Source organism: Peromyscus californicus, unplaced genomic scaffold (assembly GCF_007827085.1).
Source record: "Peromyscus californicus insignis strain IS unplaced genomic scaffold, ASM782708v3 Scaffold_8__1_contigs__length_139910024, whole genome shotgun sequence".
NCBI lineage: Eukaryota > Metazoa > Chordata > Mammalia > Rodentia > Cricetidae > Peromyscus > Peromyscus californicus.
In genome coordinates, this window is record NW_026294606.1 from 20,198,481 (window position 1) to 20,270,569 (window position 72,089).

At 45.3% G+C, this 72,089-nt stretch overlaps 1 long non-coding RNA gene across 1 annotated transcript; it reads left to right on the forward strand.

Annotated features, from left to right (window-relative positions):
* The first annotated feature begins 21,475 nt into the window (after positions 1 to 21,475).
* LOC128103891 (uncharacterized) lies at positions 21,476 to 40,939 on the forward strand. The gene is made up of 3 exons (XR_008215792.1): positions 21,476 to 21,703; positions 22,293 to 22,502; positions 40,743 to 40,939. It is a non-coding gene; the product is annotated as an uncharacterized LOC128103891 (long non-coding RNA).
* Positions 40,940 to 72,089: the final 31,150 nt, after the last annotated feature.

Here is a 72,089-nt window from a genome sequence, read left to right on the forward strand (position 1 = left end):
GTCTTACAAACATCCCCACCATTGCACTAACCACCACCTCCATGCTTACTGTAGCCAGGGGCTTCACCCCAGGATCTTGGACTTCTAACCCCCAAAGCTATGAGAAAAGTAAACCTCTTTACTTATGCATCCCTCGGCTTCGGATGTTTTGTTATAGTAACACCAAAAGGACTCAAGCAGGCTGGGAAGGAGGTAAGCAAAGACAGTAGCTTTGTGGTTAGAGCTGAATGTTCAAAAGATGGCGACAGCTTCACGTAGGACAGATCAGAAAAGGGCAGGCTCGGGTGATAGCTTAGTTAGGGAAGTATGTGTCTTGTAAGCATGGAGATCTGCCTCTAATCCCCAGCACCCACATTAAAATAGCTGGGTGTGACAGAGTGCACCTGTAATCCCAGCACTGGGGAAGGGAGAGACAGGCAAGTCCCTGGGGCGCGCGCATGCGTGTACACACACACACACACACACACACACACACACACACACACACACACACACACACACACGACATGCAGGGGAAGATGATATGCTATAAACAGAGTTAGTCCAGACAGACAAGGCATGCCCATTAAGGGCACTGAGGGACAGTGCCCCTTGCAGAGTCAACAGTGACACAGCAGTAGAGAACTGGAGATGGTACATGCTGCTCCCACGCTTGCCAGCACTTACAGAGTGCTGGCCATAGGCAGCTGTGTTTCCAAGAGCTTTACAGGAAATAAGTCACCTGATGCTCTTGATGAGCATGGAACCCTGAACAGGGATGTGGAAGTTTAGTTCTGTCACAGGCTTTCACCCTAGTCTTCCAGCATAAAGACCTTGTTACATTAGACAGGTGACAAAGCCTGTGTGTATTTTCAGGCCCTGTGTAACTCAGGATGCAAGTTATTACCGGCTGACCTAGAGAAAGGACCCTGGGCTCTGGAGACCTCAACCTTGTCTTATCCAACACAGCAGGAGCATCAGGCTGTGAGTCCCTCTGCCCACATACCTGCTTTTCACTGTTTCCTTCTCAGTGGCTTCTAGAACATCTATGTCCCAGATCCTCCTTGAAGGCTGAGATCCCAACTTTTTGGGTTCAATTCCACTTCTTCCTGTTGTATCTTGTATTGCCCAACACCCCGGCCTGGTCTTCATTCCCCTCTCTCTTCCTCTGGCTCTCCTGTCATTAACAAAACTCCCCAGACCCTTGCAGAGCCCTACAGCAGAACTGTCCCGAGAGAGAAGCAGTGGATTTAATAAGCTTCCCCTTAAATGGCCTCAATCCCTTCCAGTTGATTAGGGGAGAAAACAAGGATGGACTGCAGGACAGTTGCTGTGCGGGAGGCGAGGGAGGGAGAGAGAAGAAAGGAAGTCTCCCAGATCCCGGGCCTCAGGGACCAAATTAAGAAAGCAGCACCACTTATTCAAAATCAGATGAATGTCAGCGGAGTGTTTGTCAAACAAACTTGTCATTATTTGTCACAATTTGAGGACGTATCCGTCAGTCGTCACACTGGAGCATGTAACAGCTATTTATAGCTGCCAGCCGAGAGTTTTAACTCATGCAGGGCCAAGGCTCCACGGTATAAACAGATTTATTTATAATGATTGCGTGGCTATAAATAGTTTGGTTTGGTGAGTGTCGAAGAACAGCTCTGGAATGTTCTGCTGGTGCCAGCGGCGCGAGGGCTGACAGCAGGGAGATGCATCGTGGTTTTTTTTTCTTCTTCTTTTTCTTGGAGACTCTTTCTGGATGTCCGTGGTCAGGGTATACCCCTTCCTCAGTGTTCCCCTTTGGAAGGGGAGCAATGCTCCTCAGCGTTTCCAGGAGATGGTACAAGTTACTCACTTAATTAACATCTGCCCCAAGATCCTCTTTTGAAAGGGAGCCCAGTCCAGGGCTTTGCCTCCTTTGTGCCTATTCATGGACAATGAACTAATTACAGACTCTTTTCTCCCGCAGGGTTGCGGGGGTGGGGGCGGTGGGGGGTGGTTATCCTGTTATTCCAGTGAGCAGGGCAGCTCTCCAAAGGGTTGTGTATAGCTTCAGACTTAATTTGAACGACAGTGTCCTCTCTTCCACAATAAGAGTTTATCAGAAATTTACTAGTTTCTTATGTCAGTAGAACCTAGGTTAGGGGGAAGGGTGGGAAAGGGGGATGTACCAAGGAGAGGGAAGGGAGTGTGTACACATAAATTGTACTTGGAAAATACATAGGTCCACCGATGTAAAACCTGATGATTATAGCGTTTGGCACAGGAGCAGTGACCATCCACTGTTGGGCCTCTACCCCTGCCATGTGGAGGTTTCTGGTTTCCTACGTCTTCCCAATTCCACCGGCCAAAAGTGCTCATATGGCTGGACTCAATCTTATTTTGCATTTTTTTTCCCAAAAAGAAAAGGTGTGTCCATGAAAAAGAATTTATTGGATCTTAATTTGCAAGATTAGTTCTGGTTCATTTTATTGCTGTAATTTAATACTCATAATGATTTTCTGACACATATGTTTTAGCAGCAAGAGCTACTTCCTATTCATTTTTCATTTCGATACAGCTAAAGTAGATTAGGCGGGATGGCACACGTCAGGGAGTGTAGCACCCGGAGAGAAACTGGCATCACACTACTGCTGTGGCTCCAAGCCAGCAGCGAGGCTCAGCTGGGCACTGGGGATGGGACAGCATAAGCAAGAAGTCCAACTTCAAGAGCTGTTGCTTTGTTTATATTTTCTATTTCCTTCCGGTCATCATCTACATCATCATTGTTATCATCATCATCAATACTGTACTTCTTTGTCTGAGGATGCGTGTGAGTCGGGCTCTATCTAGTTAAAAGCCACTTCAACACCTCTGCAGGTGATATAGGTCATAGGTTCAAACTGATAGTTTGGTTCTCTGGATGTCAAAGAATGACTCCCTGGAAGGTTCTGCCAAAGCCAGCGTCAGGGCTAGTAGAAGTCATTAACAGAGAGATGGATCCTGAGAGCGTTTGCCTCTTTTCTGGAACCCCAGTGTTGTAGGATCCAGAGGGAGACCTTCCCATTCTGACCCTAGTGCCAGGTGGCAGGGCCCATTCAAAGAAAATCAAATTCCTCACTTGAATCTCACAGGTAATGTCCTTTTGTTTCTGCACGGACACCTCCTCCCATATGTCGCAGGCTCTCTCCGTGTTTGTAGAGAGTGAAAGCAGGTTTCGCCTCTTCTGGAATTTGACAGTCTCTCTGGGAACTTAAGTTGTGCATTTAAAAAGGGTGCCCAAGGCCAAGGTATAGGAAATCCAAGGGCATAGTGTGAATTGAGTTGGATGGCCAGGTGGGCAGTTCCACCAAGTGGAGTCCTCATTTATTTTGGGAGGAGCTCTCACCATATATGCTACGAAGACTAATCTAACCTGCTATGAGTCCACCTTGCAGGGAGCTGAAGGGGAGACTGTGTACAGCAGATGGATGCTGCATCAACTTTCTCCTGCATTCTTCCAGTTCCCCTCAGACTTCGTAGAGACTTCATACCTTCATACCTATTTTTTTTTTTTTGGTTTGTTTTTTGTTTTTGTTTTTTCGAGACAGGGTTTCTCTGTGTGGCTTTGCGCCTGTCCTGGAACTCACTCTGTAGACCAGGCTGGCCTCGAATCTGCCTCCTGAGTGCTGGGATTAAAGGCGTGTGCCACCACCGCCCGGCCATACCTATTTTTAAAGATAATTTTCACTCTTTTTTTTTTTCCGAGACAGGGTTTCTCTATGTAACAGTCCTGGCTGTCCTGTAACTCCCTTTGTAGACCAGGCTGGCCTTGAACTCACAGAGATCTGCTTGCCTCTGTCTTTTGAGTGCCCGGATTAAAGGTGTGTGCCACCACTGTCCAGCGTGCCTGCTTGCTTGCTTGCTTCCTTCTTTCCTCCCTCCCTCCCTCCCTCCCTCCCTCCCTTCCTTCCTTCTTTTCTTTTTTGAGAAGGGTTCTCAATGTTTAAAACAGGACAGATATTTCCATGCTGCTGACAACATATTCATGTTATCAAGCAAGTCGTTTCATGGAGAATTTCTGTGTTTAGTTGGTGTTTAGTTGGTAAAAACACCACTAATTTGTGCCATACAAAATGTGAGTCTGATTCAGCCTATGGCGAGCACTTTTGTTTATTTTTCTTTCTAACAGTTGCCCCTCAATGCAGCTGAGGAAGGTATGCTATGAGAGCAGGGAGCCCCTGAGGATCTTCTTGAGGTAGCTGTTAGGATGTTCTACACCATTTCTCTTCTCAACAGAGGAGGGAGAAGAGCTGAGGGTCTCAGGGCTTCCTCAGCATCATTAGACGTTCAAGAGACAGAGTTAGGAAAGAACTATTGTCTCTTTCTTCACAGGGAAAAAAATTTGTACTTGCTAAAAATGGACAGATGTGCCCTTATAAGGGTTCATCATCGTGACTCAAGATAAAGGTTCTGCGGGCAGGCAAGAATATGGCTCTGAAACTTTTGATCTTTCTTTCTTTCTTTCTTTCTTTCTTTCTTTCTTTCTTTCTTTCTTTCTTTCTTTCTTTCTTTCTTTTCTTTCTTTCTTTCTTTCTTCCTTCCTTTCTCCCTCCCTCCCTCCCTCCCTCCCTCCCCCTCCCTCCCTTCCTTCTTTCCTTTCTTCCTTCCTTTTGGTTTTTTCTCCTTTTCTCCCTTTGAGAAAATGGACAAGGGTGTTGTGTATGTGTCTCACTCATTTACTTCATCTTATTTTTTGAGACAGGACTCTCACTGAACCCAGAGCTCACTAATCCACCTAGATTGGCTGGCCGGCGATCCCCAGTGCGGGGATTACAGGCACATGCTGCCTCTCCTGGCTTTTTAACGTGGGTGCTGGGGTTCAAACTCAAGTCCTCATATGTGAGCAGCAAGTACGTTCCCCTCTAAGCCACCTCTCCAGCCTCCGTGGTTCTTCTTTCTTCTTGGTGGGGGTTTGCTGGCAGGTAAATCCCACTTCTGCTAATTTACCCTCCATTTTCTCTTCCATAAAACAGGGAGGAAAATAATTGACAAAATAGCAGTGGTCCCGGGAGGGTCGGATGGAGCAGCAGAGGCCACGTGCTGGGTCCTGGCACGTGGTTGGTGGTGAGAAGAAAATTTAAAAAGTAAAGTGAACCAAACACCTCATTACTTCCAAATGAGGCTCCAGGCTCCTCCAGCCTGGCAGGATCTGTCCCAGAGATGTTCCTGGGGACACTGAGAGGAACACAGGAGCCCTGTTCACGAGCAGACTTGGGCACACACAGCTCTGATAGCTGGGTGGGGCCCAGTGAAGGGACAGTGGAGGTCGAGCCCCGTCCAGCAGACAGCGTGAGTGAGAGGGATCCCGCGTGGTGAGAGGGCTCAGGGAGCGTGTCTGCGTGGTTGTGTTAATTGCTCTCACTGGTGTGGCGAATATCTGAGAAGGCCTGTCTGAAGAAGGAAAGATTTATTTGGCTTATGCTTTCAGGCCAGGGTGGCTTGGGACAAGGGCAAGCGTCACGGCCGAAGGTGTGACTGCAGGTAGAAGAAAGCTGGTCACATCATGGCCTGCAGGAAGCAGGCACAGAGGTTTGGTGGCAGGATACACCCACCCTTGACAGCAAGACTTCCAGGACCTACTTTCTCCAACCAGACCCTATCGCCTACTGGCTCATTCTGCTATGAACTGATAGATTAATCACTGATGAGGTGAGGGCCTCCTTATCCAATCCCCTCTCAATAGTGCCACCAGCTGGGGATGAAACATTCGATCATGAGCCTTTTGATGCTGTCACAGAGGTGGGTCCCACTTGGGAGCTTGACCTGCCCCCATTGGAGGTGGTGCTTGGCTCCAGGTGGAAATCCACTCCATCACAGGGACAGCCAGACTGTCTGGCTGTGAACACAGGTGCGTGTGATCTAATCCGAAGTACAGGCGTGGGTAGTTGGTACACAGATGAGAGACTTACAGAAATTCATTTGAGAGGGAGCTATTTATAGGAGACTATTTCTGGTAGGTCAGGTGAGTGGGGACTTAGTCTATTAGAGCTGGGGGCTGTTGTCTAATCACGCGATCCATATGATTTCACACTCCTATCCTGGGAAAGACTCTTTGCACATGAAATTATCCCATGTAATCCACCAGCAGCCTGTGAAGTTTCCACGGTACTTTACAGATCAGGATGATAGAGGCCCACGAGATTTAAATCACACGCTTAGAGTCACAGATCAAAGTGAAGCCTCGCAGGATAACGGACAGCACTGGCTTCAAATGTCTTCAGACACCTCTAATTCTTAACTCTCCCCTCCTGTGATTTTGCTGGTGGCGTGGTAGCTTTGATTTCCTGGGAGATAAATCATGGCTTCAGTGTGTCTTAGCAAGTGGCCCAGTCTGGTGCCAGGCTTCCATGCATTCCTGCCTTGCCTACGACACCACCAGCCTCGAGATACGGGCCAGGACCACAAACTGCTTGTGCCTCAGTTTCCTCATCTGCAAAGTGGGTTTATGAGTGCTGTCTTCATCCCTTTGACTCGCTGTAACAGAATTCCTGAGGGTAATTTATAAGGAAGAAGAAGAAGTTGTTTCCTGTAGTTCAGGAGGTTGGGAGATTTAACAGCATAGCCCTGACATGTGCTGTGGTTTTAGAAATGTCCCCAGAGTCTGTGGTCTATAGGCTTGGGTGGGAGCTTGTGTCTGAATTTAGAGATGATGGAACCTCTAGGAGGTGGATCCCAGTGTAGGAAAGGAGGTTACCGAGGGGGTGTCCAAGGACAAAGGACCCCAACCTTCTTCCTATTTCCCTTACAATTTTCTGGTTGCCCTGAGAACAGACCTCCTGCACAAGACATTTTGACTGTGGTATGTTGTGGAATATTAGTTTAAGATGTGTTACATTTGTTTATGCTGTGGAATATTTGTTTAATGATGCAAAGATGTGTTGCATTCTTTTATGTTGCATTTGTTTAACTCTGTAAAGCTGTGTTACTTTGTTTGTCTAAAACACCTGATTGGTCTAATAAAGAGCTGAACAGCCAATAGCAAGGTAGGAGAGAGAAATAGGCCAGGCAGAGAGAATAAATAAAAAGAGAGAGAAGAGGAGGAGGATGCCAGGGGCTAGCCACACAGCCAGCCATGGAGTAAGAAGTAAAGAAAAACATAGAATAAAGAAAGGTAAAAAGCCCAGAGGCAAACATAGTTAAAGAAGAGAAACAGGTTAATTTAAGTTAGAAAAGCTGGCTAGAAACAAGCCAAGCTAAGGCTGAGCATTCATAATTAAGAATAAGTCTCTGTGTATTTATTTGGGAGCTGAGTAGCGGGCTCCTAAAGAGTAATAAAAACCAATTACAGTGGTATGTGATACTGCCACAGGCCCAAGTGTCAGTGTTCTTTAACCATAGACTGAAACTGTTAAAGTCGGGAGCCAAGATAGCATGTCCCCCATATAAGCTGGTTATCTTAGGTCTTTTGTCAGAGCAATGGAAAGGCTGACTTACATGGTTAGGAGGACCCTCTCTTTTTCCTCTTTAAGAAACTCGTACTCAATGGGACCCCACTCTCATGGCCTCCTGAATCCAGTCTTAATGATGCCCCTCAAGCCTTCACCTTCAAATACCACCAGTACACGAGTTACATTCCCAGCACATGAATTTCTGGGGACATGTTTAAACTACAGCAAGGGTATTAGTCAGAATTCTCCAGAGGGACACGAAGAGGAGAGGGGCATTTCTCTTGAACTGGTTCCTAGGTAGAAATTCTGAGATCTGCAGGGTGGATGAACGGGCTGGACATCCAGCAAAGGGCTGAGGTTAGCAGTCCAAATGCAAAGATCAGGAGCCGAGTTTCCATTTCCTCCAGGGGTCCCAAGGGTTCTGGGGAAATTTGGTTCTTTTTCCTTAAGGGTTTCAGCTGACTGAAGGAGACTCTTCCACATGCAGGGTAATCTATTTTACTCAAAGGTTTTGAAGTTAATCTCACTCCAAAATTAACTCCATACCTGGATCTAAGCAGGTGTTTGACCAAGTATGTGGATACTGTGCTGGGTTGGTGCACTGGATTAACCAGGACCTGTGGCTGATAAGATCTACTTTCTAAGACTTATGTATGGATCACCTGAGCTGATATACATACAGAGAATTTAGTGAATATGTTCTCACTAAGTTTATCCATCTTTCCTTCGGGAAATGGACACTATCTCTTGCTGTGGCTGTGATGAGTCCTTAGTGTCAAATATTCCTGGTCAGCAGAGTTCTCTTCTTTGACCTTCTCCTTGTAGCTGCAAGAATCCGAAAGCTTCCTGTGTGGCCAGCCGGGTGGGCAGAGCCCGAGTTCTCCTGGTACTTCTACACACCAGGCTGCTAGGCATGGCTTTTCACCGGGGTCCTCAGAGAAGCCCAGGGGGAGAGATGCTGTAAGGAAGGGCAGCTGAGGACAGATTCCCTGGGAACTTGGTTGTTGTTTATACCTTGACAGGAAGCAAACATCCTGTTTAATTTCCCTGGCAGAGAATGCTTTGCAGGATGGCTCTTGGCCTGACAATCGTCTGTCCCTGTTGTATCCCTAGCCTGGAAGGATTGTCCCCAGAATGGGCCTTTCTACTCCTCAGCCCCTTGTCGCCTGCCTCCCCCTTAACTCCAAACTGGGTTCTATCTCTCTGGGACAGCTGTCCTCTGGCTGGCCTCTCCCTACCTGACCGAGGGAGATACCTTTGAGAGTCAGGCTGCATGCAGCATCTGTTTAGAGACAGGGCAATTTTCATTTGGCCTTAGGATTAAAAAGAGGGCTAAATGCAAAAGATTTGAGAGGACAATGGAGAAGAAAGGCTGGGGAAGGAAGAAGCCAAAAGAAGGGGTGGGTTCCAGGGAGCGGGGGCTCAAGACACCCGTGAAAGAATCAACCCAGCTTTCATCTCCAAGTCTGATCTGTTTTGTGAACCCTAATGGGAAAGGTCATGAATTTTAAAACATGTCTCTCTAGCCGACAGCTCCAGTCATAAAACCAGCCCTGTCTGAAGCTCAGCTGCCACTGGAGGCTGGGCCCAAGGAATCTGCAGACAGGGAGGCAGGCGAGTGCAGGCCCCTGTCAGGAAGTCAGAACAGGCCAGTCTAAAGATGTCGGCTTGGGCAGGCTCCCAGCTGCACTCAGTTCAGGTCTCCAGGCCTGGCATCACGCTGGTGCTCACTGCTATCAATGGCAAAGCCACACAGACACCTGCCGTATCCCCTGCTCACTGCGCTGACTTCCGAGGTTTGGGAAGGCAGCAGACCCACTGGAGACTGCTCTTTCTCACTAGGGTCATGAGGATAGGCCAGTTTAAGAGATCAAGGGGACCCCTCTTCAGGAGCTCTTCCCAAAGGGTGAGTCTGCAGACTCCCAGAGCCTGCAGCTAGCAAATTTGCTGATGGACTGGACCTCTGGGAGGGCTGTCACGGTGGCCCCAGTGTTTTCCGGGATTGAAAAAGCCATGGTGGTCTTTGTCCTGAGGGCAGTAGGAAACTGCCAGTGTCTCTTTATCTGTGAAAAGTGTCTGCTTTTGCTTTGTTCTAGTTAAGACAGGGGCTTACTATGTAGCCCAGAGGGGCTATCCTCCTGCCTCAGCCTTCTAAGTCCTGGGATTACAGGTATGTACTATGTGCCTGACCAAAAAAAATTCACACTCTTGCAAATATAATCTGTGTTACAGGGAAAGTCTTAGAGGGTGCACTGTACAATATAGCCACACTTTATATAAGGAAAAGACTTTATCACAGAAAAACATACGAGATACAAGATTTACAATTTTAACCATTTTAAGTGCACATTTGAGAGACACTAAACACACTCCGACCCTGAAATCAACCAAGAGATAAATCACTGGACACACTGGTAAGGGATTTTCTTAATCAGGATGCATGAAGTGGAAGGTTCCATGTCAGTGTGGGTGACAGACAGCTCAGTGTGGGTGACAGCCAGATAAAAAGAAGTCCCGGGGAAAACTTTTGAGTTTTGCCTGCCTGACTTCTGGTCATGCTTGCAGGTTCACTCACCCTGTTCTATCTTGTTGAGTTCATCTGCTCTGTTGCCGTTCTTCTCTATCTTTCTAACCTGGACTGAAGACCAGCGGCTCTCCAGGAATCTTCCAGGCTTCCAGCATCCAACTGGGATTGTCCAGCTATCTGGCCTCATAGACTGAACAGCTACAGGGTTCTCAGGCTCTCCAGCATGAAGATCACCATTGTTGGACTACCCAGACCATTTCGTGTAAGCCCATCTAATAAATTCGACTTTACTGTGTATCATTCTGTCAGTTCTGTCCCTCAGGTGAGGACACGGATTACACAGAATCTGCCCTTTTGTGATCGGCTTGCTTTCCTTCATATGTGAATGACTTCACTCCATAAGATGTTACGACATCCTCAAGTTTGCTCCAGTTGTAGTATACTTTTTAAAATTGTGGTAAAATTATATACACACACAAGGTACTGTTTATCCTTTTGATCTTTGTGAGTGTATGATTCAGTGACTCTCCAGACAGCTACAGCGCTACGTGACTATCAGCTATAAAACTCTCATTGTCCCTAGCAGAAATGATACACCCACAAATGGAAATTCCTCACTTCGTTCTCTCCCCTGTCCCTGGGAACCTCCATTTTATTCTTTACCTATGTGTCTGCCTACTGTAGATTCCACAGATTATCTTTTTCACTTGGGGCTCAGATTGAAACAGAATGGATTTGGAAAGTGCCCTCAGAGGTCAAGACCTGCACACAGTGTCACTTCATTGGAGATGGGTCCTCATGGTTTGCTGTAGAGAGCCATCTGAGGCAGGCTGACCCCAAGCACCACAGAAGACATGCTCTCTTGGGAACTGACTGTCTGGGATAGATTTGTTGAGCTGTGGACAGGGTTGCAGGAACCAAAAGAGGCCCTTGGGAGATGTGTTTTGATTCCATCTCCAGAGAGCAGCCTCTAAAACTCAGCTCTTCACCTAGCCTCAGTGCAGAAAGGGACAGCCAGGCAGGACTGCCGTCTTGCTGGCTGCCTTGGCTCTTCTTATCATGGGAACAGACAATTTTCTCTGAGTTTGAGAATCAGCTTTTCCACTTACATGACACCTGGAGTCAGCTGCATGTTCAGTTCTTACCTCTGAAAAATGAGGATGACCAGAACAGCCCCCTCCTAGGTACAGATGAGCAACTGAGATGTTGTTGGTTTATTGCTCTGGTGACAGGATTTCCTGAGGCTTGACAGGACTACAGAACTGGGGAGTGTGAGCTCACCCGTGGTGACAGAGTCTTAAGATACACCCTAGTTTGTTCATTACTGAAATCTGCCTATCAGTAAGTGAAAGACTCCCCTCCCCCAGCTTTTCTAACCCTTCTGACACTGTGACAAAGTTCATGCTCAAAAAAAAAAAAAAAAAAAAAAAAAAACCCACCCAATTGAGTTACCAAGCAAATAATCTCATAGTATTGTAATGAAGCATTCCATTTTGTGTTGGACTGTAGTCACAGCTATCCTGGGGTGCATGGGGCTCTGAATCACAGGTTGGATGTGCCTGAAAGATTTAAAATCCATGAGACAGCTGGACCTGGTGGTACAGGCCTGTGATGAAGGCTGAATGAAGCAGGGGTCACGAGTGCATGACCGTCTTGGGCAGCCTACTAAGATCCTGTTTTTTGTTTTTGTTTTGTGTTGTTTTATAGACAATATCTCAATATGTTGTCCTGGCTGGCCTGGAACTCAGTAAGCAGACCAGCTTGGCCTTGAACTTGTGATAATCCATTTACTTTGGGATTGCAGGTGGGAGTAACCACACCCTGCTCTGAGGTCCTGAGTAAGAAGTAAAAAGAGGGTGGAGCATGAAACTCAATGGTAGAGTGGTTGTCTGCAGGTGTGGCTCAGTCCCCAGGGTTCCTTCCAGTGTCTTCCAACTCCAATCCACTCGGCAATCAAGTTCACGTGGGCTGGGCTCCTAATAAAGACATGTGACTGGCCTGGGAAGCCTTATAGTGAGGACCTGCTCCCTGCCATAGACATCTGTCTGCATATCCCTAGTCTGCCCAGGTGGGAACAGCTGCTTTTTCACCAGCAATGGGTCCCAGGCATACTCCTCCTGGACCCAGGCAGTACTCCTCCTGGTCTTGGAGGAGGGAGGATTCTCTTCCCTTAGGGTTGCTCAGGATAGCCAGATATTCAGATACAGTCACAGGAGGGCAGCCTCTTTGCAGGCCCGGAGCTGTCACCTTTTCAATGCTTTGGAAATAAAATTCCATCCTCTGGTCCCATTTCCCCAGGCTGGAGTCTGTCTCCAAAGCCTCCTGGATCCCTTTCTACCGCCTCCCACAGGTTAACCATAGATTTCCATCCTCAGCAGATCTCAAAGCCAAAGCCTGTGGTCTCGGTCCCTTGCTCTCAGGTGGTAGTGCGGTTCATGTACACATTCACACAGCCCCCAGGCTCCAGTTAGCAAGGGGCGTGTCGGGGAGGGAGATGAGCGTCCATCTGCCCACGGACCGCAGGTGGGTGGATTAATTAATGATTATAGACTACTTTGAAAGTTGTGGGACTAATTATTTAGCCAGTTCCCTCCCTCCCCACAACTCCCCTTGACAGCTTTTTGTCTCTCCCTCATGGGGTGTCCTTTGAAGTGAATGGGAGAGGATGAATTGAGGGTCAGTTAATGGGGTTGGCCACTGCAGATGGCTGGCTCGAGAGAACTGTCCGGATGCGGTGCCGCTGCAGGAGGCTGCAGGAGGCTATTCTCCGCCTAGACCCAGCATGATGAGGCTCTCTTGATTGGAATTGGCTAAGAATCCCAGGCAGCCATTGCTGCCCAGCCTCCCACCAGGACAAAACACACGCTGTTCTTCATCAGCTTTGAGGTCACCTAAGGCCCTTGGAGTTCTGGGGTTTGTTTCCAACTTGGATGTGAAGTCACTCACCTATTGATTCTTTCTCCTCTTTCCCGGACCCCAGCTTCACTGGAAGAGCCTGTAGTTACTGCTCCCCTCCCTATGTCATACCACTGAAACCTCTAATCTGAAACCCCCAAACGCAAGGCAATATGAAATCTCAAACTTTCTGAGCATCATGTTAGCACTTGGTAAACATTTCAAATTTGGCTGGACATACACATGTAACCCCAGCACTGAGAAGGCAGAGGTAGGAGGGTCACAAGTTCGAGGCCAGCCTAGACTAAACAGAGAGATTCTGTCTTGAGATGGTTGGTTTTTACTGTTACCTTGAGACAGACCTAGCGTTAACTGGGAAGAAGGAGCCTCAACTGAAGAATTGCCTCGATCAGACCAGGGACCATGTGGGTGGCACCACCCCTAGGCAGGTGGGCCTGGGCTGAATAACTGAGCATGAGCTGGAGAGCAAGCCAGCAAGGGGTGTTCTTTCATGACTTCTGCTTTAGTTCTTACTTAGCTTCCTGCCCTGACTTTCCTCAGTGATGGCTTGTGACCCGGAAGCAGAAGATGAGCAAAACCCTTTCCTCCCCAGCTTGCTTTCGGTCAGAGCGCTTTGTCATAATAACAGAAGCAAACTAGAACATGTTTCAAAAACAATAAACAAGTAAGCAAAACCCCTAACAAAGTAACACACACACACACACACACACACACACACACACACACACACACACACACCTGCAATCTCCACCCTTACCCCAGGTAACAAGGATGGGGAGATGCACCCTTGTGGTAGAACATTTGTCTAGCATCCCCAAGTCCTAGGTTCAACCTCCAGCACTTCAATAAATGAATGAATATTTCAAATTACTGAGTCTTTGAGATTCCAAGTTTTCAGATCATATTTCACAAATAACCAGAAGTTTAAAAATTTTGAAATGTAAAATGTTTCTGATCCCTAACATTTTGAGTAAGAAATCTTCAACCCATATCATGTGAGAGAGAAATGATCCTAAGCCACCACAGCGGTGGGTGCAGGCTGCCTTGTGGGTCGAGAGGGGTACACTGTTTCCGTCCTTATTAGCAGTAGGAGTACATTCCCACATCTCTGACCTGTCTTCCAGACTGGGTCTTCTATGCTTCTGTGTCTGTATCAAAAAAGGAGAAGATGAAACCTGGCTTACTTCAGTTCTTCTAGTCCATCGTGTTCACTGAAAAGCTCCTCCACAAAGGAGATGTTTCAGACCGGAGATGACACCCATACTGCAGCTCTGTCTAGTCTAGTCAGGAGGAGAGCGTGAAACTCCATAGATGCGGCAGAGGAATGCTCTGAGTGATTGTTTTGCAATTTGCTCGACATCAACCAGTAGACTGGCCCTTTGCCTGTCCTTGCCTGAGGATGTTTTCCGGGCACAAAAACAGAAGCTGCTTGAAGTCAAAGGCTTTTGTAAAAGTTCTAAGCTCTTTGAATCAGGGATGTTAGGGGTCCCAGAGGTGGAGAGGAGAGAGGAGGCCTTTGAGGGCAGCAGTGGGGAGGAGGGATGAGTCCAGGGGATGAGGCTCAGAAAGAGCTTGAGAGTGAGGAAGGAGGAAAACAGAGATGAGGGGATGTGAGCGGCAGAGAAAGTGTGGGTGTAGGAGACCTGAGGACACTAGGACCAAGACACCAGAGATCTCGGTCTCACCCAAGTCCCAGAATGTCCAACTGCTGGTCTGGGAGATGCATGTTGCCTGGGAGAGTGCAAACTCTGGGGACTGGGATGGGCTGAAGAGGACTGAAGAGTGGACAAGGCTTCTTCAGCATTTTTCAGTAGAGGGTGGTTACCGGATAACCCTCCAGGCAAGTAGCCTTGTTGGTAATTATGCTTGAGTTTCTACTGTCCCAGAAGGTGGGGAATCCAGCGGGATCTTAGATGGTTTAATTAAAAGTCATGCCTCCTATGCCCCAGAGTGACAAGTTCTAATATCATACTCCTGGACATGACTGTGATCCAATTAAACATGAGGAAGGGCTCAGAGCTGTCCAGAATGTAAGGAAAGACAGAAAGCAAAACTGAGCATCAGGAGCTGGAGGAGGGGCCACAGAGAGTGAGTGTTCAGAAGAGAGAGAATTTCTGTTTCAGAAGGTCAAAAGAATTTTGGAGATGGGAGCACACACATGTGACTTACTACCATTGAACTGTACTTTCCTAAACTTAAATTTTCTTTATTATGTGTGTGTGTGTGTGTGTGTGTGTGTGTGTGTGTGTGTGTGTGTGTGTGTGTATACAGTTTATGCTATGGAGCATGAGTTTGGGAATTGGATCTCTTCTTCCACCTTATTGACGGAGTTCCTCTTGTTTCTGCTATGATACGTATTCCAACCCCCTAGTTCATGAGATTCAGGCAAATTCTCCTGTCTCCACCATCAGAGTGCTGGAATTAGAGATGTCTTCCACTTTGTCTGGCTTTTTGTGGTTTCCAGGAACTGAACTCAGGTAATCAGGCTTGTGGCACTGTGGTCTTAAGAAGGCTCAGATGGTTATTTTTGTGTTCATCCCAAATAGTACCTAGTATGATGCAAAGTGGAGTCAGAGAAAGTGTGGGGAAGGAATTAGCCTCCTTTGTGCTATCTATTGGGCAGATGAGGGGAGTCACTGAGTATTTTTGATAGGGAAGAGGGTGATATAATCAGATTGGAGTTTGAGCATGATCCTCACTGAGCCTAGGAGCAGGACGGCACGCACCCAGGCCTGACTCTCAAGGAAGGGACTCTTCTGCCCACCTCAGAAGCCCTGCACATCTCTTCCTGAGAAGCTTCATTCCAGACCCATGGGCCACTCTGCTATCTGTGGCACACTTTCCTTTGTATGCATGGCACTTTTGTTGTTTTGAGGACTCCTGTTCTTATCTCAGAGTCCTCATGTCTTTGTGGGGTGCTGAGTTTAGAACTCATAACCTTGCCTATGTTAGGCAAGTCCTCTACCACGGAAAGACAATCATGTTCTATAGTCTTGGTTGGGGCAATGAACATCAGAGACAGATCTTTATTTCAATTTTTTTTTTGTTTCCTGTTCTCCTTTTTCCATTTCTTTTCTGTGCAGCCTTATTTATTCCCAAACTTAAAATCCTGCCTACCACCCCCCACCCAAATCCTCTCTGTTTTATGTATTCCGTCAGTCCTTGCTCCCAACAATGAACAATTCCTGGCTTTGCTGGGCGTCATCCATTGCTTTTTATGGAGGCAGAACAGTGCTTCTGAGGGTGGAAGCAGGTGTGAAGGCATCCCTCCCTGAGTGGGAAGCCTTGTTATCGTGTTTATAACCTTCATTGTTACATCTGTAAAATGGGGTAATGATGCTATGACCTCATTGGATTGTAACAGGATGAAATGAGTTAATAGTTCAGAAGCACTTCTCAAAGGTGCCTTGCGCAGAGCTGGTGCTACATCAAGTGGTCAGTAACCAAACACCTACTCTAAGAAGAAGTTGTGGGGATTCAGTGAACTGTTATTCACGAGGTGCTTGGCATAGTGCCTGAACTACAGGAAGCACGTGATCAATTCCAGCTGTTACTGCTGTTACCATCAAGTTATTTAGAATTGCGTTACAATCAGACATGTGAAAGGTGGTGTCATATGGTTTGAGTGTGGAATGTACCTCACAGCCTCGTATGTTTGAATACTTGGTCCCTAGCTGGTGGCATTGTTTTGGGAGCTGTGGAATCTTGAAGAGGTGGAGCCTCTTGAAGGAAGTGAAGTTGTTTGCTGGAGTGAAGGGGAGGGGCTTCCTTGGGGGTCATAGCATGGCTGTACTTCCAGCATAATCTGCTCGGGACCTCTCTGTCTCTGTCTTACTTTCTCCTTCCTTAGGCTCTTGCCTCTATGCCAAAACAAACAAACAAACAAACAAACAAACAAACCCCAAAACCCCACACAAACCAAAAACAAACAAACAAAAACCCAAACCAAATAACAAGATAAAAACAACAACAAAAACAACCCCCTCATCCAAAACAACAACAACAACAACAAAACTGTAATAGACTAAATTCCCTCAGGTTGGGAGCCAAAACCAACCCCCCACCCCTTTAATGTGTCTTCATTGGGGAATTTTTTATCAGGGGCAAGAAAAGCAGCTCACACAGATGGGATGAGAAGAGACGAGGCTGGGTGTTGCATTGGGGTCAGCTTCGGGGAAAGCAAGGCTTTTTCATTTCTCTTGGCCGTCTCCACACTGTTTCTCTGTGGCTTTTTCTGTCCTTCACATGCTGGAGTCCCAGCACCTTTCCGCTTAAGTGTGGTTCTAGTCAGGTGAACCCCCAACTCACATAGGTGGAACAGTACCCTCCAGAAGATAGGAAATCCTATCTTAAATCCTAAATCCTAGCACTCTAGAATGTGAACTTATATGGAAAAAGGACATTATTGATATAATTACAGATGGTTCCTAGCATGATGTTTGGATGGTGATCTTCCCACTTTACACTGGTATGAAATGGTTTAAATGGGTATTCTTCTTTTTTAGTTTGTATTCATTTAATTTCATAAGAAACGAAAATTTTCATTATAAAATAGGCTTTGTGGTAGGTTTTGCTCAGCTGCAGGCTGGCATGTCTGAGGTAAACATGCTAAACCGTGACATTGGGTAGGTTAGTTGCACTAAATGTACTTTCACTTATAATAGGTTTATTGAGGGATAACCCCATCGTAATTGAAGGAGGAGCTGCCTGTGAGATCACACTGGGATAGGATGGGCCTTTAGTTCAACAGCACCGGTGTTCCCATAGAAAGGTGGCCATGTAAAGACACAGAGGGCCAGGGAAGGCCATGTGAGGATGGGGGCAGAGATGAAAGCAATTTGCCAGCCTCACCAGAGGCTGACAGGAGACGTAACTATGCCTTCACCTTCATCTTGGACTTTGAAGAGCTTGGAGTATAAATTTCTGTTGTTTTAATCCATGCAGCTGTGCGGGTTCCTTCCAGCTGCCCTTGGCAGGACCACTGCCCTCACTGCTGTTCGACGTCCAGTTCAGACGCCTTAGCAAAGCGTTTGAAGGCCCCTCCCCCACTGCTTTAAGTCGGCGCTGCAACGCCGCAGACTATTTGAATTTACACCAGCAAATATGGCTGACAAGTTTACTTGTGATGGAAAGAAATCATTTGCTATTCGCCGTTATTCCCCCAGTCTACTAAGATCCCGTGCCCGGAGCACCTTCTGTTTGAGGCCATCTGCAGCCCAGAGACAGTTGATGTGATGCAGTGAGCAGATGCCAGAGAGAAGCAGGGCACACAGGGCAAATGCAGGGCCAGGGATGTGGGTGTGGGAAGCTGTGGAAGCCAGGGAATGCACTGGCCAAGGCTGGTTCCCATCGGGCTCTGGAGGACAGAATTTGACGTCTCTAAGGGATGCTTAAAAGATCCTCCTGGCCCCCACCTCCATTCTTAGTGCAGAGCCTGGCAGCCTGGCACACAGTGGGCACGTGGGCTCGCTGTGCAGTGAGTGCAGGAACAGAGGCACAGCTGTGGGGTGCAAGATTCAGAAGGGGTGGGGGTGGGGACCAGTCTCTACCAAGGAGAGGAGATAAAGAAGAATGGGGAGGGAGAGCTGGGAGAGAGAAGTCAATGATATCCTTCTTTTAAGCATCCCTTAGAGATGTCAAATTTGCATACCTAAAATCCAAATAACAAGGAGAATGAGCGTGAGTGAAGAGGGGGTAGAATCGTAATGATAGGAAGAAAACACAAAGAGGAGGTGAAGAAAGGGCCTTGGAGATCCGTTTGTGCTAGAACAACAATAGCAATAACAGTAATAAAGACCAAGCTGTGGGGGAGACAGAACAGGAAGTGAGCAGGCTGAATTAACATAGGCATGGGGGATTCGGAGTCCAGAAATTACTCCCATATTATGTAACTGAGTGGATGGTTATGGTGAACTTGTTCTAAAATCAGAAGAGGTGTTTACAGGGCTGTCACACCCCTGAGGTAGGGCACTGCCGAGGACCGTGGAAGAGGGAAGAGAGAAGAGAGAAGCATCTGAGGGTTGGAAGCACAGCACAGGAGCTCAGGGGCCCTTTCAGAGGGGAGGGAGGAGAAGACGGATAATAATATGCTGGAGAGATAAATTAATAATACTGAGCTACCTCACCAGGGTGTGACGAGTGTTAATTAATTAATTATTGTTTGCAAAGCACTTTGAAGGTGGAAGGGCCCTATAATTATTATGAATAAAATGTCAGAGATAATAATCCAGCAGAATGCAGTGACCTCATCAGCCCCTCATTTGCATGGCGTAAAGTGAAGCAGCAATTCAAGGACTCTCTGCCAAAGAGGATGCCCGTTTTGATGCCCCACCTTTGCTTTGCCCCATCTCCCTGATGTCCCCAAAGCTGTGACCCCTGCTTCCTCGGCAGTGGGTCCGTGAGGAACGGTGTGAGATGATAGCCAAAGGTGATGAGCTCGATGATTTTAGGAGGGGCAGTGCTCTCATGCCACAAGTTGAGTAAACGCCGCACACCAATCAGATTTCAATGTTGGAAGCTGTTTTGTTTCGAAGGACATTGAAAATGTTGGTTTAGGCCTGCCCTTAGAGAGTAGGGTGGGCTGGGAGTGAGTGGTGGGGACAGTGGGGTGCGGGGAGGAGGAAGGACTCTGGGAGGAAGTAGGTGCCTACAGTGCGCTGGCTCAGGCTAGTGGGGAAATAGCAGTGAAGTGTCCCTGGTCGGGGCTCTGGGAGCTACTCTCCTAAACATAATAAGCAAATAACAATGGGGACCAGGGATGTAACTCACTAGAGCGGCTGCCTAGAGTATAGACGGTCCTGGATCCAATTCCCAGCACTCAGTAAAACCAGGTGTGGTGGTACACCCCTGTAATCTGAGCACTCTAGAGGTAGAGACAGTGAGATCACAAGTTCAAGGTTATCCTCAGATGCATAGAGAGTTCCAGGCCAGCAGAAGTTGCAGGAGACCCTCTCTCAAGCAAAGCAAAACAAATCAAACAAAAGAGCAACCGAAAAGTCCTACTCTTAAGTGTCCTGTGCCAGGCCTCACTAAAGGCACAGGGAAACAAGGCTAACTGCTTGAGGGATAAAACCTGAGGAATTGGGACCGTGGGGATGAGTATCTGGGCTGGGTACAGGGGTGTTAATCCTGAAAACCAGGACGTCTGAGGACAGTTGCTCTTTGCCAAATGCTTCCTCCTGATTCGAGTGATGGAGCATAAGAAGCACGTGGCCATTTGCCAGCCCTCGCCCGTGTGTCAGGGAAGCAGAGCCACCTCACTTGCAAGCCCTTCCTGTGGAAGGGAGACAGAGGCCCTTTTCCTAGGAGACAAGCACATGCAGAGAAGGAAGTGAAGAAGTGGCTGTCCCGCACAGACAGGATGTCACACCAGCTCACACCAGCTCATACACCACCCGGAAAACAATGCGGGCTCCTTTGATCTTGGTGAGACAAGACAGCTCACCTTGTGTTCATCCCATGTCCGCCCTGTGGGGGACCACGGGGCCAGTTCCAGAAGGTCAGAAGGCCCATGACCTTGCATTGTAAAAATGGAAAGGCCTGGCTTTTTATTGGGCCTATTTTGTTCTCCAAGAGACTCCCTGCAGAGGGGAGGCCAGACATCTAGCCTCAAAGAAAATTTCCTCATTCTGCCCTCGCAACCTCCACTGGAAGTTTGGCTAAGCTCAGAGACAGAAGCACCTGTTCCACATGGTCAGGTGGCTTCTGACTCCATTGCTGCGACCCTTGGTGGAGTTGAAGCTATGATTTTTTCCATTAGGACTTAGGTGGTCACAGATCCCAGGACCTGCTTCCAGAGTCTGTGGCACAGTAGGTTTGGGATGTGGCTCAACTGTGTGCTTTTTCCAGCAAATTCCCAGGCCATGCTCTTGCTGCCAGTCCAGAGACTACACTTAGAGACGTACTCATTTGGAGATGCGAGGAAGCTGGTTTTGGAAAGAGGGACAGGGTGTGTAAGTGGATACAGATTGAAGAACATGGATGCTGGGGACAGATGGAGAGGACGGCACCGGGAAACAGGAGCTAGGCTGTGAGAATCCCACACTGAATGGGAGCCATCCTGAGTGAAGCCAGAGCTTTTCTCCCCACCCACGGTGTGTGATGGTGTCCCTCCTCCATTTTCCCACCTCTCTGAGAGTCCCATACAAGCACAGGGCACCGGCCTTCGGAAATTTCAATGTTAAATGAGACAGAATTCAGGGAAGGCCCAGTACAGAGGTAGAGCTCCATGGTTATTAATAATTAGAACTCATTGGGAAATCTCACAGACAGAGAGGATCCTCGGAGGGCTGAGGAAGGGTTTGCCAAGTCCTCCTGACTTCTTCTCCCCGGCCATCCCCACCCTGCAAGTCAGTGCCTTTGAACTGGGACTTCAAAGAGAAGCGGGACTCTTTTCTTCAAACAGGTTTATAAAGAGATTTTGATACAAGACAACAATACTTGTCAGCAGTGCCCGGTTATCGCCCTTCCCTTTGTAGTTTTATTAGGAAATAATTTCTCTGCCGCTGCGGCTCCTGCTGGCTTGCCTTGTTTCTCCATTTGCGATCCGATCTGCCCACCAGAGGGGCTACCCTTCACTACGGTGCAGCTTTGCCAGCTGGGGGCTTCCAGAAAGACAGCACAGGAAGGCTCTCGTCGAGCTATTATCTGCCCCTCTCCTGCCCTAACCATCCTTGTGGTAAAAATGCAATTTGTTTGTCCTCTGGGGAGGTTTAAAATCTCAGCTCCTCAAAGCATCCTCCTCTTTATTATTTTAAAGAAGAGAATGAGGAAATTGGCTGGGAAATAAGCCTCGCCCTATAGAGGGCCCCGTGTCTGAGACAGGCAAAGGACTCTTGATGGATGGAAACTAAAAAGGCTGGCTCTGGAGGAATAGACCAAGGTAGGAGCTGCCCTTCTAAACAGGTCTAAGTTATAGCTTGCCAAACACTGTTTCCTTGATGCTGTTTTCCCATATTCAGTAGAACTGACAGTGAGAGGCATGGTGTCCTCCAGCCCCGGCTCTCAGCACAGGCTGGGAGAGCTGGGTACAGGCAGACAGACAGGTTTTGCTACCCGCAGTGAGGGAAGGACACCGGAAGGAGATTAACAGTGCTGGACCAGGGTCTTAGAGGGAGGGTGATGTAGGGCGGCAGGGGAAGGGATGAGTTTACAAAAGAGACCATTTAGATATGCTTCTGCCTCTGAAAGGAGCCAGCGAAGGGGACAGTGGAGACCCAGGTGGGAGGGCATTTAAGGGAATGTGATCCTGGGAGAGGTGGGACAGGGAGGAACAGAGACTTCAGGGGCGAGGGGTGGGGGTGGGGGGGGCAGCGACTCAGCAGGGGAAGAAAGGATACTTGCTTCTCTTTCTTCTTTCTGTTTCTACTTTGCTTCAGACAGAAACGTGGAAAAGGATGCCATCCACGGAGGGGTGGAGAGCAGTGGGTGTGAGCATGTTCACCTGGCTGACATTTGTTTGCTTTCTCTAGGAATTAGGAAATCAAGTTGTCTGTAGAGGGTCAGGTGGTGCCTCCGTGGGATCTAGGATGTTGATGGCAGGAGGAGCTTGGAGATCATTTATATTCAAAGGCCTCGTGGTTGACCCAGCATGGTTCTGAGGGATTTAGTTTTCCAAAGTAATTGCTATGTGGATTTGTGTTGCAGCGGGGACTCAAACTCTGGTCTGCTACCTTCAGAGGGTGAGTTTTCAAATCCAGCAGCCGCCTGCTACATCCCTGAGCAGAGTGGGAGATGGGGGATGGAGGGTGGTGGGGGTGTGGAGGTGTGTGTGTATGCAGCCTGGTTCCTCCCAGTGGGAGGACAGAGGAGGTAGGAGTTGAATGAGGCTCTTTGGCTCCCCACAGCTGTAGTGGTCAGGTTGGCCTCAGTGTCCCCCTAAGAAAAGACAGCTCAGAATAGCGAGGTGCTTGGTGTCATCTCACTGTGCAACAACATACTTGAGAGTCTGGGCATCCTAAAGTCACCCCAGCATCCCTCCGCTGCTGAAGTGTTTGCTGCCCCGGGGTTACTCATTCCACTCAACAGTTACCCTGCTGTGGTCCAAGAGATAGTCAAAAGCTGCCATTGCGAAGTCACAGCTTACAAAGCAGCCTCAACATTTGGAGTTTCTGAGTGGAATGTGTCGGACCAGAGGAGCACAAGAGGCCCACGGTTACTGCCGGGGCCCGTGCGGATGTCATACCCACTCCAAAGGCAGAGATGAGTACACAAGCTTCCCGGAGATCTGTGCAAACAATAATAAAAGGACAGTTTTCCGGTGTTGCTTTTCCACACAGTGGGAAATATTGACTGGTGAAGACCCTTTCCCATGAGTCTGGCTAGGGCAGATCTCGATCTCAGCCAGTCCTATAATTATAGGGTAGTCAGGACAAAAAAGTAGAGCTAGAAGACCATCACAAGAGTTGCAGTATCTGTGTATTTATTTGCATTTAGGGGTAGTAAGATGACCGACAGACATATCAAATGCAGCCCATCTACACAGCCTGTGAACTAAGAATAGTTTTTTATTTGTAAAAGGTTATTTTTTTTTAAAGAAATAAAACACAAAGACTATTTTACAGTGACTGTGTGTGGTCCACAAAGCTAACGTGGTAGCTAACTGGCCTTTTAATGAAGAAGATTGCCAACCCTCGATAACAAATGTATGCTTTTATCACGGAAAGAAAATAATGGAGTTGGATGATTCACCCGCAAAAAAGTTTTTAAATACTTGTCAAGTCCCTAACGTGGGGTGCCCTTATAACAAGATGTACATCCCATGTTGTTTGAGCACTGGTTTTCATGCCAGTCGTGTCCCTTATTCTCAGTCTTCACCTGGGCCTGAAGTCAGAAGTAAACCTTTGGAGGTCTTTGTGGCCTAAGGCCATAGAGCCCTCATGGCTCCTGGTCCAGATTTTCCTTTGAGTTGGAAGAGCAGCTGCGGGCCAGCCAGCTAGCTACCCTGTTGCAGATACTTGCCTGCACGGGAAGCTTATCTACCCAGGGGGCAACAGCTTAGGGAGTCTAGTGGCTATGACCAGGGGCCTTTGATGCTCACTGCCTGGGACCCCGACTCTGAACAACCAAACCCCAGGGACAGAGCCTTTGCCGTGCTCCAGAGCCTCCCTGTGGAGACAGCCAAATGAGCTAACATCTCCTGACAACCAGCAGCTGGTCAGGAGGAGCCTGGGCACATACAGCACACCAGTGCAAACACAGGTTGCTGGCGTTCCAGAAGGGAGGAGGGTTGGATTCCTGAAGCCAGAGAAGGAGAAGAGTGGCCTAGTGTGCTAGCACACAGGCGTCCAAAGCTAGCCTCTGTCACTCATTACTCAAGCTTTAAACAAGTAGCCCAGTGTCTTGGATCTTTGCAGTTGTTTTCTGTGCAAATGCAGATAACAATATCTACCTCCTTGGGTTGCTGGCGGTCTAACAAGATACAAAGAAATCAGACAAGAGGTAAAAGCAAATGTTACTAGAGCCTTTGTTATTAGATCTAAACACTTTACCTAAGGATCTGAAAGGAGTCCCATGAGAAGAAAGACGGAAGAGAGACAGAGAGACAGAGAGGATAATGTGTGAGTCAGCTAGACAAAGACAGAAACAGAGACACAAAATCACAACACAGAGAATGTTCTGGAGTGCAGCAATGGTGTAGAAAAAGCAAGGCTGGAAAGGAAATTGTAACTAAACTAGAATTAACCAGCTTTAATTAGCAAATAATAAGCACCAGAGGAAATCGGGGCTAGCAGGGGCTGCTCAGTGAACACACTGTGAACCATTCTTAGGGGTTTGCAAGAGAACAATCCAGAAGCCCATGGCTCAAAACCTAGCACTAGCCATGATCTGCAAGAGATTGGTTAGTGACCTGTGCTCCCTGGGCCTCAATTCCTGTGTCTGTAAAATGGGGTGATTATAATCACTTGGACTCACAGGGCACTGTGAACATGAGTGCTTGCCGTGCTCTGCATGAAACTGAGGACTGGATACCCCTAGATATCTAGTGTAACTATAAACAGATAGGCCAAGTCACGTGGCATCTATTAGGACCCAGGTCTCCATTAATGGTGAACCATGGAGACCCAAGCAGATTTCTCTTTGAGCAGACCTGTGGAGATTGAGTTCGCTTACAAAACAATAGCAACAATTCAGATCCTCCAATGGAGCATTGCTGAAGTCAAACCCCAGGCAGCTAATTCCTTTTCTCTTATTGGTTAATTTCCTTTGCTCTTGGTTGGGGGGAAAGTCAACTTTGAAAACATGCCTTGAAGTTCATAGATGTTTCTTTCATCTGATAGAGGGCTAATATACAAAATAGAAAAAGACTCAAGAAACTAGACATCAACAAGCCAAACAATCTAGTTAAAAAACTGGGATCTTAATAGAATTCTCAATAGAGGAATCTCAAATGGCTGAGAAACATTTCAAGAAATGTTCAACATTTTTAGCCATCAGGGAAATGCTGCTTTGAGATTCCATCTTACACCTGTCAGAATGGCTAAGATCAATAACACAAGTGACAGCTTATGCTGGCCAGGATGTGTGGAACGGGGAACACTCTCCTTTGCTGGTGAAAGTGCAAACTTGGACAACCACTATGGAAGTCAATATGGTGGTTCCTCAGAAAACTGGAAATCTGTCTACCTCAAGATCAAGCTAGCAATACTACTCTTGGACATATACCCAAAAGATGCTCAATCCTACCACAAGGACACATGCTCACCTATGTTCATAGAGGCTTTATTCATAATAGCCAGAAACTGGAAACAACCTGGTCCTTCAACCGAGGAACAGATAAAGAAAATGTGGTACATTACACAATGGAGTATTACTCAGCAGTTAAAAAAAATTGGCATTATGAAATTTATAGGCAAATGGATGGAACTAGAAAAAAATCATCCTGAGTGAGGTAGCCCAGACCCAGAAAGACAAATATGGTATATACTCACTTGTAAGTGGATGTTAGCTATAAAGTAAAGGATGATCATGCTACAGTCCAGTGACCCAGAGAGGCTAAGAAACAAGGAGGGCTCTGGGTGGGAGACACACATGGGTCTCCGTGGGAAGGGGAAATAGAATAGATTTTATGGGTGGACTGGGGTGTGTAGGGAGGTATAGGAAGGCTGGAATGGCTACCCACTACAGGGAGAGATCAGGTTGTGGGGGGATGGAGGGAGAAAGTTCAGGGAGAGACAAATGGAATTGGAGGGTATTTGAGGGGCAATGTGGAAACCTAGTGCAGTTGAAACTTCCTGTAATCATGAGGGTGACCCCAGGGAAGACTCCTAGTAATGGAGGATATGAAGCCTGAACCATCTATCTTTTGTAACCAGGCAAGGCTTCCAGGGGTGGAACTGGGACATCAACCCAACCACAAAACCTTGTACCTACAACCTGTTCTGTCTGCAAGATGTGCTAGGGCAATGGTGGTACAGAACTTGTAGGAGTGACCCACTAATGACTGGTCTAATTTGAGGTCTATGTCAAGAGAGGAAGCCCATGCCCAACACTGCCTGGATGACCAGGAACAAGAGGCTGGATAGCCCAGAGACCTAGGATAGAAACAAACATAATTGTCAAAAAAAAAAAAAAGACTCCTAATGCTATTGTCTATATTCAAATCAGTGCCTAGTCCAGTTGCCATCAGAGAGGCTTCCTCCAGCAGCTGATGGGAACACAGGCAGAGACCCACAGCCAAACATTAGGTGGAGAGAGAACCCAGGTTGGAGGTCTCAATTGGGTCACTCCCCTCGGAGCTCTCGGAACCTGCAGAAGAAGGGCAGGAGGAATTATGGGAGCCAGAGGAATCGAAGACACTGGGAGAGCATGTCCCTGCTGAATCAATTAAGCAGGGTTTATAGAGACTAAAGCAGCCATTTTAGAACTTGCATGGGCCTGCACTAGGTCCTTTGCATAGGTTATGTTTGTTGACTTGATGTTTTGGAGGAACTCCTGACAGTGGGAGTGAGGTTGTCTCTGACTCTTTTGCCTGTTCTTGGGACCCTTTTCCTTCTACTGGGTTGCCTCACCCAGCCTTGATGAGAGGGTTTGTGCCTAGTCTTATTGAATATTGTTGGCAATGTTCAGTTGATATCCTTGGGAGGCTTGGTCTTTTCTGGGGAGAGATAGAGTGGATCTAGGGGAGAGGGGAGGTGGGGGAGTTTAACCTGCAAACAACACTGCCTTCATGCATCCAGCTGTGAAAGATCCTGGACATGAGTCCAGTCAGCTAGCTGCCTGAGTGTGCTTTTCCCATAAGTGACATTGGGCAAGCTCTTCCTTGCTGGTTGCTTTCTAGAAGTCAATGGCATTGCATTACCCTACCCTAACAATCTGTTCTTCAAAGAGCTCCTCTCTCACATCTGTTGTAGTAGACTGACTGCAGCAATGGTACCCAATGACATCCTCATCCCAGCTGAGGAGCCTGTTGATGTCTGCCTGTATGAAGAGAGGAATTTTGAGAAAGTGAACACATGAAAGATCTTGAGCATGGAATGTATCAGCCTATTTTTGTTATTGTAATAAAAAGAAAACCCTGAGGCTTAGAAACTTTATTAAGAGGTTGATATTCATATTACAATTCTGAAGGCTCAAACGTCTGCATCTGGCAATGACCTTCTTGCTTCCAGAGTCCTAACATGGTTCAGGGAAGCACAAATAAAGAGAGGTTACCAATATGCAATCATGGGGTCTCTACAGAGCCCTGTGACTTTACTTAATCACCTTCTATGGTTAGATAAAGTTTCCAGTTTCTTAATTCCTCACAGTGGGGAGGGATTAAGCTTCAACACAGGAGCTGGGGAACACACACTATACAAACCATAACAGGGAGATTATCTCGAGTTATCTGGATAGATTCATAAAGTGACCACACATGTCCTCGTAAGAAAGAGGTCCAGGGACATTTGGCCACAGAAGAGAAGTTAACGCTGTATGGCCATAAACCACTGAATGCTGGCAGCCACTGGAGCCTCCAGAAGTGTCTGTGTCTGTCAACATGTTCATTTCAGCCCCATGGTATTCTTTATATATTTCTAGTTCTTACAGTGTCTGTCAACATGTTGATTTTAGCCCTGTACTATTCTTTATCTAGTTCTAGTTCTTACAGCCATCGGAAAGCAAACTGCTGTGAAGTCAGTAATTTTCCATGGGAAACAGTGTTTAATGGCTGAGAGACCCTACCTCTTTGGTTCTCAGCTGGCTTACCTGGAAAGCCCTGCCTCTGCCTTCCATTGCATAACCCTGCTGTCTTTGCAGAGGCACCATAGCTATTTCTGATCAGTCACAAAGGCCACTTCTCAGAGTGACAGCACAATCGAGCAGATGACAGTCCTTTTAGCATCAACTTTTATCTAGCCCATGTTGTGAACTGAGTGAAAAATTAAGTTGTTCAATCACACCTCAGAAACAAATTTAACTTTTCAATTTAATAATGTCAGGAGCTCTTCATGACCGAGATACGAAACCGAAAAATGTTTTAGACAGTCTGTCAGTGTGATCCCAGCACTTGGGAGGTGGAGGCAGGAGGATCAGAAGTTCAGGGCCATTCTTAGTTATGTAGTGAGTTTGAGGCCAGTTTGAGCTGCAGAAGACCCTGCCTTAAAAAAAATGAACAAAGAAAAAAGTTTTAGACAACTAAATGTGAGGTACTTCATTAGCTCAGCTAGCGTGTGTGGGAAAGTCTGTGTTCCGGCATTAAGGATCCCACTGTTGGAGTAGCCATGGTGCCTCCCTCCCCACACTCATACTCAGTCCCCAAATCTCAGTCCACCCCCCCCATATGTTTTTCATTTAGCAGGAGACTAGTACCACTGGCCAAAACCATCAACTTGTCTACACAGCTGAGCCAGCATCAACCCCCACCTTCCTTCCCACTCTCAAAACCTTCTTCCCCATCCTCTCAGCTTTTACCTTCAACACTTACCTCTCTGAAGGCTGTTGTCCTCCATTAAGTGACTTTTTCAGAGGGATAGAGAGAAATGTCTGTTCTTCTTGGATTCTATCCAAGTCCGTCTTGGTGATCCATTGAGCTTGTCGGGTCTATTTAAGGAGTGTGGGCAACTCATAGGCAGCTGTATGGGGAAGTTCTCTGGGGGACTGATAGGCAACCTTGCCACAGAAGAGTTCCCTCTTGGTCAGTTGTCCCCTCTTATATAATTATATATAATTATATAATAATGGGTGGGGGCACTGTTGTGGAATGTTAGTTGAAGATGTGTTACTTTTTTTTATGCTGTGGGATGTTTGTTTAATGATGCAAACATGTGTTGCATTCTTTTATGTTGCATTTGTTTAACTCTGTGAAGCTGTGCTACTTTGCCTGTCTAAAACACCTGATTGGTCTAATAAAGAGCTGAACAGCAAATAGCTAGGCAGGAGAGAGAAATAGGCGGGGCTGGAAGGAAGAGAGAATAAATAGGAGAAAAAGAAAGATTGGGGAGTGAAAGGAGAAGGAAAGGAGGACTCCAGGGGTCAGTCACCCAGCCACAAAGCCAGACATGGAATAAGAAGGAAAGAAAAGATATACAGAAATAGAAAAAGGTAAAAACCCAGAGGTAAAGGGTAGATGGGATAATTTGAGTTAAGAAAAGCTGGCTAGAAATAAGCCAAGTTAAGGCCAGGCATTCATAAGCAAGAATAAGTCTCAGTGTATTTATTTGGGAGCTGGGTAGCAGGCCCCAAAGAGCCAAAAGAGTAAAAAAATAAGCAACTACAGGGCACTTCATGAGACTCTCATGAAGCTTCATGAGCCTCCTGACCCACCTTCTCCCTCCACGAGGGAATGTGAGTAGGCCTGGGCTCATGGGCTCTGACAGCTGGGGACAGTCACCTCCAGCCCAGCTGAAACAGCTACGCTACCCTCTTGACAGTACAGCAGACTTTTAGGGTTAAAAAGGAACTGTATGAATCTCATCTATTCCAACCCGAGTGAAATAATTAATGTGGGGCTAAGGCAGTCCAGAGGAGGAGAGAAGAGGCCCAGAGACCCCAGGTAAAGTGGACATCCCCGGGAGTGCTGAGAGATAAGACTGTTCCTTGAGACACATTGGCAGGGTGGTGCTAGGTCGATAAAGGGAAGCAAGGGGGCCGTCAAGCCTTCTCTGCATTTGAAACACACCCTTTAGCAAAGCCACTCTACTTTCCCAACCCCTTTCTTCCACAGACTAGAAAACAAGCTGAATTCTTCTGATGGCAGTTTTGGTACAGATGTGTTTTGTTAAACCAGGAACTTGGGGACAAACCTAGATGCTTCCCAGCATTCGGGCAAGGCAGCTACATTACTGAGACACTTCAGCGAGCTGCTGAACTCTCTGGTAAGGGACTGAACAGTCAGGCAAACTAGGAAGACCCATTAACCAACTTAGAAGATGGGCATTGGTGATATGATCATTAGCCTTTTCTAGGTTGACTGTTCTTTCCAAAGGACGGCAGTGTGCCTTGCATTTCTGAGATGGCTTTCTTCGTCTCTGAGAGGAATAGGGGAGCCGGGGTCACACCAGCAGAAAGGAGACCTGAGGCAATTTAGTACTGTGGCCTGTGGGTTTCTCCCCATTGGGGTAGTGCATATTGAAAAAAGTCTCCCCCCAGGAGATGTTTTGTAAGAACACATTCAAAAAATATGTAGCCTAGATCTGCCTTGGGAGTGGCGAGGAAGTCAATGCTGGTGGTTGGGCAGGAGGTATCCTCTTTCAGGAGCTGAGTTCTGCTCCTTTAGGATTTGCTTGGTTTCTAGTAACAGAAATTCAAGTTCATGTTTCCCCAGTTAGGAAAGGGGGTGCATGGCTGGTGTGTGAACTGCCTCACTGCAGACATAGTTTTAGGCCCAGCTGCAAAAGGAGGTGCAGCGGTGACTGAACACGTAGCTGGTCTCTTTCTCTTCCCGTGTGCATTGATTTCCACATGGCCTTGCCTCCTTCTTGTTTGCCGGAAGGCTGCCAGCTACTGGGAATACAGACTTCAAGGGTTAAGTCCAGGGTGGGAGAGATTCAGTAGGGTGCTTGCCTCGCAAGCATGCAGACCCAAGTTTGGCTCCCAGAATTCATGTAAAAAGTGGAGTCAGGTAGAGTGGCATAGACTTGGAGTCTCAGCAATGCTGAGATCGGAGCTGGAGACAGGCAGTTCCCAGAAGCCCGCTGGCCAGCTAGCTTGCCTGTCTGGCAAAGTTCCAGGTCAATGACAGACCCTGTCTCAAACACAAAGTGGGAGGTGTCTGAGGAGTAATACTTGAGGTTGTCCTCTGAACTCTAAACTCACATGCATGCATGTGCACATGCATCTACACACACACACACACACACACACACACACACACACACACACACACACACCTAGTCATGGTCAGAATCTACTTTCTAACCTCTAACAGGAGCTTAGATCCTCTTGGTGCTACTCTGCAATCCTCAGACTATGTAATCCTCATGGCTATGCAGGGGCCGTTAGCAAGACAGTATGTTTGACTGTAGACGCTGGGGCTTGTCTAGCAGGCAGGATGAATGGCAGGTTCTGACTCAAGTGGACCCGAGATTGCATTTTTCACAAGCTCCCAAAGCAGTGCAAATTTTGCTGGTGTGAGGACAGACCTCATCTAGGCAACCACTGCCCACCCCTGCATCCTAACGGTGACCTCAGCTTCAACTGAGCACTGACAAGAGCTCAGAGTTAGAGTAGGCAGAAGGGGAGAGTGTTCTCTTAAGGAAAACATTGTTGTAACCACATTGGGAGACAGTTTAAATTATGATGGTAAATACAGTATATTATGTCTCCAAGGTTTGCCTGTTGTTAACTATAACGTAAAATCAGTCAGTGATGTTTCGGATTGCCTGAGTTTATCTGTGTCTCAGTAGTAACCCTTGTGGCAAGGAAAGAAGTGACCTTTGGATGAAAGACGAAAGATAAATACTCTTAAACATTTGCACATCATTATCGTCATTACTATCAATTATTAATTGAGGAAGGACTGACATGTGCTCAATGTGGATAGAGATTTTGTTTAAGCACCAGCCCAGAGAGACCTGGAAAGGAAACCAACAGAGAAGCATGAATTATAAATAGAGATCCTGCCGTAAGAGCCTGAGGGAAGGATGAATGCCCTGGATGGGGAAGGGGTCTGAAGGCTGCAGCTTCCGGAACTGTAGAGTGGGGTTAATGTGTGACTCAGGAGTCAGTGCAAAGTGCCCTTTTAATGCTTGCTAGGGACCAGCATCCATGCCTTTCCTGAGAGAGGGTCAGTGTCAGGGCAGGACCACAAATCTGCATATCTTCAGAGGAACTTACTTATTTATATACGTAGAAAATCAAAACATAGAATGGCAAGAGTTTCGTCTTGGGAGCTAGGAAGAAAGGTAGTGAGTAAGAGCATTGATGGCAACCATGAGCACATGAGTTCAAATCCCCAGCACCTACATAAAGAGCCAGGCATGGCTGTGCATCCCGTAACACCTGCATTGAGGGACAGAGAAAGGGGGAACAGATGCATTTTATGACAAAGACTTAGGCCTGCACATCACCTAATTCATTGATAAACTGATGATCAGATATGCCATTCTGGAAAACACTCATTTAGAATGCAGCAGGTGAAAGGATTGGTTGCATAATTTACATATTTGGATATCAACATGCAATAAGCAATAGTAATAATCACAACAATCCCTGCTGGTTCTAGAATGTTCCCCAGAGGAGAACTGTAATTAGAAAGGAAGGCAGCGTTAGGTTTGGACTCTTACCACTCTCTACCTGTTCTCTCAGCATCCCTTTCCTTGGTTTCTCAGCATCCTGATGGATTCTGGGCATGGCAGACAAATCTTTCTGTGTTTGTCTTCCTCCTTCCTCCCTTATCCACATTGTGATAGCTCTTACAGCCTGAGCTGTTAGCTTCTTTGCTGCTGGGGATCTGGCATTGAAAAGCTCCCCATCTGCATCAGGTGAGTCCCATGGTGCTCCTGTTCCATCTTCTTGGTGGAAGGACCGTCAATATATTTGCACAGGGCGAGGAAATGTCTCCTCTGCCCTATGAAGGTCATGAACTCATAATATATTGTTAGTGAAGAAACATGTATAAGGTACACGGAAGAAAGCTGGCCTCTTGATAACTAAGTCAGACTCAGGAGCTCACATTCCCTCTTCACAGGAAAGAGAGGTGTGGAAATGGAGGCAATTTTGTGGGGTAGTACGTAATCTTCAGAGAGCTGAGTAGGTCCAAGGAACATAGGAGTTTGTAAATGATTCTTTCAGGAAGTTGAGTAGATGGAGAACACACAGTAGCTGGTGATGAAGCTTGTCCTCCCACGATAGGAGTTTAATCCATCCTGACCAAGGAAGTCCCAGGAAAGGGACTGAAGGCAGTTTGTTTCTTTTTGGTTGGGAGCCTTTTAGGTACTAAAGGAATGTCTGAGAGTTTTCCTCAGTACTTGGAAAAGGAGAACAAAGGAAGGGTGGAGAGACGCAGCCCAAGCCTTCTGGTCCCCTTTGGTTTAAGAACTCAGCATGTCAGAGCAGCACACTTGGTGTGTTGGTTGTTGCCTCCCAACACTAGCTAGAGCAAAGTGAGCCGTCCAGGATGTTTCCGAAGCTGTCCATCCATTTTCTGAAGCAACTCTCTCCTATCCCCAAACATTTTGGCTTCCATAGTTCCATAGTCAGAAGTTAAATCAGGGTAATACTAGTCCCAGTTTTATTTTTTATTTATTTATTTTTTTTAAGACTATCCATGGATCAGCCTTTAGCAAGATGCTGCCTCCTGTTCCTTGTATTTCAGGATTCAAATTCTCTCTTCATAGGTACTTTGCTTGGCTTTCTCTTTCTTTATCTCATTGGGTATTCTAGGTTTTCTGTTTCTTTTGAGACCATGTCTTGTAGCAGTGCAGGCTGACTTCAAACTCATGGTCTGTCTGCCTCAGCCTCCCTAGTGCTGGATAACAATGGGCTTCACAATGTATTTTAAGGAGCATAATTTTTGCGTAGAAGTCAGTGTGATAGGATACTCCAAATCAGTCCAGTTATCTATATTTGATTTGAGGATGGCAAGTGATCAATGGGAAACAGGGCATTGTGGGTCATTGCAAACAAGGAAGGGAAACATGGTCTCAGAAACTTTAGAAGGAGCTTCCATCCTGCTTCATGATGTCCTCATGTCCTGGTCTTTGACCCTTCATGGTGCTAAGCACACTGTCAATCAACTGTGATTTCTCTTGACAGACAGCCAACTTTCCTAGTCAAAGCTCTGCTGGCCTCTTGCCTGCACAGTTACAAAGTTAAGTACAGTATATGGCCTAAGTAGATGCTCACAGCATATGCACTGGATTTATTTATTTGTCTTTTTAGAATGGAGAGGGTGAATTTTTTGATTTTTACAGTAGTGATCCATTAAACTGGGGCAGCTAGGACTTAGCAGGTGGGTGTGCTTGCCACCAAGCATGAGGACCTAAATTTGATCCCTGGAGTGTCACACAGTAGGAGAGAACCAACTCCTACAAGTTGTCTTCTTGCCTCCACATGTATGATCTGGCATATATATATATATATATATATATATATATATATATATATATATACATACACACATACATAAGCACACAAAATAAAAACAAAAAACATTTTCAAAGAATGAATTTTCCTTCCTCTACTTCCTTTAAAATGTTTGCATATCAAGAGATTCTGTGAACATTCTTTTCATTTTGTTTCACTTTCTTTTTTATTGTAGTAAAAGTCACATAATAGAACATTTAACACTATAACCACAGTTTTTTAATTAAGAAGAATTTTCCTTTGTTAATTAGTTGTGTTTGATTTTTCAATGAAGAATCGTGTTTATAATGAGTTTGGTCATTTTCACACCCACCCAACCACCTACTACTTTTTCTTAATCCTTGCATTTGTTGAAACAGTTCTTCTCAACACCCCCTTCTACATTAATGTCTTTTTTGAACCCTCTTGAATGCCTTTGTGTGTCTGTAGACAGAGTATATACCTAGGAGCATAATGATTGGGCTGTAGGTTACGTTCAGTGTTTAGTGGATGTCTTAGTTAGGGTTTCTATTGCTGTGAAGAGACATCATAACCATAGCCTGGACCTAAGCTGTTCTTCAATTCTTTTTCACAAGTTGGAAGCTTAGCTGGAGGGGGGTCTTATCCTGAGGTCACCACTCCCTTTATTTCATTTCTTAGTCTGTTTATCTCCTTGAACACAGGACTTAGCTCCATTCCACTTCCTGGTACCCCTTTTCTCCTCAAATTGTACATTTTGTATTTTTCCTTCCTCAGCTTGCTCCTTTTCATTATATATCTTCATTAGTGTTAACACTAGTAACCACACAACAGAGTCAATACTAAGTTGTTTTGAGATTTCCTTTGCTAATGCAATTAATCCAAAACTCTTTCTTTTAGCCTCAGGCAGACTTTTTGGACAAAGGCAAAAAGCAGCCACATTCTTCACCAAAATATCACAAGAATAATTTCTAGGCAACGTACTAAAATTCTCCTCTGAAACCTCTTGAGCCAGTCCCCCACAGTTCAAATCACCCTCAGTACTACTTCTTTCATGTTCCTACTAATACAGCCCGTTAAGCCCCACTCAAAACGTTCAACTGCTTTTCGAATCCAAACTCCAAAAGTCCACATTCCTCCAAACAAAAACATGATCAAGCTTATCACAGCAATACCCCAGCCCCTGGTATCAACTTCTGTCTTAGTTAAGGTCTCTATTGGTGTGGAGAGACACCATAACTACAGCAATTTTTATAAAAGAAAACATTTTGAAACTGCCTTACAGTTTTAGAGGTTTAGCACTATCATCATGGCAAGAAGCATGGTGGCGTGCAGGCAGACATGGTGCTGGAGAAGGAGCTGAGAGTTATACATCTTGATCTGCAGGCAACAGAAGGAGTCTGCCACACTGGGTGTGACTTGAGCATATATGAGACCTCAAAGCCCACTTCCACAGTGACACACTTTTTCCAATGAGGCCACACCCACTGTAACAAGGCCATACCTCCTAACAGTGCCATTTTGTGGGCTAAGCATTCAAATGTATGAGTCCATGGGGGCCATACCTCTTCAAACCACCACAGTGGACATTTCCAGCTTTCCAATTGGCTACACAACAGTTTTGGAGTGGTTTTTCTTATAGTGAAACTGATGAATATAGGGTAGAAGACATTTTAAAATTCTATAGCCATTTGCATGTGTCTCTGAGATTTTTGCATGTAATACTGGCATTTGATGTTTTTCTATTGGTTTTTTGAAAGTTGAAAGGAGAATTTTCAAATTTAGATGGGACTTCAGACCTAGGAATTATGAATTTTTGGGGGGTGGGATATGGTACCAGAGCCCTTTCTTCAGATGAAGTCTGAGAGAGGGAAAGCTCAGGTACGTGACAGGAACTTCAGGGGACACAATAGTGGGACGGATGAAGACCTCTGTGCAGTTTATTCAAACCTTGAGCCCACTGTCTGTGCAGAGTTACAGAACAAAGGTAATGGGTGAGCCAGGAGGAGTCCTCACAGGTACCTCACAGACATCAGCTGCAAGATGACCATTAAGTCAGATTCTCAGACCCGTTCGTTCACACAACTTGAAAGCGTTACAACGGGCATCGTAGTCTTCTTTTCCCTTCATGCTTTCTCACTCAGGAGAGACTTCTCATGACCTTCTCTGTGATGACAGCAGGCTTTCAGACTGTTTTGATTAACAGAAGAAAGTGAACACACCAAGAGATCACACAACTTGAATGTGTGATGCATGTGTGTGCAAGGCCATTGGCACGTGCCTTTTGTCCAAACGTTCAACAACATCCTGTCTTCTGCCCTGATCTCAGCGACATAAGAACACTTGAAGGTTTGTTTTTTCTAAATGGAAAGATTTTGCAGAAAGCTTTATTTGACACAGCTGGCCAGACATGTTTAGTTTCTAGTGCTGAAGCCCAACCCTCCTCCTGTTCAGGGAAGCACTTTGCTAGCTCCTTCCACACCCACCTCGTCCCCCTGCTTCTCCAGACTCCACAGGGCCGTTAAATGTAGAGGTTTCTTCCTCTGCCTTCTCCTTTATTTCTCCCAGATCTTCCTGCCCAAAGCTGTATTTCCTTTTGCCATCTGCTTCGCCTCCCTCTCCTCTCACCTAATCCCCAGCTTCCTTCTCTCTAATTATCCCCAACAGGAGAGACTCACAATCTGTAGGTAGAAGAATCTAAAAGATATAAGCCAGTGAATTTTCATTCAATGTAATTTACCAATGGGATGAGTTCATAAGTATGTGAGCAGGGAGGGAAATTTTTGGACTATTACACTCTTTTTACAAATGAGTCTTCAATGGTGGGACCTTCAGGCAGTACACTTGATGAGAAGCTTTTGTGAAAGTCTGAGTAGTTATATATGCACTTTAGCAATAAGACTATGGGGGATGGAGAGTTGGCTCAGCAGTTAAAAGAACTGGCTGCTCTTCCAGAGGACACAGGTTCAATTCCCAGCACCCACATGGCAGCTCATAACTGTCTGTAACTCCAGTTCCAGGGGACCTGATACCTTCACACCAACACACATAAAATAAAAGTTAAATAAATTATTAAAAAGAGTAATACTGTGTTTTTTACTATTTGTGGAATGATATACTTGTTTCCAGATTGAGAAAAGGTCTTTTTAAATATTCATTTGGGCTTGAGTGATTGTGTTTCTCTGGAAAAACTTGTGAATTAGTGATGTTTGGGAAGTATCAGATTGTTCCTGCTCATTAATTCTGAACATTTCATAAGAGGCCTCTTTTTTTCCAGCAGACCCTGAAAAGCAGAATTAAGTACATAATCTATCAAGCCACCATGTAAACATGTTCAGTAGCCTGTAACAGTGGCTTCCAAGGGATGCCCTACATTTCCAGGGGTCCCTAAGTCACTTTGAATGTGTCCATGTAGTAAAAACTATTTTTTATAGGAGTACCAAGGTGCTGCTTGCCTTTTCTCACAGATGTTGACCGTTGCATTGTTGATTCAAAAGTGACGTTGGGTGAAACCTGGTGTCTTCAGGGTGTCCTAGGCAGTGGTACCTGGCTGCAAGAGTGAATACCGAATGTACCGTCAGACTCACAATGGAAAGAAGAGCCAGTGTCATCCACAGACAGAAGAGCAGCACATGCTGTGAACTGTATTAAATCTCACCCTTTCATATCTTTGGGATATTCTATGATCAGATGGTAGTCATGGGTCAATATTTCTTCAGTTTAGCAGGCATCATGGTCGACTGATTTATAGAAGAATGCTAGCCACATTTTCCACCCAATGGGACAACTTTGTTTTTTTTTTTTTTTTTGAGACCAGCCTTGGTTACATAACACATTCAAGGCTAGCTTGGGCTACCTGAGAGAATCTGTCTCAAAAAAAAAAGTCATAATGATACCTTATATGCTAATTTTAAAACATTTAAAATGTTTTTTAAAGAGGCATTCCTGTTCTCATCAAGTGGCCATGTATAGTGTGTGTGTGTGTGTGGGGGACACTAACAGGGGAGTAGGGGACAACAGGCTCTGTGTGTTACAAAACTTTTAGTGGCACGGGGTGGTGGTGGTGGGGTGGGGGTGAGGGGGGTAATAAGGACTGTTCCAAAGCTGAAGTTGATCCTAGTGTTTTACACAGAACTTTCTGGCATTTTTTTTCTGTGAAAATAAAGACTGTGAATAAAACTGCTGATTGGGACAGAAATGAAGAGAGAGTACAAATATAAAGTCAGGTGCTCCGAGTTTCCTTTTCTGCTGTGGAACAATCCTTTTCTACACTATGAATATGTATTACTCTCATTGATTAATAAAAAGCTGACAGGTCGGGTGGTAGTGGCACATGCCTTTAATCCCAGCACTTGGGAGGCAGAGCCAGGCAGATCTCTGTGAGTTCGAGGCCACGAACAGGCACCAAAACTACACAGAGAAACCCTACCTCGAAAAACAAACAAACAAAAAAGCTGACAGGCTGATAGCTGGGCAGGAAGTTAGGCGGGAAAGCCAAACTGAGATTGATTGGAAGGAGGGCAGAGTCAGGGAAGTCGAGTGAGATGCCAGCCAACCACCAAACAAGCAGGATGTGTAAAAAAAATGAGGTAACAAGCCATAAGCCATGTGGCAAAGCATAAATAGAAGTATGGGTTAATTTAAAATATAAGAGCTAGTTAGTAATAAGCCTGAGCTATTGGCTGAGCATTTATAACTCATATTCAGCCTCTGAGTTGGTTATTTGGGATCAGGCAGTCAGGATAGAAAATGTCTGTTTACACTTTTCAGGGTGCACTGTTGCAGCAAACCTCTCAGGGGGCCCTGTGGCTTCTGCCTCCTGGCATTCAGACCCCATGAAAACCTCTCACCTTGAGCATGAGCTGGGCTGAGTGGCTGGTGCCTCATCTATACTGTAGCCCAGGGATGGAATATAATACCTGAGGCTAGATTATAGCAATGCCAAGGTGTCTCCCACTGGCCTGGTATTGCTCTCCTGGTAGAGCCCCAAGCTATGAAAGACACTTCCTGACAGCAACCATGACAGTAAGAGTGGATTTTCCTTTACCTTACCCTTGCCAGCTGATAAAAATCCCCATCACAGTCTTGAATTTGTGCTCCTCTTTCATTGCCTTATGAGAGGGAGAGGTACCTACTTGGGCCACATCTGAATTTTTGACCCACAGAAATTGTGAAATAATAAGTGTTTATTGTTTAAACTGTTAAAATATGGAGTAACTTGTTTTATAGCCTTGGTGACTAATGTGTGTAAATATGAATATTCATGTAAAACTTATATATAATTTCATGAGACTTTGAGACATCTCCAGAGCTAATTAATGACCAGGCTGTGAACTTAATAATTGTTGTTCTAGAAAATCCTTAATATGAAGTCCAGCAAAAGAAAAGGAAACAAGAATATTGGGGTGAGGATTATAAAAGGAAAGTGTGGGCAGTGTACAGACTGTGAGGTCAAGGGAGCAAATTAGGACTTAGTGCTCAGAACTTTCTGAAGACACAGAGTCTAGAGGATAGCAATTAATTAACTGAGAAAAGCACTGTTATGAAATGGAACAGGGCAGATTTATAGCCAACAGATGAGTGATCTGTGTAGGGATTTAGGTTTGTGGGAAGAAAACCTTTGAACAAACCTGGAGAAGGACAACGTGGAATGGACAAAGGGCAGGCTCACAATGGTTGTTGGAACTGCAGATTAAACAGTGCACATTTCAGGAAGGGCTCTTGAAGTTACCCAAGGTCAAGGGCTGGCTTAAAGAATTTCCAAGTTCCAGGGTGCAGCTGGCTTCAGGCTTGACCGGATCCAGGGGTTTGGGGATGATGCTGTCAGTTCTTTTTGGTTGAAGGGGCTGGGAAATCCGCAGAGAATGCTCCAAGCTTCCTGAGGCCAGAGAGTGATGATGTAAGAAAGGGGTTGCTGTCCTGTTGTGTTTGCATGGAAAATCCGGGACAGAGTCTCTGACGCCCTTTCTTGGGAACCATTTCTCGCCCCCCAGACAATACTCAGTGCTACCTGGGTTGTCAGGAGGATAATTACCCAGAAAGAAAAGGGGGTGCTGTTGTCAGACAAGGGGAAACAATGTTGGGCAGATAATATGACATATGTCTCCCGTATTGAGTGACAATAACCAGGGGCTGGGAAGATTGCTTAATATTTAAAATTATGCCAACCTAATTCAATAACTGGAGACTTAATGCAGCTGTGGAGGGTTTGCGTCTCAGCTTCCCCTCATTACAGGAAATTTGGGCTGTATATAGGAAGTGACTTGGGGTGATGGAGTCTAATGAATCAAGGCAGGACAAGGGTCGCTCAGGAAAAAAAGGTCTGAACGAAATTCAGAGACACAGCTTTTGAAGGAAATACTCAATCCTTTTCTCCCTGCCAGCCAGCCTCCTCGTTGTTGTTGTTGTTTTTTTAAATTTTGTTTTTTTTTTTTCTTTCTTTCTTTCCTGGATCACAGTGGCTCACAGAGCCTGGATGCATTTACTTAAAGGCTGAGTGACCACTGGAGCAAGGGCTTTCCTTTCAGATGTGTTCCATGCGAAGAGGCTGGATGGCTGACCACTCCTGTATCCAGACCTTGGCTTATCTGGAGACTCCCACTAATTTTGGAATTGCTTAATTTGCAAGCATGCAAAAAAGAGGTGTAATTATTGAAGTGTGATAGTCTTAGGTTACGAATAAAGACTTGATTCTCTACATGAAGGTTTTTGTCTTGTTTTGTTTTTTCTTTGTTTTGTTTTTAGTGTGGGGTGTGGATGACACTTCCACTGAAACCAGCAGTAATGTAGAACACAGCAATGAGGAGAGAGGCCCCTTTGGTAAGCTAACCATCTAGCCTGCCTGCAGAAAGTATCTCACTGCAGTTTAGTTGGACATGGAGAACAAATCATCAGCACAGAATAAGGCAACTCATTTCTAACTCCCCTAGGTTTTTCAAAGTTTAATTATTGTCACTATCATACCATTATCATCACAGGAAATAAACCCGAGTTGTCAACTTAAAAACATCATGTTGTGCAGAACATTGCCTGTTTGAGGAAATGGAGCTATGATGTTTAATTAGACAGAGATGACGTCAACCACATTCCATGCCTTCAGCCTAGGGCTGGACTCTGGCCAGCCTCTAATGGTCGGTACTGACCCTTTTCTGGTGGCCCCTTCCTTTCACAGCACAGCTAAGGCTCTTCATGGGGCACAGTGTTTCCTCTGTCCCCTTAGCCCTGGTGTGTTCATGGTCCAAACTGAAGGGGTCTGACTGTAGACCTTCCTACAACACTTACCTTGAGAATTACACAGGATATTAATATTATCTCCTGCTTAAAAGCCTATTAAGCCATGTTATTTCTCCAATATCTGGGCTCTGTATTCTACCACTTTTACCAATCATCCATACAGTCTATAAAATAAATATTTGGGGTATCTGTTATATTTTTTCCCCACATACGTAGGTATATACATAAACATGTGCACGCACATATACATGCATACACACACATATATATGCATGTATATATACACACATTTAGAAAAATTTTTAGTGGGTCTCATGTAACCCATTTTCATTTCAGACTTTCTCTGTAGTTGAGGATGACCTTGAACTTCGGATCCTCCAGTATCAACCTCTGAGTGCTGAGATGACAAGTGCCTGTCACCACTCCCTGTTCATGTGATATTGGGACTCAAACTCAGGGCACATGCACAGTAAGCGAGCACTCCACCAACTGATCCACCGCCTCATGTTTTGCCTTATATTTTGTGTGTATGAATATTCTGTAAATTATAAAAGACCAGCCACAGAAACCAGGAAAGTCAAAAAGGACCATGGTGAGAGGAGCCCTAGAGTCGGGAATAGTGGGATACATATAGTATGAAGGGTTAAATGGGAAAAATGGGGAGGAGGCTTTAACTGGCGTGAGGAATAGAGAAGGAGAAGGAAGAAGAGAGGATAAGTAATAAGAATGCTTGAAAAGCCTTTAGGAACATTGTTTTGTATTTATCTAAAATTATGTGTAGTATATAAGCATGTATCTATGTCCATCCATCTATGTATCTATTGATTTCTCTATCTTTTTATCAAAGCATGTTATGCTACTCGGACTGACAATCCCTCCTCACCAAGAGCCATAGAGCATCAAACAAAAACCCTGGCATCAGGCATAAAAAACCTCCTTTCCAGTTGTTGAGAAGCGTTGTGCAAGAGACTCCCCAGACAATAGGCTATTGTTCTTGGCTGTCTTCCAGAGGTTAAAGGTAAAGACACCATGCACTTCCAACATAGGACTCAGAAGATTCAGCCTGGGTCTGACCTGAAAGCCTCCTCTTGAGAACTAGACCTCATAGCACTGGGAGATGCTTTGCCAGTTGTCAAAGAAGGAAGGCAATCGATTCTTCTACCCAGCTATGATGTTTATGAACCACAAGAATGGCCAGCACAGCAAGCTATCCCTGAGACTGCAACAGTGACACTCATGTCTTGGCAGGCAGCAACCAATAGCTATCTAATTGGACTTAAGCTGTCCTACAGGAGGGAAGTTACGCCTGGTTCTGGAAACGTAGTCAACTATCCACAGCTAGTAATGCAATGGATCTTAGAAGAGAATCTACTACCACCACTTTACTAGACCAGCCGAATTCCTAATTGCATTCTGGATATTTATCCTTATATCTACAGATAAGTGTAACTGCCCTCTCATCGGCAGACAAAACCATTACAGAAAAAACATAGAGAACTACAGGCCAAAAATGCAGAGAATAACTGATTATGGAGGGTTCTGCCCTAATGGATGCAACACAACTCCTATAACTTAGGCTTGAGGGAACGTCACGAGAGAGGGGGCAGAAAGATGTTAAGAGCCAGAGGACCAAGAAGTCTTCTGTGAGGTGGTGTCTCCTAAAAGTGACAGGCAAGCAACACCCATGATATTGCAACAGTTTGATTTCCTAAACAAGACTTGAACAATACCAGTGCCAATAGACATGATAATATAGAAGGGGGAATCCTCATGGGGCCCCTCCCCATGACAAAGAACTATGGCAATGAATGGCAGCTGAGAGATGGAGAGTTAGTCTTCCCCAGAGATTAGCTTCCTAATTGGTTATCCAATACCAAGTGGTCAGCCCTGAAGTCATATATGTACAAGCAATATTAAACAGATTTGGCAGGTTTCTCTCTCTCTCTCTCTCTCTCTCTCTCTCTCTCTCTCTCTCTCTCTCTCTCTCTCTCTGTGTGTGTGTGTGTGTGTGTGTGTGTGTGTATGTCAAACTGACACAAGCCAGTGTTTTCTGGGACGAGGGGCCTCAGTTGAGAAAATGCCACTGTCAGATGGCCTGGCGGCAAGTGTGTAAGGTGTCTTCTTGATTGGTGATTGATGGGGAAGGGTAGGCCTACCGTGGGTGGTGCCTGGGCAGGCTGTATAAGAAAGCAAACTGAGCAAGCTGGCGGGGCTGGGGGGGTGGGGATGGGGGTGGGGGGTGGGGGTGGGGGGTGGGGGGCAAGCCAGAAAGCTGCCTCCCTCCCTCATCCCTTCTTCAGTTTCTGCCTCCAGCTCCCTTCCTGAGTTCCTGCCCTGTCTTCCCTTCACGAAGGTCTGTAAGGTGAAATGAAACCCTTTCCTCCTCAAGCTGGTCATGGTCTTTATCACAACAGAAACCTAACCAAGACAATATACAACAATAATAATCAAAGAAAAAGAGACCGTGAATTTGAGAATAGGGGGCGAGGGAAGGAGCTGAAGGAAAGGAGCATGGGAGGAGTTTGAGGGAGAAAGGAAGGGGGGAAATAAATTAATTACATTTTAATTAAAAAATAAATAAAACATAATTTCCCCCATAACCAATCTTTTCAATGGTGGAAATTACTGGAAGGATCTATCTTGACCCTTCTGAACTATTTCCAGATATTATACCCTTGGAGATCTTGTTCAGTATTGACTTGTGGGCAGGAGAGAAAGAAATGTTCTTGTGTTCCCCCATTAATTTTTTTCATGTCCTTTAGTCAATTCATTTTGCCTTAATAATAATTTCTTAAGTCAGCTATGACCCTACAGTGTCAGGCAATAAGATTTCAAAGATATAGAAAATACAATTACTGCTTTCTAGAATGTACTAGTCAATATCTAGCACCAATGGGAGAAGACAAGGAGACTTGGTCAAGTGTTAACTGTCTCTAACTCCAAGCACACATGGTACCCTAGTACTCAAGTGTGTTGTCTTATATCACACTATGACCTTGGACACTCCTGTCTTCATCTCAGAGGCTCAGGGACATTATATATTTGTCCAAGCCCCACCATCAATATGCTGTGACCTGGGGTTCTAGGCAAGATTTAATTTCAGTCTTAATTTTCCTAATATTGTGCTTTCCTTTCCTCCAGCACTAGTCTGTATCCCATAATTAAATCCTGGAATTCTATTTCACTCTTCCTGCTTAAGTCTAAAGCTGATAATGCTGAGAGAGGTTGGAAGAACATGTCTTCAAAGAACATAAAAACTGAGTCCCTACAGAACACAAATCTTAACTCTCCTTTGAATCTGTGGGGATCTGAGTTTATTTCAAGCTTACTTTCTATTTCTGAAGAAACAAATTTATTTATTTATTTTGTTTTTTTTTTTTAAAAACAGGGATTATTGTGTCATCCTGACTGTACTGGAACTAGGTCTTGAAAAGAACAACAACAACAAAAAAAAAGGTGGGGGGAGGGCGGGCGGGAGATCCTGATGAGATACAAAGAACATGTTGGACAAGAAGTAACTCTGTTCAGGGTAACACTCAGAGATGTCAGGGAGCCATCAATCAATTAAGGATGTAAGTGCTTGGAAATATTTTTGCTATATGTTACTCATTTTTGAGTATGTCTACATTTGCTTGGTATTATAAACAGAATCTATCAAAGGCCAGTTTAGCCTTTATAAATTTTGTTATATTAAAGGACTTAATGTCATACTTTGTAATTGCGCTTACCGAAGTTCTCTAAGCCGAGCCGGGCAGATGAATCTAGTGGAATATCTCCTAGAGTTCATAAAGCACTGTTTGATTTGACCACGGATTCACTCTCCACTCACGCGAGTAAACACAAGCCTAACATTTATTACTTTATTGCACCGGAGCAATTGTTTAAATTACATGCTGGGCTACTCATGAGTTCTATATTAGTCAGCGAACATTTGTTTTTATTTACAGCTCCTGCCTTAGGAACATTGGTCAGCCTCTTTGGGACCAGCCTGCAGCTGACCCATAGCCCTGCTGCCCTATCAATGAAAAGTGGCAAGCCTGGAGTCTGTGCTGGTGACATCACTTCTGCCACTCATTTTAAAAGACTCAGGAACCCACGAAACAGCAGTCTCCTAGCCTACTACCTGCAGACACACTTCAGGGATTGCTATCTTTAGGCTGGATTTCAAGGTGAACCAGGTTGGAAAATTCAAGGAGAGACTTGGGACGTTATTGACTTTTTCTGCTTCCCACATTGGTTGATTAGCCCCATACGTGGTGCTTGATTAATGTCTGAGAGCTCTAATTAGCAATGTCTAATCGGCTCCACATACTCTGGGCTATTGATTCCTGCCTCCAGAGAACTAATCCAATTGCACTCCTTACCATTAGCAAGCGCTTGCTGTGCGGGTGTGACTGCTTGCATGTTGGAGAGTTTACCCCTTGAAGGGCTTTGGGATGGGGCAGAGGGGATTGGCATTAGTTAGGGGAATTCCCACCTTTATCCCCCAAATTGAGGAGTTCCTAAGTTTTTCAGAAGAAGGGAGAGGTGTAGGAATCAAATGTGTCTCTTGGACCACAGGGAGAAAGTAGAAACCCAATGCTTAATGGTATCTCCCATACTTGGTTGATCTGTGCCTACCTCCCTGCCACACTCAAATGATGTCATTTATGCTATAATAATAAAGACATTTGCACTGCTCCATTTGTGGCTTTATTTCTCAGGGATTCCAATGCAGAAACATATTTTTTTAAAAAGATAGCAATGCTAAATAATGTTGCCATGACATTGAAAACATGTGTGCAAATAAAATGTAAGTGAGTAGGGTTTTCGTTCTTTCTGCTCTTTGAAAATGCATGTTTTTCTGTGGCACTCTGAAATTCAGAGTATGAATTATCTCGTAAGGATGGGCTCCTTCACTGCCCTACAAATGGCTCTGGGTTTGAGAAGGATTAGAAGGATGAAGGAGGTGTGGCCTTGTTAGAGTTGGTATGGTTTTGTTGAGGTGGTGTGTCACTGGGAGTGGGCTTTGAATTTCAAAAGCCCAATCCAGGCCCAGTGTTTCTCTCTGCCTGCTGCCTGTGGGTTAGGATGGAGAACTCTCAGCTACTTCTCCACTGCGATGTATGCCACCGTGTTCTCTCCCATGATGATAATGGACTAACTCTCTGAAAGTCTACGCCAGACCCCAATCAAATGCTTTCTTTCATGAGTTGCCTTGGTCACGGTGTCCCTTCACAGCAACAGAACTGAGACTAACATAGAGACCATGACCAATGACAGAGGCATAATCCCATGGCTGCCCTTTCTGCTTTGGGCCACCACCTAGAAAATATTGCTCACTGATGGGCTTGTGCCACACTTTCCCCACATATGTTCTTCTGTAGCACTTATCAACCTGGGTGGCAATTTTCTGTCTGTCTGTCACTCGTTAGGCTGAATAATGATTGAGGACAGAGGCTATATCCTACTCACTGGCACTAAAAGTGATATGTCCTAAGTGCTTGTCATTGACTAATGAGTTCACATTTTCATTGACGCTTTTAAGATCACCATAGGTAGAAGCCTTGAGCCATTGGTAGCAGCCTGGACCCACCCCAGTTCCCTCGGCCTCTTCCTGGCTGCCACAGCATCTCCTGATGCCTCACTTATGGGTGCTTACCTGAACCCGAGTCTGTGCGCTGGATCTGTATCCCCTTCACAGCATCTGCACTGAATCCCTGCCGTGGTCTCTCAGTAGGTCCATGACCTGCTTTTCCAAAGACAGAGCTATTTCTGTTGTTCTGTGTAGGGTGTGAGGTGCTATGACTTCCCTTCCCTCACAAGAAGATGTGTGGCAGAAGTGGGAAGAGTCACAAAAAGGAAATGAAGTTGGAAGTCAGGCGGAGGGTAGATTGTTTAGGAGCTTGTGGATGTGGTAAGGAGTTTAGTTTTTATCCAAAATGTAGCAGGAGATAATGATAAAGAATGGCTATAATTTAATAGCATGTATTTAAAAAGATAACCTTGACTAAGAAAACAGTGTCATATATTGTGAAATATTATTTTAACTAGGCAAAGACGTGTTATGTTTGGTTATGCTGTGGAATATTACTATAACCGTGTCAAGGTGTGTTACATTTATATATGCTGCATTTGTTTGATGATGTAAGGATGTGTGTTTAATTATGTGAAGGTGTGTTGCATTTGTTTCACCTCCCCTGCCTAAGGCACCTGATTGGTCTAGTAAAGAGCTAAACGGCCAATAGCTGGGCTGAGAAAGGATAGGTGGGGCTGGTGGGTAGAGAGATTAATAGGAGGGGAAATCTAGGATGGCGAGAAAAGAGAGAAGAGGAATGAGAGAAGGAGGGAGAGAGAAGGAGGGAGACACCCGGGGCAAGAAGCCAGGCAGATGCCAGGCAGCAGATACAAGAAGCAGGGAAAGTAAGTTATACAGAAAGAAGGTAAAGAGCCTGAGGAAAAGGGAGATAAAGAGAAACAGGTTAATTTAGGTTACAAGAGCTAGCCAGAAATGTGCCTAAGCTAGGCCAAGCATTCAAAACTAATAGTAAGTCTCTGTGTCATGATTTGGGAGCTGGTTGGTGGCCCAAACGAAAAAGCCTGGTACAGTCATATAATACACAGAGACACTAGTAGGAGGCTATCCCAGGCAACCAGACCACGTGATAGGATGGTGACCTAGGACTGTACTGGAGGCTGAGACAGAAAGTGCTAGAAATGAATGGGGAAGAGAAGGGATTAATTCATGACTTCCGATCTTTAGTTGAGTGACTGAGTAGGCAAAGGCAGCATTTCCTTAGGGAGGCAATAGTGGTGGAGGAGTGCTTTTTAGATGTAAAATTTGTACTATCTCCCGGGTAGCCAAGGGGCTGTCCTCTTAGGAGGCAGCTGGATATGCAAGTATCAAGTTCAAAGAAAAAGTGAGGACCAGATAAACAAATTCTGGCATCATCGAATACAGGTGGTGGTCGGATGGCACCCCAGAGGCACCCCAGAGGCAGAGAGCCCAGCACAGTCATAGATGACCACCCTCGACCAAGTCCTGGGTAGTTGAACTTGAGTACAGAGAGTCAGGAAAGGAGTCTGAACAAGGGCCTCTAATGAAGAAAACCAGGGGGGAGTGACATCTGAGGGTACTGAGATACAGAGAGGAGTCTGGTGGGATTTGGGCAGCTTGAACCAGAGGAAGGCTTGCCCAATGAGGTCCCAGTGGGTGGAATGTGGAATTGTAACCATCCCGAAAGAAACAAAGGTATCCTAAAGAGTTGCTTTGCCCTTGCCTTTGACTGTCAACTTTTCAGACCTCTGCAGGAAAGACTGGAGCTGAGACAGTGATGGGGCAGTGATGGGCGGGATACCATCCCTTGACGAGGTGGTTGAGCTCTTGCCCTTTATCTAAACCTAAACCTCATGCCAGGACCCTGAAGATGGGGTTGGTGGCCAGGGGTCGGTATCATCGGACCTCTTTATTTGTTCTTCTCCCCAATGTAGCCACATTACTCAAATCTCTCTCTGTTCTTCGCTATTACTTGTCCGTTTAATTGGCCTGATGAGGATGGGTGGTCCAGCATGGCTTGTTAGGGCTGCCAGGCCCAGGCTCTGACACTAACAACTTTAATAGCAGCATCATGAGTTTGAGGCTATCCTGAGCTACACACACACACACACACACACACACACACACACACACACACACACACACACTAGCACGTGGTGGGATGGGGAAGAGAGCTAGAAAACAGGAGAGAGAGTCCTACTTTCTCCTTTCTATTTCAGTATTCTTCGCTATTCTAAGGCAGTGGAAACAACTCTATAACAATGTGAGCAGCTGAGAACAAAGTCTCCTAAGGTTAATGAATTCCCCAAGGTGTGTTTCACTTTGTATGAAAAGACACAGTGCCCAGCACACCCACAGTGTAACACAGCCCGGAGCACCAAGAGCCCGGCGCACAGTTCTTTGCTCCTAACGTTGGGATCTTGTCTGAATGTCCTTCTCTCCTCATGAGGTACAAAGGCTTTCTGGCACAGGCTGTCTAGATCCATATGGAAAAAGCCATATTCCTAAAACAAAGGAATGGCGACAGGGAGAGCAAAATAAAGCCTTTGGCTCAACCCTCGGTGAAAACGTCCAATTAGAGACGGGCTTCATTCTCATCCCCAGCCTTGACTCTTGTTTCACGGGGCTAACTCAGAACAATGTTGGCTTTGTGTCTGAGTCATTAAAGACTCCACCAGGTTGTTTATTTCAAACTGCAGGAGTCCGACCCAGAGGAGACTAAAGTCAGGTCTTGAACTCTTTGGCTGAGTATGAGAATGACATTTTTCACACGTTAAAGCCAAATGCTTTCCCCAGGCTCCGACTCAACTACATGATTAGTTGCTGTGTGATTGTATGAATGAAGGAACAAGGGTGGAGTCTGATAACCTGAGAAAGTGTTTTTATTAGGAGATCTGGACTCTTTGAAGACCATTTTTCCTGTCTGAACCTGGACTCAGGAGTTTAAGAATGATGTGTCAGAAAAAGACGGCACAAAAATCAAAACAAAGAGCATGGCTTCTTCCCCAATTCCCACCTCTCCAGTGGGGTCAAAGGAAATTAAATACATTCCCTCCTTCCTGCCTGGAGCAGCGGCTCAGTCAGTGAGTATTAGGACCTGAGTTGGGATTCCCAGGACCACAGAAAAACGATAGAGTGATGTGTACCTGTAATCCTGGTGCTAGAGATTGGTGAGCTCCAGGGTCAGTGAGAGAGAGATAACTGTCCTGAGAAACAAGGTAGAGAGTAATATGATCAAAACACATTGTATGAAACTCCCAAAGAATTAATAGAATATTTTTTAAAAGGTGGAGAGTGACTTGGGAAGAAACCGGAAGTCCACCTCTGGATTCCACATGCACGTGAACACACACACACACACATTCATGTACACTTGTGTACGCACAAACAGTCATAACTCTCCCTGCTCCTCCATACCCCAGAGCGGCTCTCATGTTCCCCTCTCCTGAACACCTTTCTTTTTTTTTTTGGTTTTTCGAGACAGGGTTTCTCTGTGTAGCTTTGCGCCTTTCCTGGGACTCACTTGGTAGCCCAGGCTGGCCTCGAACTCACAGAGATCCGCCTGGCTCTGCCTCCCGAGTGCTGGGATTAAAGGCGTGCGCCACCACTGCCCGGCCCTGAACACCTTTCTAACTGCAGCTGCGGAGACTTTCACCCCCACTGGCTTTCCGTCTGTGCCCTTGCAGGAGAGGGAAGTGGGAGACCGGATATGCAACTGGAGTATTATCTTTGGAGAGCCAAAGTGGGGCTGAGTTCTAGAAGCCTCTCACATTAAGTTTTTTGTTTGTTTGTTTGTTTGCTATCCCACATTCAAAATAGGAAAACATCTCGCCCACTGCCACTCTACACGACTGTTGGGGGATTAAAAACGGGACACTCAGGCAGCTGTAACTTTCCGCAGATGTACGGAGTCATCACAGCCTCTGTTTCGTGAACATTATTTAATATCCTACGTGCAACTTCTATTATCTCATTCTCATGAAAGATAAGTTTTATTTTCATAATAAACATGCAGCTGCTTTCCTTTTAAAACATAAGTTCCTGAACAAATAAAAAGTAAATTGGTGAACTTATAAAAAGGGAGCTAATGCAGGAAGCACCCAGAAGTAACCCTGGATGCATTGTTAAGTGTGTTAGACAGCTAATTTGGGGTCATAAGAATCTGTGCTTATTCCATGCATTTGAAATAGTTAGCACATGTGTTTGTCTATGTGGTGACTACAGTGAGCTGTGAATTTAAAGGGTGGGATTTGGGAGTTGTTTTTTAAGTAGGATTTTAATGGTGAAAAATCAGGAAACAACACTCTTCCTACTCAAATGTGAGGTTTCTACACATACACACACACACACACACACACACACACACACACACACACATACACACACACACACACACACACGTACACTCTGACTTCATGAGTATCAGTGATTATTATAAAAGAATAAGGAATCAACTCAATTCTGTATTATCTCGGATAGTGACATATACTATAATTTACTGGATCCACACAACAGGCAGTTACCATTAAGTTACCGTTGGCATGGGCCAGGTGTAGGTGAATAGTTAAGCTGGGATTTCCGGCTTGGAGTCTCTTGTGAGGTGGCAGACATATGGGAACGTCAGTGTTAGAGATCTTCATGTCTGATTGGCGCTGGAGAATCTGCTTCAGTTCTGAGCTGGCGACGGGCAGGTGGCCTCACGGCCTCACAGTGTGGACCTCTCCCAGGCGTGTTGAGGGCCTTCACAACATGGCAGTTGGCTTCTTCCAAGGGGTGATCTGGGGGAGCAAGAAGGAAGCCTTTGCCCCTTCTGCCTCTGCCGTAGAGTCAAATTAACACGATTATTTCTTCTGCAGGTGTTTACTTACTAAGGAAAGCCTGAAGCAGAATTAGACTTTGAAAGAACGCTATGACTGAGCTGCATCTCCAGCCTAGACCTCGCTTGTCTGTGTGTCCATTAGATACAGGGTTTTGCTGCATTTCCGAGGCTGACCTTAAACATGAGATTTTTTCCTGCCTCAGGCTCCCACATGCTATTGACAAAAAAAAAAAAAAAAATTCTTTTGAGTTATTTTGAGACAGGGTCAAATGTAGTGCAGGTTTACATCGAAGACTTGAAGTACTTAAGGCTGGCCTTGACCTTCTGACCCACCTGTATCCACCTCCTGAGTGCTAAGGTGACCAGGGTGAGTCATGCCTGGGTCTACAGATTCCATTTTCACAGGAGGTATCAAATAGCATTTGGACATATTAGAGAACCAACACAGTGCCTTGGTAGAAACTGCATTTTTTTCCCCTGTTGTATGCCAAACAAAATATGAGCTTTTTCACAATAGGAGTAGCTACTTACCTTATTGGTTTCTCAGAATGCAGTATATAAACCTCTTTTTGCTGGTGGAGAAAATTAGTTCAGAGGGATAAATAGCTTCTTTCCAGCTACAGAAATTTTCAGTGTCTACAGCTCGACCTAGATCCAGAATTTTGATATTCAATTCCGTGTGCTGTCAGATGGCATCTAAATAGAGACATCAAAACCAGGGCTCGTCCGCTGTACTATAATTTATTTCTCCAGTTCTTGGCTTCATCCAGGATCTCAAACATCTGGATTTAAGTTGGAAACATCTCATCAAACCCCCAAATGTTTCCAAATAAGAACTGTTAAAAGTATCCTCATGTTGGATGGGTAACTGAGCATGCTGAGTGGTCACCCCACTGAAAACCTACCCCCACCTCTTCCTTAATATTATTCCATGTGGGAGTTCTCCAGGGTAATCAAGTGTTAAATTGAAAGTTTGGACAGAGGCAACACAAGTAATAGCTGTTAGAGAGCAAAGCAGGACTTGAGACAGGGCACCAAGACACACGTTTTGTAAGAAACTACCTGGACATATATTATACAAACGTTTGTGTCCCTCTTCCCAATGCCTCTTCCTCAGGCTGAAGTGAAGTCAGGCAGGTCACATGAGGAAGATTTTGGAGCACCAGAGTGGTGAGAAAGTGTACGTGTAAGAGGGGAGGGGGGTGATGCGTTGATCAGCACACTCTCACGACCTTGAGTTTGGGAAGAGGAGGTAAATTCACAGAGAGTTCTCTGGTAATTGCACTTCCTACTATGGTTTGGATCTGAAATGTCCCCCAGAAAGCCCATGCGGCAAAGGCTTGTTTTCCAGATACTATGGGGAGGTGCTGGGAACTAAGATGTGGCCTGGCGGGAAGTGTTTGGTCATGGGGGGCACCCTTGAAACTGACTAGCCGACTCAGGTCTCTTCCTCTCTTTTTGGCATCTGAGGCACAAGTTGAGTTGTTTTGCACAACTGTGATGTGTTTGCCTCAAGCCCAAAGCAACAGAGTCAATCGGTGGTGGACTGAAACTTCCACACTGGTGAGTTAACATATCAGCTGCTTCTCAACTTATTAAGTTGACTTGCTCAGGCGTTTTGTGACAGTAACGGAAAATTGTCTGATACACCCACAAAATAGACTTAAAAGAATGGCAGAATATAAACATAAAGAAACACAGGTAACTGCCACTTATGCACCTTTCCATCTAATATTTGATTCCACTAAACATTTATACCTTTTAAAGACAATCTAGTGAGGGGTTCATCAAAAGTTATTCTCAGCGGCATCATGACAAATGCAATAACGAAAGAGCAGACTTTTATGCCACAACCATCTCAAAGAAACCTGACATAATAGTGTCCCCAGTTTTATGGAAATGCATGGGGTTCTTTTTACCTCAGACCTACCATTCACTTACAACATACTCCTTTTCATTATCGTATGTGCACACAGCATATTAGTGTGTGCGTGTTTTGCTGTGTAGATGTCAGAGGTCTCTCTTTCTGGGTTCTGGGAGCCAAACTCAGGTAGCTAGGTTTGCACACGCCTTTACTCTATGAGTCGTCTTGCCAGCCCGAAGCTTGCCATTCTCAGAAGTATCCTTCAATTTTCTTGCTACTTCATTTGGTTGCTATATTGCCTTTGGACATTTTTACTCATTTCTTTCTGCTTCTTTACACTCCCCTCATTTTTTCTTTCAGTTGAGAGTGGAGAGGTGGGAATAAACTTGTCGGAAATGACTTAGGTGAGTTTAGTTAGGCCATTTTTATTACTTTTCTTTGCTTGTTTACCAAACCTCTACATTTAGAAAGGCTTTAGGTGACTGATGTGTGCATAAGAGAATTCACTAAAACCATAGGCATGAGCATGCTGGGCATCCAGTGATACTGCTTCTGCCAGTTACTTTGGCTTCTTTTCTTTTCTCCTTTTTTTCAATGTGTGTGAGTGTTTTGTCTGCATATTTGTCTGTTCACCATGTGCATGCTTAGTGCTTACCCAGGCCAGAAGAGAGTGTCAGATTTCCTGGGATCAGAGTTACAGAGGGGTGTGAGCCACCATGTAGATGCTGGGAATTGAATCCCGGTCCTCTGGAAAAACAGCCAGTGCTCTTAATTTAGGAGCCATCTCTCTAGCCCTAGTTTCATTTTTAAAAGAATTTTTCTGTGACATTTTCTCCTGTTAGTTCATTCAGTGAGCAGACGATGCTGAGTGCTCACCTGTGCAGATGATGCTGAGTGCTCACCTGTGCAGATGATGCTGAGTGCTCACCTGTGCAGATGATGCTGAGTGTTCACCTGTGCAGATGATGCTGAGTGCTCACCTGTGCAGATGATTCTGAGTGCTCACCTGTGCAGATGATGCTGAGTGCTCACCTGTGCAGATGATGCTGAGTGTCCACCTGTGCAGATGATGCTGAGTGCCCACCTGTGCAGATGATGCTGAGTGTCCACCTGTGCAGATGATGCTGAGTGCTCACCTATGCAGATGATGCTGAGTGCTCACCTGTGCAGATGATGCTGAGTGCTCACCTGCGCAGATGATGCTGAGTGTCCACCTGTGCAGATGATGCTGAGTGTTCACCTGTGCAGATGATGCTGAGTGCTCACCTGTGCAGATGATGCTGAGTGCTCACCTGTGCAGATGATGCTGAGTGCTCACCTGTGCAGATGATGCTGAGTGCTCACCTGTGCAGATGATGCTGAGTGTCCACCTGTGCAGATGATTCTGAGTGCTCACCTGTGCAGATGATGCTGAGTGCTCACCTGTGCAGATGATGCTGAGTGTCCACCTGTGCAGATGATTCTGAGTGCTCACCTGTGCAGATGATGCTGAGTGCTCACCTGTGCAGATGATGCTGAGTGCTCACCTGTGCAGATGATGCTGAGTGTCCACCTGTGCAGATGATGCTGAGTGCTCACCTGTGCAGATGATGCTGAGTGTCCACCTGTGCAGATGATGCTGAGTGCTCACCTGTGCAGATGATGCTGAGTGCTCACCTGTGCAGATGATGTTGAGTGTCCACCTGTGCAGATGATGCTGAGTGCTCACCTGTGCAGATGATGCTGAGTGTTCACCTGTGCAGATGATGCTGAGTGTCCACCTGTACAGATGATACTGAGTGTTCACCTGTGCAGATGATGCTGAGTGTCCACCTGTGCAGATGATGCTGAGTGCTCACCTATGCAGATGATGCTGAGTGCTCACCTGTGCAGATGATGCTGAGTGCTCACCTGCGCAGATGATGCTGAGTGTCCACCTGTGCAGATGATGCTGAGTGCTCACCTGTGCAGATGATGCTGAGTGCTCACCTGTGCAGATGATGCTGAGTGCTCACCTGTGCAGATGATGCTGAGTGCTCACCTGTGCAGATGATGCTGAGTGCCCACCTGTGCAGATGATGCTGAGTGCCCACCTGTGCAGATGATGCTGAGTGCCCACCTGAGCAGATGATACCGAACTTGCAGCCATTAATGCTGGTGTGGTGGAGCTTAGTTCATTGTTTCTTAAAGTTTGGGTGCTCACTACTAAATGTTGCTTTAAACCTGGACCAAGAGATGGATTTTCCATGTCTTTTGAGAACAGCAAGTCTCTAATGCCATTTAAGCAGATGAAACTGAGGATTTGGTGCCAGATGGGGAATGAATTCTAACCCCACAAATGGCAGTGAAACTTCTGTGGGACCGGATAGTAATAAAACTCACACTTTACTTTTATACAATGCTTTAATTTTCCAGGCTGCTTTAATAACCGTCTTCATATTATACTTTTGCAACAACCTTTTGAGGGGGTAAAATAACCATCCTGAATCCTGTTACAAGTGAGATTAAGTGTCCGAATGGCTCACAGCCAGTGACCAAGTCAGGGCTGGAGCTTTTTTATTCTGCAAAATACATTCTTTTCTCTCTTAAATCCAGTCTCTAGACGCCATCATTTTGTGCTTCATTTCTGCTTGTCTAGAATGAAGCCAATTTCTATGCCATTAAGATCACATGTTTAAAGATATAACTGGACATTTTTTTGAGCCAAATGGTCTCCTGGGACTCAACACATATTATTAGCGATTCAGTTCAGGAGCCTATCTATTTCTGACCTTTGCCTCTACCCAATGAAGGAGCTGAGATACCAGAAAAAGAGAAATAGACCTGCAGTTCAAGAATGGTGTGGATCCCTTGGCGTAGGTTCCGGGTAGCAAACCTCTGCCCTTTGTGTGACAGGAAGCTGAAGAGAAGGCCTGTTGTCCAGAGGTTGATGTTGTGAGGGGGATTGTTATCCACCCCTGGGTTCTCACAAATGCTTCTATGAAGGCAACAAAGAAGAACCGAGGTAGGCAAAGGCTAGAATGTTCTAATTGCCATAGACTTCAAAAGCCAGAGTAAAACCATGAGGGAACAGAGAAGTGGTGTGTCCTAATGATGTTCAGCTTCTGTGTGGTTTGCTGTCAGGCTCCTGTCCCTGGTCAGCACTGGGGAAATGAGTGACGAGCAAGCCACGGGGGGGGGGGGGGGGGGGAGGGGGGGCTGTAGCACACATTTAGGGTTTGAGCCAACTCCAGCATTTCTCTCATTGCCCACATTGTGCAGGGATAATGGTCTGATCAAATGTTTCCTAATTTCATTGTGGACTTCCTCTCTCTAATGAGTCTCTTTCTCCCAGCTCTAAATAAGGAAAATGCTAAAAACGTGACACACACTGCAGATGGGTCATCTGCATCTGGGCTTCTCATCTCAACTGTCGGGGTGGTGATGTGGAGGTTGGCGAAGCAAGCTATGCCTGGCTATCCTGATAAAAGGGGCGAGTGGACACGAGGTTGCAGAGAGAGGAAGGAGAGACCAAATCATACACCATTGTTACTGAACGGCACACATATCTACTGCGACGAATTACAATGACCATCGTAGTCTATAACTGACTCAGAGCTGGGGCACCCCGTCTGTGCCAAGTTATCAAATCTGAACATCTAGATTGCACCTAGGAAATTGGCATTTACCAAAGAAACTCATGTGCAGATGAATATTTGCAAGAGAAAATTCTCTCTCTCTCTCTCTCTCTCTCTCTCTCTCTCTCTCTCTCTCTCTGTGTGTGTGTGTGTGTGTGTGTGTGTGTGTGTGTGTGTGTGTGTGTGTGTGTGTAAATGCACGTTGGAACTGCTGTACAATTATCAGTCTCTCCTTGGGATGTGTGTTCGTTAGTTTTATGTCAACTTGACACAAGCTGCTGGAGTTATCAGGAAGAGCGGCTCAACTGAGAAAACGCTTCTGTAAGATCTGCCTCTAGGCAAGAGTAGAATGCACTTTCTTAATTACTGATTGATGTGGGAGGGCTCAGCTTACTGGGGCACTGCCAGCCCCTAGGTGGTCCTGTGCTGTATAAGAAAGGAATAAGCCAATAAGCAGCATTCTTCCATGGCCCCTTCATCGGTTTCTACCGCCAGGTTCTTGCCCTGATTTCCCTGGATGATGGACTACAAGCTGTAGGAGGAAATAAATACATTCCTCCCTGACTTGATTTTGATCATGGTGTTTCATCACAGCAATGGAAACCCTAACTAAGACAGGTGTCAAGAACATTTTCTGGTCCTTTGGAAACAGGTCAGCAACTTGCTGGTGTGACATGTAGGAGACACAAGCTCATGGTTTAGAGCAGGCACTGGGATAAGTCATTCAAGATGAATTGTTTTGGTTTGATGGTGAAATGCCCCCCATAGACTCTTATATCTGAACAGTTAGTCACCAGCTAGTGGCACTGTTTTGCAAGGGTACAGCGCCATTTTGCTGTGAGTATCTAGCTCTAAGAAGTGGATGATAGCCTTTGCTTGGTTGAGCCCAAGCTTCCTGCTTAAGCAGCCCACACAGTATAACCAGGCACTCAAGCTCTGGTCGCCCCAGCTGGGAGCTGCTCCTCCTGTGCTTTTTCCACTGCGGTGGACCAGATACCTTGAACTGTGAGGCAGAACGAAGCCTCCATCCTTTAATTGGCTTCTGCTAGGAGTTTTGTCACTGAGATATAGAAGTAACTAATACTGCACAGTAGCACTGGGTTTTGAGTCCAGGAAGGGGCGGTTCCCAAGCCAGATCTCCATGGTTATACCGTGGGCCTGACCAATGGCAACAGTGCAGTCCAGGTTCTTCAGGATCCAGAGTAATAGGGGAGCCATCATGAAGCCAGACCTTCAGCCTGTTCCTGAAGATGAAGGGTCTGTTGCAACCTTGGAGCGATCATCACTCAGTGGTGGCTTTACGATTTGTCTTGGTGGTCACACAACACTGCCAGAGGGTCCCATCTGTGACCGGGGGCCTTGATGGTATTTTTATGTCACAAGCTGGCTTCTGAAGATTAACTGGACAAAAGCTGTTCTCACCAGAGGGGAAGCGAGGGAAACTGTGAGGTAAGATGGGTCCCAGGCAGGTGCTTTGTTGCCAAGTTCAGTAGAAACACCTGCTGTCTCGTTTCCTCCCTACCCCTTCCTCCTCTTTGTTTCCTTTCCCTTCCCTTCCCTTCCCTCCCCACTTCCCTCCCTCCTTGCCTCCTTCCTTCCTTCTTTCCTTTTTTGGAGAAGTTCTCTCTAAATGGCCTAGGCTGGTCTTGAACCAGTGATCCTCCTGCTTCTTCCCAGGGACTGAGATTGCTTATGTACACCAGTGTGCCTGGCTTTCATGATGTATCTCTAGAGGCACTTCCTGAAGTCTTTTTCTGCTCCTTATAGTATCTTCCCCAACTCTATAGAACATTCCAGAAAAATCAACTAATTTCTCTCTTCTTCAGGAGCAGCCACCATCTTTGGAGGTTTTCTCTTTAAAATCTCCTAAAGACAAACAGAGAAGACCTTTGGTCTTTAAGGAGTTTACTGTGGATCCTGAAGAGAAAGTAGCATCATGAAAATAGTAATCATGGAAGCAGCTAATAACCTGGGTTCTCGGGATCCTTAGTTACAATGCCTCATATACAGGGTTGTTTGTTCATTTATTTTCTATTTAGCACAGACTGGGTTTAAACTAGTAATCCCCTTGCCTCTAACTCCCAGATCCCGGGATTGGGGCATGCCCGGCCTTGGTATATAGTTCCCCAAGGAGTTCCATGGGGGAGTGGGTTAGGACAGCCTGAAAGGAGTGAACAAGCTGGACATGGCTTGCAAAGATAGATCGTCATGAATAATAAAATAATCTTTGAAGTCAAAGGACACCTGGCTGACATCGAGTTGCAGGAAGAGGACTTTCACTTGTGATTGCACTTACACAGTTCCATGTTCTTTGTCTGGTTCCAGAAAAAGCAAGAGAATGAGACATGGAGGTAAGGAGAGAGCTAGGAAGGCATGGGGAGGAAGGAAGCAGAATCAGAGGACGTAGGGGGTAGACTGCCAGGTCCAGCAGGTGATCTGGACACTTTGCCCTATACTTGGATTGGGAAATCAGGATTTAATGAGGCAAGTGTAACACAAATTGCTAAATGGTCTTAGTAATAGAAAACCCAGAGCCAGACATTGAGGTGAAAGCTGAAAGATCAGAGAAGCAGAGCAAGCCACAGCCAACCTCACCTCACCAACTTCTCAGCTGAAAGCCTCAGACCGAAAGCCTCTCAGTCCTCACCCGATAGGGGCTTAGCTGACCTGCTGCTGCCACTAGCTTACCTCCAGGAAATCCTCAGTCTAAAGAGAGCGAGTTCCTGTTTCCTCACGCCTTATATACCTTTCTGTGTCCTGCAATATTTACTTCCTGGGATTAAAGGCATGTGTCACCACTGCCTGGTTCTGTTTCTCTCATGTAGCCCAGTGTGGCCTTGAACTCACAAATGGATCATCTTTGCCTCCCGAGTGATAGGATTAAAGGTGAGTGCTACCACTGCCTGACCTCTGTGTCTAATTTAGTGGCTGGCTCTGTCCTTCAATCCCCAAGCAAGTTTATTAGGGTGCACAATATATCACCATAGGCAAGTGAGGGGGAAATGATTAAATGTGACCAGAGACTGAATGTGTAATGAGAGAAAGCCAAGAGCTGGTGAAGCAATCCAAAAATATCAGCCAGAAGCTTTCTTCCTCCTTCTGTATGGGTGGTCTTATGCCACTCCCTTGTCTGCACATCTTCTGACAGTGGAGAATGATGAGGCCACCCACTGGATATGATAAGTCTCCAGAACGTTCATATTATTATTCCCTTTTTGTGCTAAGATATTTTTTCATGGATTGGGGCAGAGAGTAGCAACTGCTCCCCACAGATTACCATGAAATTCCAGGAGAAGCTTTTCTAGAAAGATACAATATTTACAAAGATAACCAATCATTACCACCATTATCATCATAACCATCATCATCACTACCACCATTATCACCATCATCATCATGACCACCATCACCATCATCATCATCACCATCGTCATCATCATCATAATCATCTTCACCATCTTTGTCGTAGCGGTCATCATTTGGCGGTCCCAGACTCATGCATTGCCCATGCTAGAGTCTTTGAGTGTCGGTGATTCATCTCATGGGCATCTGGCATCAGTTCAGAAGAGCAGACTTCTGAGTCTTTTGCAGCCAAAACTATAATTTCAACAACTGAAAATTGCATTCCCACTCTAATACAATATGTCAAAGCTATAGTGAATTTTATAGTAAGAATAATAATGTTAACTGTTGTCATTTGAGTGTGAATTTCTTCTAGAAATCTGGTCAGCACAGGAAGTGAATTGACACCACCTGCTGCATAGAAAATAATCTACAAGGATCCTTCAGTATCTGTTAGCCATGCTCCCAATCAGCATGTGAAAAGCAGCTAAGGCTGTCTATAGAGCTCTTCTGAAGACAGCCTTACAGAAGCCAGTCTGCTTCTGATGGATGAACATTTCCCCAGGGCCCCGGAGTGACTAATACTTGGCCTAACATCTGGTCCTGTGCAGCCAGTTTTCTTTTCAACATAAAGAACCTACTCTTTAATCCAACTCTGGATTCCTTTCCATGTTGCTGTAGGTCTCATGGTCCTCACTGCCTGGTTTAGATGAATCATGCAGCTCTGAAAAGCTGAGTCCCCGATCTAAGAGGAGACCCACGTCGGGTCTGCCTTCATCTCAGAATCTTTGCCTTTCACCTTCTTTTTGCTGAATCAAAGAGTTAGAATTTTGCTTATATCTAAGCAAGACAGTCTCTGACACTTGACCATGTCAGGAGGTTCACGGAAGTAGCTTTTTAATAGATTTATTTTCTATTAGATATATGGATAGGATTTAAGCATCAAATTCATCTCCTAGTCTTATTAATAAGAGTCAGCCCAACTCTGTACATTCCACTCTACATACTTGGTTCCTGGATCTCAAGGAAAACATTGTCTAGTCTTTCAAATATGCCGTCTGCCTCTTAGGAACTACGTTTATGCTCCTATTTTCCAATGTTCAATTTCCTATACTATGTATTGACTCTCTTTTCTGAAATATGATTTCTTAGCTCCTAACTTTGTACTCATTATAAGGTACGTATACACACACTTCTTTCTCCCTTCCCTCAGAGCTAACTAGCTGTGTTTTAGATATCTGTTACCGAATACGAGTTACTGCAGAAGTTAGTACCATGAAGGAATAAACATTTGCTATCATACCATTGTTGTGGGACAGGAACATGGGGTATCTTAGCTGAGTGGGTTCTGGTCAAAGTCCTTCACGAACTTGAAGTCACCCGAGGATCCTTAGTGGCATCTGCAAGCCTGTTTGCCTTGTAAGAGACTTTCACAGGTTCCCATTACTCTGTCTACTATGACTGGGCAATTCCTGATTACAGCCATGTCCTGCAGCAAGTGTGTAGCCAGTCAAAATCGTGGTTCCTTTCTCTACAGGTTTTCTATTCTCTTTGGTGCTAAACTTGTCTTTCTCCCATTTGCTTATTTTTAGGGATACTTATCGTCAGTCCTACCCTGAACTGTGAACAAAGCCAGCATTCTTTCCTAAATGCATGAGCTGTTATTTCCACTCGGTCTTCTCCCTAGCTGTGTTTCTCAAGTTTCTCTTCTTCCTGTCTGGATTTGTCTCTTTGGGCTTACAGCACAGACATTGTCTTGGGACTTCCCTTCACTCTTGTTCTAGGGTTTAATTTTTCTAAAAGTTCTATTTTACATTTTATTTTCTTTTTGGTTAATATGTATTAATTACACATATTAATGGGGCCCAATGTTTTGTTTCAGTACATACATACAGCACGCATTATCAAACCCAGCCTGCCTTCAGCCTTCTTTCTGTTCCAATCCCCATTCTACTTGGACTTTTAAAAGCTTCCACATATGAGAGAGAAGATGTGGTGCTTACGTTTCCCAGTTGGGCTTATTTAATGTGACAGCATGCCTTCCTATTCCATCCATGTGTCAAAGGAATTCATCCTTTATGACTATGTAATATTCATATATATATATATATACTTTCCTTATCTATTAACCAGTTACTAGGCAGTCAGGTTGATGCCATAGCTTAGCTATTGTAAGAAGGTACTTCGTAGGCATTCAGTAGGACACTTATGCCCAACAGGTTGCATACAGCAGGTTTCTCACCTACAGATGAGGGACAAGATACACCTAGAATTCATCACTAATGCTGACTTCGGTCAAAGGAATCACAGCTGCCTGTGTCCCTGAAGGACTCCAGCAAGGTCTACCCTGGAATTTTTCTATCAGAACAACCCAACCTTCCATTTTGCAGTAAGAGCCTCATTCTGCCCAAGGTATCTGGGTGCGTAGTCTATTGTTCAACCTCCTGTCCCATAGGTGACCGGAAGAGCCATTGTTTGGTTGCAGGAAGTAGGGGAAAGAACATGGGGGGCTAAGTGCTCAACCACTTCTCTTTTCTCTGCCTCCTCAGGGACCTGTAGCTGCGCATCGAGGTTTTATCAGGATGCCTTCTGGGAAAGGAGCCTGTTTTTGGTGACTTCCTTTGCCGTAGTTTTTAGTTCCTCTTCCGCTGGATGCCTCGTTGCCTGGAGTTCTCCGCTCTTCAGCTTTCAGCTCTGGTAAACATCAGTTGTATGCTGAGCCAGTGCCTCTCAGTTCTTGTTGACATCAGTTGTATGTGGATGTATGTGCACCAAGACCCTTCCTCGGTGTGAATTTGAACCTCTTTTTATTGCTTACCAGTGTTTCAGTGACATTTCTGAATGGAAAAAAGAATGGGTGTGTCAATACTTCTGTGTGAACACTTAGGCTCTTATACCAAAAATATGGGACCCATTATTATTCCTATGGATGTTTGTATAGTGTTTGAAAATGGAAGCTGTTGTAGGATGTGACTTATTTTATCAAGCAGTGGACTATCTGGTGACATGGCCAGATGTTATTATGTTTCGTGGCATTGCCTTTAATCTTCACTCGGAGAGTCAGGGTGTTGAGTAGGGGCTCCTCAGTCACTTTTGCTTGCTCCTCCAAACAAAGCTATAGTTATAAATATGACTTTCTTGGCTGCAAAATACTGAATTGCTTCCAGGATTGTTTTCCCACATTTTCCCTTCTAAAAATTTCTAGGGATATTTTCATCTGTCCAGAAATCAGTTCTGGTCACTTAGGAATTCATTGCTTGCTAAGCTCAGACCACACAATAGCTTTGAGCTGGGCGGTGCCACACTGGCTGTCCTGGGGCTGGTACTACTGGAAGTACAGCTGCCCCTGAACTCAGGCTTATTATCTCCAGATCGAGGACCTAGGGCTTTGTCTCTGGCCCTGATCCCAATCTTAGGAGGTAAGAGACAAGCTCTGGTCTTGGACACAGGCAAGTACGGTTCTTGAGCTGTTTTGTTTCCTAACTTCCTTTTTCCCCTGGTAAGGCTGAACTTGGATTCTTCAGATAGTCTCTCAGGAATGAGGCTCCCATCAAGCAGTTCTATCAACTCACTCACAGTAGGTCTTTGATCATCTGTCTAAAGATCTCCACAGGAAGAGGGGGAATACTTCTGCCTCTGGCCTCAAATTCTACTGGCAGAAGTTTCATGGAGAAAGTTCTAGCATATTACTTCAGCTAACCCCTATTTACACCCCAACTCCCTTCTCTAACAAGAGGCCCTCTGCTCTTTCCAACTAGCCTCCTCGAATTGTTTCCCAATACAGATGGACATAGCTTTGCTAGCTGTGATGATGAACTCATTACTATAAAACTGCCTATGTCTAGGCTTCCTGAGATCAATCCCATTCATCATATGTGCTTCTATAGGCCAGAAACCCATGAGAATTCTAGATCACCCCACTTTCCTCCTCTGTAGCACTCTATCCCTCCTGTGTAGATGGAAGTACACAGAGATACTGGAGGGAATTCCATGACCTCTTCCCAATGCCACTGGATAACCATGGCCTGCTGCCAAGTCTAACTAAACAGGTAGACAACACATTTAAGATGAAGATCTCCAAAGTGATCTTCACAAGATGTTTTGGGGAGATAAATTATGAAGTTCCTATTTATTTTTAATCTCATGCTTAAAAACAATTTGTACACACATATTGGACAGGGCTAAATAAACAAATGCTACAATCCATGATTAAATCTCATCTTCTTTTCTGACTATGGTCCAGACTTACTAGAGTAGGCAAAGCAGCAGCGTCCACAAGATGAATCTGGAAAGACAAGAGACCCTAGTCACTATCACATAATGTATTTAGCAATCTCATTTGAAGGCTGTCTGTCATAAGGTTTCTGTGTAGGTATCATGCCTGTGAGTCCCTTTTTATTTATCTGTATGGTGACAAAGCCTCTTTGCTTTCAATTTTCTGGAAATTCTCTGTGTTCGCCTCCCCAAACCCTCAGATCCACACAACATTAAAATTTTAGGTGAATAGCATCCGGATTTTGGTGTGGATGCTGTTTATAACTAAGCCTTGTCACCTATGTTGACATACAATTTCAATAGCTTTTCGATTTGTGAGTCTAATGCTCACTTTAAATTTCTGTGTGGCTGTGGGTTTAATTGCTGTCAGCTGAGGAAAGGCTAGCTGCTGCTAGGTTGAAGAGTGAATCCATTCACACAGCATGTCAGGATACACTTTTGTATTGCTGGGGGCAGGTGCTGACCAGACTTTGGCCCTGGCTCACCCAGTGGAACTCATATAAAACCACAGGGAAATGGGCAAGAAGTGATTTGACAGCAGTAAGTTGCACTGTGGGTGTGAGCAGAAGATGCAGAGCTGTGACTCGGAAGGGCTTGACTTCCTTTGGGTACTATATTAAGGTCAATGTCTTAGGCTCTAAATTGGAAACCCACATTGTCTTGTCTAAAAGCTGTGTGGTCCACTCCTTCCTCTATAACCAGCATGTTCCATGCCTTCCTCTATAACCAGCCTCTAAGAGGACCGACCCCCTTTGGTCTCTACCATGTATAGAGCCTTCCATCCCCAAACCTGGGTGGTCTATGGCAAGCAGAATGTTGAGAAAATATTGATGTACCCCTTCTAAGCTTAGGCTATAATCACACTATGGGCTTGGCTGTTCTGTCTCCTTCTGACTCTTTCTTGGACCATTCTATCCAGGGAAACTGAGGTTTCATGCTGTGAGCATCCGCCTCTGTGCTAAGTATCAGGTCTGCAGATGGTTTAGTTTGGGTCCACACCTCTCCCAACACCCCTATTTTGGAGTCTTAGTCCCTAGATGTGGTACTGTTGGGAGGTGGTAGAACCTTTAGGAGCTTGGGCCTAGTGGAAGGAAGTTATGTTGTTGGGGACACACCCTCGAAGAAGAATGAAATTCTGGTTCCTTCTATTTTCTCTTTGCTTACTGGCTGGCATGTAGTGAATGACTTCCTCCAGCATACCCTCCCGCTGTGATTTACGGCCTCGCTGTAAGCCCCCAAATAACAGAATCAGGCAGTCAGAGACTGAAACCTCCAGGCCAAAGAGACCTTTCCTCTTTTAAATTTTCTTATCTCAAGTATTTTGTCATAGTAACACAAAACTGACTAGCATAGCAGAGATGAGAAATATCCCTTCTTCATAAAATAATTCAGTGTTGTAGGGGATAGGGCAGTGTTGTCAAGCAGATACAGTGTCCTGTGGTAGATGGGGACAAGCACCACGGTGGAGTGGACAAGCTGTCCATGGCTTTCAGGAAGGCTTCCATTGCTTCAGCTTCGGTTGCGGAAGAAATGACTTTCAAGCTTCAGGAACGGAAACAGATGCCACTCAGGTGCCTGGGGCAAAGGGAAGGAGCGGGCCTTTTAGGCAGACAGCTGTGCATACGAGGGAAGGGAATTGGGCTCAGCAATTTAGTGGGAGAAAATAACTTTTTGGAGTTTCCATTTATGGATCCCACTGAAAACACTAACAAACAGTATGAAAAAATGTTCTCTAAAATCTTCTGTCTCCTCAAGATTTAAATTATGAGAGATGACTTGAAACTCTTAGACTGCTTGCGAGCAACACTGTCGAGCACTGTAGGCGTCAGACGTGCGTGGCCATTTGATTCATGAAACATAACTAGCCTGAGTCAAATATGCTGGAGTATAAACTACCAAACTTTGAAGACAGACCAAAGAAAAGGAAGGTTCCTCAGTAATAACTTTAACACTGAGTTGGAGAGGTGACTCAGTCAGTAATGTGCTGGCAGAGTAAGCTTGATCCCCAGTTTTTAAAAGAAAAAAGCCAAGTGTGCGGACACTCACATAATAATAGGATAATGTGACATAATATAATAAAAAGTATATGTAATAATATAATGTGTACTTTATAATAATATAATATCTAATTTGTATATAATATATAATAACATGTATTATATAATATGTAATAATATGACACTCACATAACACAATAATGTGACATGATAGAATATATTATATTATATAATATATATAACTTATACTTTATAATAATGTAATATATAATAATATGACACTCACACGATAATCCCAGTATTGGGAAAGCAGAGACAGGATTCTCCCAGGGCTCTTGGCCAGCCAGCTTGGCTGAATCAGTGAGTCTCAACAGTAATACAGATGACATTCTGAAGAACAACACTCAAGGTTGACCTCTTACCCTGACACATGTGAATGTGCACACACACACACACACACACACACACACACACACACACACACACACGTATAATTGAAACTAAATAAATTTAAAATACCTTGATGAAAAAACTTTTAACATTGAGGTGTGTCAGCATAGTAATTTTAATATAGCAGGTTACACAGAGCACATCATTGAGATTAATTTTACCCATTGTCCCCTTTTGCAAACAGGCCACTGATTGTCCAGTGTGGCTGGTATTGTCTTCTTATGGCACAGTACTGGTTGGTTGGCTATGACCACAATAAAGAGAGAGAGCCGCAGGCACAGAACCATCAGATGGGACAAAGGCATGGGTTCAAGGCAGCCTGTGGGATTCTCTGTGCTCACTCTGAGCTGAATGGTCCAGTGTGAGATCCAGGGGAAATGTTAAGGTTCAGACTCCAGAGCAGAATTCTCAGGTGCTGGGTGGCCTCAGACATGTAGGCCTAACACACCATCTTGATGCCCAGTGTGTGAGAATGTTTCCACTAGGCCACTTCCCAGCCCTGAACTGTTTTCAGTGCAGAACTACCCAGAACACCTACAGCTTCTGTCTTCTCTATACCCCCACATTGCTTTGGTTTTGCTTTCCAGGGTTTCAGTTGCTTGTATCAACTGCAGCCCAAAAATATTAAATGGAAAATTCCAGGAAGAGAATCAATAAGCGTTAGTAGCTTTATTGCAGTGCATTATCATAATGGTTCTATTTCATTATTAGTTGTTGTAAATCTTGTTATACCTAATTGATAAACTTTATCATGAATATGTATGTATATATATGAAGACCCTTAGTTTATACATCTGTGGTTTCAAGCATCTATGGAACACCTTAGGAAGTAGCCCACATGGTGGGGGTGTGCAGTGGCTACTATTACATTCATTATTGCTTGAAGGGAGGGGAGACATGGGCTTTGCTAAGAGAAGGGGAGAACTCTGTGTACTGGACAACTGAGGAAAGGTTGATTTACTTCTTCAGACTTAAATCTAGTTTGCTCCTATCCATGTGTTTTTACAGGTAGGTCTGAGAACCTATCAAGTTTCTACTATGCTGCTGGATTGAAGTCTGTGCTGGATGAGTTTTGGATTTACCCATAGGCTGTTTAATTTCACGATGGGCAAAAGACCTGGGCTGTATTAGCCTGAGAGAGGCAATAAGAGCCTCTTGAATTCAAAGACTCTATCCACTGGTCCCTAATCTCAGAGACTGACAAGGTTGATTGCTGAAGGCTATCCCAGCCCTTGACCATACTCTGTACTGAAGCCCTGGTTCTGTTCTAATCATGGGCACTAAATTGTTGAGTGACCTGGCCAAAAGCTGCCCTAACTCCCTATGGCTTTACGTCCTTATTTCTTAACCAGCTTCTAGATGAGGAAAAACCAGGGTGCTCTTAGATTTGCTTTGGAACATTTTTAGAGTGCGGTGTCAATAAGAACATTATGTCTCTCAGGCAGAGAGCTCTTTGATGAGGGTAATTGTCTGTGTTCCAGGACTACCTGTAAAACAGCAATATTATAATAGAAGAGAACACTGCCCAGTGCTGGAAATGCTGCTGGGCAGCAGAGATGAACCCTGGGCTTTCTCAGTTACTTCAGAGAGTTCAAACATCTGAGGTCTGAACTACTTCCACACAAAAGAGCTAGGACGGCTTCTTCTGCTAATGGGGGACAAATTACTGCAGAGTCTTAGGGATGGTGATGCATCGTCTCACACTTCAGAAAGCTGAGAGTCGAAGTGCCGGCTGGGTTGATGCCTTCTCAGGACTGGGAGGAGAAACTTTCCAGAACTCTCTCCTGGATCCTGGTCATTTGCTGAGGGGCTTTGTGTTTATTGGCCTATAGACACATCACCCTACTATTAATCTTCACTCACATAGTGGTCCCCACCCCACCCCCATGCATATGGCCGCATGCACATCCTCCATTCTTGCAAGGATCTCCTTAACAACTTCATGCTATTCTGAGCACTTCTGTTAGGAACCAACCTGTTTCTAAATGAGATCATTTCCTGTCCTGAGGTCCGGGGGGCTTAGGATCTCAGCATGTAAATCTGACCGGAAGGATGCCATGACTTATGGTTGTATTTTTGCCCTGCTTGGCCAGTTGGGCTGAGTGGTCTTCTCTTTTGAGTGGGAAGTGAGGATGGGGCTTACTTTCCAGTGATTACTGGAATTATCCTTTCAACTGCCTTTTGCCCACTGGCTGTAAGGGTTCTCATCAGTTCTGTGAAGAGGCTCTGTTTCTGGAGGCATGGCAGGTATGGTGCTTATGAGGCAATCGGAGTACTGATTTTTTAAAAAATGGAGGGAGGAAGGAGAAAGGGGAGAGAGAGAAATGAAGAAAAAGAAACAAAAGAGAAACGACAGAAGGACGTACTAGGGTTTTTATAACCTGTTTTCTCTGTTTTTGTTTTTGTTTGCTTTGTTTTGGAGCCTCAGCTATCCCAGGATGGCCTCTGATTCAGTGTGTAGCCAAGAACGACCTTGACGGTCATCCTCTTACCTCCGCCTCTGCCTCTGGAGTGCTGGGATTACAGGTGGGAGCCACCATATCCAATTACATGCAGTGCTGAGAAATGACCCCAGGCTTGGGTGCATGCCAGGGAAGCCGCTACTAACCCGCACCCCCCCCCACCAGCCCCAAATGAAGAAGACTGTAAATGCACTTAACGAAAGTAAGAAGTCATCGGAGTTCTAGTTTTCAATCAACTTTTTATTTGAGAATAAGTTTCATTTTAAAGAAAAGTTGCAAAAAGAGTCCTAAGATGGTTTGTTTTCTGCCATCCTGCATGGTGCAGCTCTCTTGTCAAAATGACCTGTAAGCATTGCTCCGAACTCTTAGCTGAACTCTACCCTTTCAAAGAGCTCATTAATTTCCCAGTTAATCATCTGCTTTGTTCCAGATCCAGTCCAGTCTATGAAACACCAAGGTGTCACAGTACATTAGTCTCTGGTCTGGCCTGGGACAATTCCTTACTTGTTCTTTTTACAAACTTTTGAGGCATGCATGGCAGGAATTATATATAGAATGGCCCTCTGCTTGATTTTCCTGATGTTTTTGTTAGAATTAGGTTTTTTTTTTTTTTTTGGTTTTTGGAGACAGGGTTTCTCTGTGTAGCTTTGCGCCTTTCCTGGGACTCACATAGTAGCCCAGGCTGGCCTCGAACTCACAGAGATCCGCCTGTCTCTGCCTCCCGAGTGCTGGGATATTAAAGGCGTGCGCCACCACTGCCCGGCCAGGTTTTTTTTTTTTTTTTTTTTTTTTTGAGGCAAGGCCTCACTCTGAGCTCTATATAGCCTAGGCTGACCTTGAACTCATGACAGTTTTCCCACTTCAGCCTCCCAAGTGTTGAGATTACAGACATGAGTCACCACAGTGGATGAGAATCCTAGCAATTTAAAAGTAAAATCAGGGACTCCGAGTGTGGAGGCTGGCTTTCTCCCCCATAGCTTGCTGTCAAACCATGAAGACTTGAGACCTTGATGGCTTCATGTGAGGAAGGGCATGCTTGCTAGGGCTTTGCCGATGTGGAGACTATTACACCATGGAAAAACATCATCTATCTCCCATCCCAGCACTCATGCGTTAAGCTGGGAGCCCGAGGGACAACAGCCACTGTTAGATTAATGAGAAATAAACTTCACCACATAGAAAACCTGACAGCTAGAAAACCTATCTGTCACAACTCTAGGGGCTGGGGAAAGGAGAAACAGAGTTTCCCGTGAGAACCAGTTGCCGTGAGCCAGCTCCCCCATGAGCTTTTGGTCAGAAGTCATACTATTTATATGGACTGATAAAAAACTTCTTTAAAAAAGACAATTTAAAAAAAATCCTAGACTAATATCATCACCAGGTATATTTTGTGTTTAGATTTACATATTATCTCAAAATATAGTGTATGGAAACAAAACTCTATATACATGGATTTTTAAAAAATAAACTGTATGATTAAATAGACTAATAAAGAAACAGAATGGAGAGCCAGAAGATTGACCTAAACAGAGCGTTCACACGTGGTCCTGTGAGACAGAGTTGGAAAATATGAAAGACAGGTTAAGAGAAAGCATGTGTGCGCTGGACTCTGCCTGATGAGAGAGTCTTCAGTGATGGAAATAGTCTAACTATCGACAGGTGGCTACTGCGGGCCAGTACTGTTTAACTGCTCTCTAATCAAGGTTCCAGAAAGGGAGGATTAGAAAGAGGCACAATCCAGAGAGAAAATGGCTGAGAAGTTTCCAGAATTAACCAATCACACTGATATTTATCCTAGAAATTCCTGAAGTCTTCTGTTTTCTGTTCCTAAAACAAAATACTCAAGTCAGGGTCACAGTTCTAGAGGGTCAAGGCATGGCATCAGCGTCAGCCCAGCTCCGGTGAGGCTCTCATGGTAGCTGAGGCACTTGTAAAAGTGCATGAGGGAAGAACAGATCACGTCTTTAAACAGGCAGCCAGAGGGAGGCTGGGGTCCCCTGGTCCCTTCCAAAGTCACACCCTCAAACTTACCTAAGGACCCGCCACTTACAGGCTCCATCAGCTCTCAGTGCTGCTACCCTGAGTGTCAAGTCTGCAACTCACAAATGGCTAGAGATAGATGCAGACCATATCTGAATCATAGCAGCTCCCCACGTCTAAGTCAGATGAATACAAATAAATGACACCCTGAGCCTTCCCAGTCCAACCGCAGGGGGAAAAAAAGTGAGAAA